Consider the following 63869-nt stretch of genomic DNA (forward strand, 5'->3'; position numbering starts at 1 on the left):
GAATAATGACATTTCTTTATCATGATTCTCCATAATGACAATGTACCTAGAGACTGCTTCTAAATCTTTTCATTCTGATGGAGTTTTGTTTTTAAAGAGAACGGAAGATTGTGATTTTGAAAATCTAATCTCCACATTATTGTGGGACATCTTGGAGCTGTATGGTGCCTATGGTAGTCAGAAATTTTACATTCTGTCTGCTGTAAAAAGCAGCCCTTTAGGTGTCCAAAATAACTGTAAAAGTACACTTCTGCGTGTAAAATCTCTTTAGAAAAATGTACAGACGGTTGAATCATACTTAAAAAAATTGGCATGTGTCTCTACTTGCACATGAGGACACGGAGCATAAAATTATTGTGTCGTGCTCAACTCGAAAAACTCGCTCAGGACTGCAGAGGTAGGTTTTTCTAGTCCCTGGTTTCTAATCGGCTTCCCTGTTTGTCATTCACATTAAGTATTGATTTAATCCATACTTGTTCACAATCACATGTATATATCATATCATACAGGTTGTACATCATAAAAATATACTGGTGCAGAGGTTTTAGAACTAAAATGACATGTCACTGCTCAGTAGTTTTTTCCAAGTTTTGGTGAACAGAGTCCCAGGTGGGCCAGAAGTATTCTTCTCACATCGTAGCTCTTCTTACACCGAAGCTTCGTTTACGGACAAGCCAAGTGCAAGAGCTAGAGCATGTCATTTTGTTCGATAAAACGCATCATTTGTAATCGTTTCAAAGCTGATGACAGCATCTCCCTCTCTATCGGTACCAATGGATGTTGGTGCTGCAAAAAAGTTTTTGGAAGGTGGCCATCAGCTTTTAAACAAGGTCAGGCGTGTGTTAAAGTCATGACTGAATACATATGTCATTCATCATATCAGATTCAAATAAAGTCATTTATGTTTTAAGACCGATTCTTTTCATTCTGTTTAAAATGTAGATGTACTACAAGTATGGTTAGCACTGATGAAGTCGGGGAAGTCATTCAGGCAGTCCACCTGTCTTGACTCGACATGAGTTGGAATGGCAGTGGTTGGATGGGCAAGTGCTCGAAGATGTCTGCTCTTCCCGCTGTTACAATTGGACAGTTCTTTGCAATAGGTTATATATCACAAAGCAACTTTTTTCTGAAGTTGCTTGTCTCTGGTAGTTTGGCTGTCAAGCAAACCCTGAATGCATCCAAGGATTGAAACCGCTGTTTAATATGAGATGTACCTTACATTGTCCTTCACTACAGAGAGTATCTGAACTTGTGCTACCTTTTGGACACATTACCTTTAATAATAGACTTTGAAGTGAAGCTACATGTATCTATCCCAAGTTGATTGAACTTGGTGGCTGTCTCTGCTATTATGGTTCATGAAGGAATCCTATCTATGGTTATATCAACCAGAATAGGAGGGATTAGGGACACAACCTGTTCTGAATCGGAGACAATTCTTGAGTTGCATAGTCAACCACATTGGCCTGTTCAGTATGCAGCGCATTCTCCTACCAAACAATAAGAACTGGTGACAGCTGTGAGAGCAGCAACGGCCACCTTTGCTCATACCAGTAGGAATCCTCGGATAACGCCACGACTACCATGCCCATGGTTGGATAACAGTTGGGCTTATTGATCTCTCTTTAGTCAGCGGTACTGTAATAATAGTGTCAGCCCCAATGATTGAAAGTGTCGGCCAGCTTTGACTCCCGAGACTCTCATTACTTCCCAACTCCCATCTCACCTCCAATGCAAGGTGTCGGGCTGGTTTGTACCCTATCTAGCACTAGGCAACATTGGCGTGTCCTAATTAATGTTCGAAAATGGTGGAGACGGTTGATGCCTTGATCATCCTTCTGTGAGCAGATTGCTTCATCAAGCTGGCAGCCATGCAAAGTGCCGCATCAGGAGCAACCAACAAGCCTCAACCCTTCGACCTTCCATTCAAGATGCGGACGCTTTAACTACTAGGTCATTGTCTTGATTGGAGTCCATCCTAAGCTGTTTGATTTGGATGGGTTTTCAGTTTGCCCTGGCATACATGTACTGGTAGGCACCAGAGATCAGTAATCTTGGTTTTATATTTCCTTCAAAGATTCAAACACCGACCTGATTATGAGCCTGGCACCCAGGCTGCACCGCCACTGAACTCGACAGTTGTGACTGAATTGAGAATAATTTCATTTTCTTAATAACAAATAACTTTTATTCACAAATGAATACTGGTACAAGTAATTTCACATGAGCAACTACAAATGCTTTTAAAACTTACTGAATAGAAGAGATTGTGAAATTAAAGTTTTTCTTGATTACATATCCACACACTAGTCCTCAGCTTGCCTTTGTTAACCTACATGTACACATAGCCTGGAATGCTGCCAACTAACTTGTGGCTCATAAGGTATTGCACTGAAGCTAGCACTGAAGCTAGCTATTCTAAGTGCAATGATAATCTTGGTCACCTTGGCACTTTGATTGGTCTGTTTGCACAAATGGAGTGATCCAAGTTACGATGTTGTGTCATCCTTCAATTTTGATAATGAATCATGTGAACAATCCACCTGGTTAAGAGCAACGAAATGTATAAGTCCTCCTTCCAAGAATGAAACAATTATGACTGATGTCACCTAGAATTTAATGTAGTGTACATGTATGTCTTATTGTTCTTCACATTTGGTTGTTAGCTGTCATGCTACCTCAGAACTGGTCTTAGCGGCGATTGCCCATTAGCGCCTTGTCTCCTACCATCTTTTAATCCCTGAAATTAAAGATGATTATTTAGATGAATCTTGGACTAAAAGTCTCCAGTGCAAGAGGTGCTACCCAACTCGAAACATACACATGACCAGTAAATGCATTGACACGAAAATGTCAACTCAAAGACATACCAGTGATGTTGAATCATTCAACTGAAAGATTCTTTCTGCCAGAGACCACCTTAGAGGTCTTGTTATGAGGCTTGCTCCCTTCTTAGCTTATCTTTTAAACTCTGTTTCAAGACTGAGCTGTGTATCACAGATCAGCCTATTTACTAACTGTATAGTGATTTCTGGTATAATTATACCAACCTGATAATATCCAGTGTGGTAGCCACTCATATACCAAGCCATCAGCATGCTGCACATAGCCTCATTATCTATGTCACATGGGTCATCACTAATTGGTGGTGGTGGTGGTGGTGGAATGAAAGGGATACGCTGCTGAAAGATAACACAATCAGTCATGATTTATTTGAATTATTGGCCAACTACCTCTCCAAGAAAATCCAGCCTTGCAGCATAGCCTCACAAGTTGTAAGTTGGACAGGATATTTGCAGTACTACCATCCATACAAGGGCCTTGTTTAGAGGCGGCCTCCAGTTTTAGACTGAGTTTGCTGGGAGAGGTACATGCAGCACGAGGTTTCACAGGGTGGTCTGAGGAGTTAGAGTACCAACAGCAGAGTGAATTCCAGCCCTTATGGTGATATGCTACATGTACATTATCTTCTAACTTACTGTATTTCCAAAGCTCTGTGACATAGGGGGTGGAGGTGGTGGCATGGCACTGCTGTCGCGCCACTGTTGTGATCTCGATGCTCCTGAGGACATTGAGTGGAATTTTTGGCCACTTTCACCAGTGCTCTCATTCTGAAAGTATTGAAGGGGTGTAAGATTAAGAAAATTAATAATTTTTCTGTCAAAGCCCAAACAGATAGAGAAGTCTTTAGAAAAGGCATACTCAGTTTGTTAAAAAATCCGATATTAAGTATTACAAATGTAACTTTTTATGGAGAAAACCTCTAGACTCACCTCAGAATGCCCATCACCTGAATGATTGGTTCTCTTTCTTTTCCGAACTCGCCGTAAATCGCTGAGATTGTGCTCCTCTTCATTTCCATAACTATCATAACTGACCAGACATGTACCATCATCCTCATTTATGGAGAGAATACTTGCATCATAGACTAGTCCGTCCTCCGAAAATACCGCACGACATTGCATCCCAACTTTCCACTGAAAACCAAAGAGAAATTCTAGTACTGACAGCCCCCTAGTTGAAATAAATATTCATTTAGTTTAAAATTTCTGAGGTTCTGAAGAATAAACCTTTCAATGGTCATGAATCCAAGTCGAGACATAATGTCTTATCCATAAGAGGACGACAAAGGAGGATAGCTTGTGTTCACTACTCACTATCTTCTTTTAAAAACTAAACGTCCACTAAATGGTGAAGTAAAACAAAGAGATTGACTACCTGTCTAGGCCAGAAAAAACTTTATTTGAAACATGTTAAAGATTGCCTTGCTGTAAATGTACCTTTCCTTTATTCTTTCTTGCACGCTTCCTTTTTTTCTGCTTCTTCTTGCTTGCCTTCTGAATCTGATCATCGGACTCTTTTTCTTCTTGGCCATTCTTTGTCTCCAACTCATTTAGTAGACCAGCCTGGAAATATACAGTGTCAGTGAATCTTCTCAAGAATCACATCTTTTTGACGGATTGTCTATCAGACTTCCATGGCAATGACAGCAGACCTTTTGGATAAGAATCATACTTACTTTTACTTTGCTTACTGCATTATCATAGGCTTTTATCAAGGCTGTATCATCCCAAATATCACTCCCATCCTCCTGAATAAACAAAATGAAAAATAAGATTAACCATACAATTAACTTTACAAATGATGCTGACGTTGTGGCTGTCAACGGCTATGTAATTCAACTTGAGAGTGCCTCCCCCCCTTGGATTTGCCAATAATGTTGGGAGTCACAGAGACAGAGTCAGTGGACAGTGACCGAGTGGCTGAGCCTGAGTGTGGGGGAGCCCTTTCTAACTCCAAAATCATGAAATGAATATTATTTGCTATTATTGTCATGTTGTTAGTTATGAGATCACCTCATCAGTCCTTTTTCTACTGAACAAAACCTCTCCTTCATGCTGTACATCAGCTACGTTCGACATCATCAATTTTCACAAACTTTTACTTTTAAGAACCAAAGAGCATCTGAATTGTGTTGGTCCGACTTAAATATAGTTCGTTTTAGAATTGGAAATATAGTACAGTTCAGTGGTGCAGACCCTATGTGTGTAAACATTTAGATAACTATTTACAATTTTGTTTGCCATGAGGTCTTGTTTTGTATAAAAACCTCTCAAATGAAAAATATGGTGCAGGAAAGTAGTATTTCGACCGCTTCACATCAAGAATGACAAGATGGCAGCCTCCACTGGCAGTCAAAAATTTGCTGGAAAAAGAATCTTAGTTTACATACAAAGTATAGCCCAAAACAAGTTGAATCAAGCGCAGTTTACAGAAGTAAGTTTACCTCTTTCAAGTTCATATGGAAAGTCAGTGAAATAGTGTGTAGTATTTTGATAGCAACCCAAAATATCTATGTCTAACTGTTGTCTACCTATTCCCGGATGCAGATATTTCCGGACAAGCTGCACAGTAAATATCAGCTTCATGATCATCTGCCATCTGCCTACACTCAAATGACCCCTGGCTTGATGCTCTTTAAAATTATTTTTTATCAGTGGCTTTGGCTTTGGCGTGGCTTGATCTGATCAGGCCACGCGGGCCAGGGCAAGGAGGATACCGCGGTGACCGGGCCTATTTCTTGGGGGGGGGGGGGGGGGGGTTGTGATTGTCACAAGTCGGTGTTGACTGATTAGCAGTTAGCTTCTGCTTCCTAACAATCTGATAGCTGAATTTCATTTACTTACAGTCTATCTTCAACCACTTTACGTGTGAGGGGAATATCACTGATGTGTGTGCCAGACTTCATGAAAACAGACTTGTGGTATCGGAACCAGTAAAAAAAGATGATGAATATGTCAGATTGAGGGTAACTATATTTGTCACATCACTTACTATTAAGTAAGATTAAGAACTGAATAATTTTAAATATTATTATTAGTTGCGAGCAAATAATCTGTTAATTGAGTCCCCAGTTGAATTGAATCCGAAATACGATTCAAGTCTTCAATTGACTACAGACTAGCAATCAAGATTTGAACATTTTATGTTGTCTTTACTGTATGACCATGCATCTCACAACCTTTCGTGTACTGTATCTGTAGTTGTACTTATTCATGACTTTATTGTCATGTTGTTCTTCAGAGACCATCCTTTTGTCCAATCCACTGTATGAGACAAGAAGAAAGAAATGAATTGCCTGATAGTGTTCTAAATCGAGGGGTTGACACTGGTGCCGCTGTTCTTCTGGAGAGCTGTGACGGTAAAATCTTATTGACTCGGAGAGCAAAGCACTTGAGGATATTTCCTGGCACTTGGGTGCCTCCAGGTATGTGTTGATTCAATGATTGATACAGTCATCTCGCCAGAATGATCAGGATTTGTCACTTACCTCCATCTATTTATTCATCGATAGAGTGAGGGATTTGATGATGATGATAATAATGAAGAAAGAGTAAGCACGCCCTAGTTAATATCACAGATGATAAGAACTATAACGTCTAATTTTAATGAAAGTTAAGTCGTCCTTATCAGCCATGTCAGCCACTCAGAATAACATTATCATCTCTCTCAAATTTATTTTAGGTGGTCACCTTGAGTTAAATGAATCGGTGAGTGAAATACTTTTATTTAGTTATTGTGATAGCAATGATACCTCGCTTACCAGTACATGGAGCAGCGACATTTTTTTCTGCCCAAATACAGGTACATGTATGCACCTAATACAGCCATTGACTTTCATAACCTGAATATATTTACTACATCTAAGAGGCATTGGCTCAAATTTAGCAAAATCTGGTCAATACCATTCTATTCAAGTGAGGACATAGCTTGGTATACATGTAGTTATTCGTCTTGACAATTATGGGTTTTGGTTTCTTTTTCAGATCAGTGAAGCTGGGCTCAGGGAATTGGAGGAAGAGACTGGTTTGAAGGTGACTAATGATATTTGTTCCATGGGAAAAGTGCCTATCATTGGACTCTGGGAGGTAATGGCATTTTATTTCTGTAGTCTTTGTTGATACTTTGTTAGTTTCTGGTTGACTTCTATGTTTGTTTATGATTAGAAGCTGTAATTTTTCTGACTCCTGCCTATAGTTTCCCTTTAATAGTCTTTGTCTGCACATGCTGCTTGTACCTCTGTACTTTTCTGGACTGATCACCTCATATTCCATAATTTATTGAGATTTTTCTTCTTTCCAGTCATCTTACCCCTACAGACTCTCCAGAGGTCTCCCTACCCGACACCATATTGTCATCTATCTCCATGCCAAACTAATTGCCCCATTTACGGCAGAAAAGATGAACACATTTCTGCACCCTAGTCGTGATGAAACTGATGCAGCAGCTTGGCTGGATCGGGATGTGATCAAAGCTATTGTAGAGACTGATGAAGAGAGTGGAAAAGATGCTTCGCAGGATATATTGTCCAAGTTACCAAATACATTCAGGTAATATGAGCCATCAAATCAACTGACTAGTTCATACTGGTCAGCACATTATTCATCTTGTATGAAGACTTGCATGTTGCTCCATCAAATGTCAATTACTGCAACATATTCAGTGTAATGTGTTCCATCTGCCAATTGTATCTCAGCTGCGAGTTAAGCAGTAGTTAAATAGTATAATGGCCCACATGTAGAAGGTCACATTCTTGTCACTGAGAAGAAGGTAAAAAGTATGAATTTCATTAATCCTAACTCAAAACCTTACATGTACTTGCTTCTCATTGTTTTCCAGGGCAACTGTTGTAGATGAGAGTAACACTTATCAAGTGAAGGACTTGCCACTCCTTCCACTGTTGAATAAAGCACCAGACACTGGAGATGATATTGAAAGAGTCAGTACTGGTACGAAATTCGCTTTAGGAGAATGGCTCAGGATTACCAGCAGGATTTCTTGAAGTTGGCTTGGACTTATTACAAGTCTCAAAAGTCTTGCTTAACTCTTTTGCTGCAGGTGACGTGCATAGCACTTCATTCACATGTCTCCGTGACATGGAAATGACATGCACTACCATAATTTCAATTCATTTGCCCTTCTGAACAGCCTCCCTAAAGCACTGTTCAGCACAGCTGTCCACTGCTATGCATGGGCTGGTGCAGCCTGAAAAGTGGCTTCTGCAACAAAAGGTTTAATGAGTTATGAGACTCCCATTGGGCTGATAACCTTATGAATATGCTGGAGAACTACTAGAACAACAAGTATCGAATACCTCCACATGATCAATATGTGTTAAGCTGGACTTGCAATTCATTCAATATACAGTTTCATAACAATTGTGGGATAACTTTTGTGGAGTGATAAAACTAAACATGTAAGAGCTCCTCAGCTTTAGCTGAGAACTCCAAGACCATCTGTGATAAGGTTGAAACTATACCACTTTACAAGTCTCTATGGTTACCTTTATTTATTTTTGAAGTCATGTAAATAAATCATGTGCTATTTCGAACTTGGCCATCTTGTCCTTGTCTTTCACATCCACCTGCTGTAGACTCTCTCACTGTGGCGCTGATTTGAGTTTTGGCAGTCAAACACAAAGGAAATAAGTTCAGAACCAAGGAGACCTCCACGATCTGTCGAAACTGCAGGTAAAGAATGACCTACCAGACAAAAGGTCACAACCAGTTGGTCTGAAAAGACTGGCGCCATGGAACAACTCCGATATGTCACAACATGTCAGGAAAGACTAGGCTCATTTCAAAAACTTGGGACAATGGAGTGGAAACTTTACCTCCTACAAGTACCTTTCATGCTGTTCTTTGGAGACAACTGACTGTGTGACTTGGCTACAGTTGACATTTAGTGCTTCACGAAATGTGATACATTTTCTTATATAAGCAACTGCCTGGAATGTATATTCCGAGCATTGGCTCTGATTAGGAGGATTCAATGATCAACTGGTTGTGACATCTTCTGCCCTATTCAGTCTGATTGTGACTGTCTCATCATCTCTCTCACTGTGTTGGCAAGGCTGTTGGGCTGCCGGGTTAGATTGGGTTTAGTTGCCACTGTATCCTCTCTCACCGTATGGGTAAACAGTGGAGTAGCTAAGTCCCATTCGGATGAAGATGTGGCCTTAACTCTCACTGTGTTTGCAAGACTGTGGGCCTTCCTGTCTAATTGTGTTCATTTCAACTCTCACTGTGTTGGTAAGACATACCCAGTGGGTAATCTCTCTCACCAAAGTCCTTGTGGTGAGCCCCAGGCCTAATCTTATCTGAATGTGCCTGTCTCAACTCTCTCACGATGTTGGAAAGACGGTGGCGCTGCTATGTGCGATTCTCATTGGTTGTGCCTGTCCCAAGTGGCTCACTGCGTTGGCTAGACGGTGGTGGTGCTGCCATATGCGATTCGGTCCGGTTATGACTTTCTGAACTCTCTCCATGTTGGCAGGACAATGGAGCTCTCTGGTCTCATTTGTTCTGGTTGTGGCTATCCCCGGCTCTTTCACCGTGTTGGCAAGATGGTGGGGCACCCAGGCCAAATTATGTCTGGTTGTGCCTGTCCCAAAACGGCGGGCCTGCCATGTCCGATTTGGTTCGGTGGTGACTGTCTCTCTCTCTCACCATGTTGAAATAGTGGCGCTGCCATCTGCGATTTGGTCTGGTTGTGACTGTCGATCTCAGTTCCCTCACCGTGTGCTGGCAGAGCAGCCCATCCAATTTATAGGCCAGTTGTGGCTGTTTCATTTGCACCAGCAAATCGCCATCGCGGGGAGGTATGACTGCCACGAGCATATCACATTCGGCCTGCCTTCCTTACTCCAAAGTGACTTGCTCGTGGCTGTCCCTATCACCCTGTTGTCAAGTCGACCTGCACGGCGGTGGCATGTCCGATTCGGTGTGAAGGCTATCTAATCTCTCTCATTGTATCGAGATGGTGTGGTTTATCGGTCTAGTTGCGGCTCTGTCACATCTCACAATGTATGGGTTAGACAGTGGACCAGCCAGGTCCGATTTTGCCTGGTTGTCTCTCTCACTTTTTGCACCGTTTTGGTGCAGTCAGCCCCATTCCGTCTGGCTGTGACTGTCGCAGCTTGCTCACGCTGTTGGCAGGGTGATGGAGCTGCAAGGTCCCCTTGGGTCTTGATAAGACTGTCTCATCTCTTTCATCGCGCTGGCAAGATGGTTAAACTGCTAGGTTCGATATGGTCTCGTTGCGACTGTCTCAACTCTCCGTGTGGGTAAGATGGTGGAGCATGAGCCAGGCCCGATTCGATCTGTGGTTGTGATTGTCTCAGCTCTCTCACCGTGTCGCGGTCTGTGTTTGAGGCTGTCTCAACTCTTGCACCATGTAGGGATTCAAGACATTAAAGCTGCCAGGTCCAATTGGTCTGTGGTTGTGACGGACTCAACTCTCTCACCACGCTAGCAAGATGGTGGACTGCCAGGTCTTGTTAATTGCAACTTCCTCAACTCACTGTATGGGTAAGACGATTGAGCAGCCAGGTCCGAGTTAGTCTATTTTCTCAGCACTCTCACCATGTTGGCAGGGCAGCCATGCGCATCTTATCCGGTCTGTCTCAACTTTTGCACCGTTTTCAAGACGTTTATGCTGATCTCACAAGTCCAATTAATCAGTCAGTGGCTCAACTCTCTCGAGCTTACCCAGTTGCATGCAAGACGGTGGAACTGCCAGGTGCATTTCAGTCCGATTGTTTCTGTCTCAACGTTCTAACGGTGAATGGCAGCCAGGCCCAATTCGGTCTGGTTACTGTCTCAACTCTCACACTGTTGGCAGAACGACGGAGCTGCATGCCATGTCCCCTCAGGCTGGTTGTGATTGTCTCATCTCTCTCCCTCGCACACAGTTCAGTGTTGGGAATTAAGACAGCGGGGCTGCCAGGGTGGATTCGGTCTAGCTGCGACAGTTCACTCAAACTTTCTCACCGCCAAAGCGAGTCTAGAGCAGGAACGACTTCTAGGTATTTCAGTTGGTCGAATTGTTTCATGACGTCTTATAAGACAAACCCACTGAGAACAATACCTCAGACACGTTTTTTTTTCTAACGGCACTATGCAGGCTCCATCTCAAAGTTCCTTACAAGTATTATGAGGACGACTATAACCGTGTGATGACGTCATGTTCGGGTATCTGTGACAGGTGTTAGAAAAAGAGAAAGAAAAAAGGAAGTGAATTTCTTGAGATGCTCTTTTATTACTCTTTCAAAGTAGCTTCCACTGTAATATATACACTGACGTTTACAACGTCATTCAGTCTTTGTGATTCAAAAAATGACATTGCTTGAATACAATTTTTTCATGAAGATCACCACAAATCCATTCTCTACAATTTTTTGGCAAAATGAAAGTTATGCAGTCAACACATAATTGACATAACTTTGAAAAAGTCGATGTCACACATGTAGTTGGCTTTGATGAATAAATACTGTTACACAGTTTGTTTGTTTATATGGCACATGGAGAATATGTACAATTATACGCATATATACAATATACAACTTTAAATATGAACAATGTTTCACCCTATTTGATTCAGAGGTGCCTTTAAAACAATGAACAAGCTAGGTTATGAGATACCAATAGTCAGTTAATAACTCCAAATGAGTGCAAACACAGTCCAAAAGAGTTTATCATGGGTGAATCAATCCTGTTACATCTGTCAGTTTGTCTAGAAGGAATTTTAAAACAATAATGAGCTGGCGGTCCATGGTTGTGAAATCAAGACAACTTGGTAAAAGGCAGTAACTGGGACGTAATTTGAGACATACCCTAGCTCTAGAACGTAGGACCAACAGCCATTAAATTCAAACCTAGCGGTCTTTGGTTGCGACACCAAGGACCGCTGTGCCCAAAACAAGGCTTAAATACAAACAACGGTACACTATCTGATTTTGGTACCTTCAGGACTACCAACAGGTCAAGTAACCACAAATGAGCACGATTATGTGGTATACAAAGTGGACAAATGTCAAGTTCATTATGCACTATCCAGCACCAAAGCCTTGGTTCAGTTCTTTCAATTCAAGCCACAGCGGTTGTCAATACATGTACATGTACATGTTTACTAGCGGCGCTTGGTCCTTGTGTCAACTTTGCGTTTCTTCGGCATGCTTGGCAGCTCAATGACATTTAGCTCCATATTTGCAGACACCAGGTCTGCATCACCAACATATCCGCCTGTTGGCCTCATCAGCATGACATCATTGAAAACACCTAGTTCCTCAAGAACCTGAAATAAGAGAGCAGACATTAATATCTTGGTCTTGATTGATAACAGTAATTGTCAAAAAAATCTTGGGTCTTATGAGGACTTTATTGGACTCATTATTTTAATCTTTGACCAAGTGGATAGGGAGATCAGTGGATTAGTGGTTGGAGCAAGTTTGAATCCCGGAAGGATCTCTGCTGTTTCATCTTTGTGTTCTCTGGCAAGAAACTCAACCCTAAATTGCTGTATCCTTCGTACGGATGTACAACTGAGGTTCGTTTTATCTGGTGTCCATGACAGTGCAAGCAAAAGACCCCACCAAGTGAAAAACACGAGAAGCCTGTGATGAAGTCTGCCTTTGGCTGAAGATGGAGTCACTAGGCAAATAAATTCAATTGAATGATGCCCATGAAAAATGAACATCCTACCCTGGAGGAAAATCACTCCCTGGAGAATAACACCTTCAGGTGCAGAGCAAATGTTGAAAAAAATATGACCAAGTGGATTCCTAATTTGAGCTTGTAGTATGCTTACCCCATGAAGTTTTGCAATTTTTTTCAAATCGTGCCCAGTTGTTTCTGGGGAGCAAGAGATGGCAACAGCTCTCCCTTTGCAGCGAAATGTGACCTGCCTATTGAATGGGCTCGCTGAAACAGACGGGAAACATTCTGTTACTGGAACCAATGTCACTCATCTTGTAATGTCTTTAAAGGTTTCGAACGTTCACGTTTAGGTTCTGTTCAGAGTCAGAATAGCACCTTAAAGTTCAGTATTTCACAGGAAAAATCATCCTTTTTGTACCTTTATCTTTACTGTCTTGGTTACTATAAAAGTATTTTACTAGGGATAAAGCTCCCTTTTAAAATCAGTGATTTCCTTACTGCAAGTTAGGTTAACTTCAGTGCAACGAGGGTGTGTGTGAAAATTTTGGCACCACAGTACACTTACTGCACATTTTTACCATTTGACGGGAGGCCTAAAGGGAGGGGGGAGGCTCGAGGGGAGGGGGAGGGTCTAGAAGTCCAGACTTTGTGCATACTATACAAAATGGAACATACCTTCTATAAGAGCAGCCACAGCTTCCTCTGCCTCCTCTGTATCTTCCTCGTAAGGATCGAATTCACCGACGACCGAAGGAATGCGACACTCGGCCTCATCTTTATGTGGTCTCTTTTTCCCAGCAACCCGCGTAGGAATGGCATCAGAAGCTTTTGGATCAGTCATTTCATAATCAAAACCTTCATCGCAGTGCTGGTTTGTTTCAACAAAATTTTCGACTCCCTCGTATTGGTTCATCTCCATTTCTTGATCAAGCATACTGGGACAGACCTGCACATTGAAGCATTGAAAAATGAAAATCACCTATATTACTCGGATGTTAACTAATTGGCACTGTTGTCATAAAATCTGGCCATCACATCCGTTAGATTCAGTTCAAAAGAAACAATTCTGGGCCTATTATGTTTTGTAAAGTGTGAGTTGTAACACACCACATAAAGCCAAGTACTACGCATACAGCTGCAGTAGTTTTCAAATTACTCTTATTGCAGACTACCTTTTCAAGAGTCTCAACTATCTCTCCAAAGACGGCAATGTTTCCTGTGTTCAACTCAAATGCATCCTCTTGGCATACTTGCTGCAGGCCCAACGGATGATCCTTCAGGTTCTTGCACGGTCTGTTAATGTAGTTATCACCATTACCATAATATTGGTTACCAGCTGAAAAAGATCAGTTGCACATTGTTTTATAAAAGCATCATGAAAGAACCTGCTACAACATGGCGGCTCACAAAAGACACAGTCACAATGGATCATCTCAGAAAATGCAGATGCAATGTAACAATGAAAAATGTTGGTCAAAGCAGAACTGCCGCATTTCAAACAGTCCATCTGGTGATAATTCTGACTTACAAGAAAGCGGCTGACCTCCGCCATGATCTTCTATCTCAAAGCTCCAGAATGGATCCAGTTGGCTCATCATCTGGTCGAGTGGTAATGGACTTGTCATCACTTCCACCTCATATCCTACTGAAGACATTGGTACGTCTTGGTTGAAATCAGACTTTCCGTATGATGGGTCCCCAGACTCTTCAAACAACTCCTCCTCAATGATTTGGGAACCTTGGACCTTGACGTCGTTACACAAAACCTCAATACTGGAACTGGAAGGGACCACCATTCCCGGAATAACGTCAGCAGTGCATGTGTTGACGTCATCGAGATCCTCTACTTCTCGGCTGGGAACAACTTTTTTCATAGGACATGATGATGTCATTGACATTGATGATATTGATGGGGCTGCTGCTTGTCTTGAACTCATGTCAACAGGTACTCCTGGTCGGTGAGGTTTTTTATCTGATTTCGGCATCTGAAATAGACAACAATATTTGTTTGATGATCAATCAATGGGTTATGGACTTCGTAGAAGTTTGCATGGACTACATGATTGTATTGTATGACTGTGTACATTGATGCATGTCATTTATGATCACCGCCGCCATCTTGCTCGTAACTTCCTTGTTTATTTTACCTTCGTAATCAAGTAATCCACATCAAATCTCCCAGTAAAATACAATGAACTATCATTATCATAAGAAAGATTCTACATTGTTTTGTTAGCTACCTTAATATACTTTTAATTATTGACGTATGGAATCTAAATTATGGGAAAACGATGATTTGCAGGCAATCTCAGTCTTCCATGTCTTCTACGCAGCGAAAAGAAAGCGATTTGTTACATCCTTAATCGACAGATGTCAGATATTTTCAAGTACTACCTACTGATAATAGGTGACGCTACTCTTATAAGTCTCTCTTACGCGGGAAATACGAATGCGTATGTGTGGACACAGGCAACTGAATCAAGGGTCAGTAAGGATTGTAAAATATCATTGAAGGGTATGGCAGAAGAGGAGAAGGAATCCTTTTTTACTTTTTTCTTTCAAACACCCACACAGGGTCTCCTAATTATCATGATCATTATACATTATCAAATAATAACATGTCGCCTTCTTTTCGGCGAAACCGAGACTGAATTATTCACATTGTGTTCAACTGCGTTCATTTCGCAGTCAATTCATTAGTTACCAATGTATGCCTAAGAGGGGGCAGAATGGTACTGTTTAGACAAGAAGCCTCTCCAACAGCCTCAAAGAATATTGGATAGAACGTCACTGTATTGGGTCCCAGGAATAAATATTGCCATAAAGACATATGATATTGTTTTGGGACTTATGTAAGTTTAGTTCTCTCCGCCAAACCCAAGACTGAAGGATTAAAATCTTGTGTTTATAGGCTAACAAATGCAAACACTTCCAGATGGACCCCCTACAAGAGACGAGTGGCTCTTCTTCTCTCCGACTTTGACACCCTATACGAACATATCAATAGATCAGCCAGCGGTCCTTGGTGTCGCCGCGTGGGTTACGTCCAGTGAAATTGTTTGCAAAGGTCAGGGAACCACGATCTGACATCCATAACCAGCGTATCCCCTTTTCATGCCAGTTATAGTCGGGTGCTACACCACAGTCGGGATAGTGGCCGCCAAATGAATGGTTGTTGAATTCAAAACTGTTAACTTTTCACGTCAACTTACATATTATAATGTAATTAGACAAACCTTCATGAATTCAATGGAGATTTCCACATCACAGGATAGAACCGAAGTGATGGAATCACGCAGATGTAACATGATCACTTCCATCCTTACCATCATGACTTGGACGTGCGGCTTTAGTTTCTTTGAAAAAATGGTATTGATTAGGGATAGCAATTAAAATTGCCGTTGAACATGTACATGAAGTACAGTGATGTACATAATTCACACATGTCTGAATTGAAATTTTAAACTGCGTATGACTATTTCTACAATAAAAACCCTTTGAAAACAATCCATACTTTTATCAGGAATAGATACTGTGCCTTACCTTCTGCTGCAGCCGTTTTGATTTGTTTTAGAAAATTTGAAGGCCTTTTTACGTTTGAAATCGGAGAAAGTGTTCCCTCGATGCTCTCCGCAGCTCACACACCAACCGACTGGCGTTCAAATCAACCGCGACCGATCATGACCAAAGACAATACTTTTGACGTCACAGCATCTGGGCACTTATACCCCTCACTTACACCCTGCTCACGAGAGTCTTTTGTTCTGTCAATGGATCAATATGAGAGGCATTGTCAAAAATATGACAGGCATTGTTAAAATGTGGGCTTGACTTTAGCATATACATACTTATACATATACGTTTGCCGAGCTGTGGAAATGCATAAGGCAGGTTCCGTAAGCCAATGGACGATGTAAATGGGGTGATTGCAGTAATCAGAGGATTAGTGGATTCCTACTATAGGCTATATATATATATACTAATATAGTGAAAAACCATGTGAACTCAAGTGAATGTGGTCATAGATCTGTGAGATAAGGGTTCAAACAATAGTTTAACAATTCAATGTTAACTCATAGGAAAGATAGGGATTCACACTGGTGATGAACCATTCAAGGTGAGATCAAGTGATTGTAATCATCTCAGAGATAAAGATTCATACTGGAGATAAACCATTCAATGTCAAATCACATGAATGTGGTCATATGAGGGATGAATTCATATAGGTATAGTTCACATTGTGGTTTTGGCCTAACTCCAGCAAGAATATATTATTCCTCTGATGCAATTGAAATCATCTGAGTTAACATTGAATGGTCACCAGAATATATGAATTCTTAGCTCTCAGATGACCACGTTCACTCGAGTTCACATTGAATATGAATCTAGGCCACAACCAAGAAGCCCAGCTCGGCAAGACCAAGTTCGGGCGCCATCTACAGCCCTCCTCTTAAGTAATCCCTTCCCCCTTACAATGTTTTTGTTGACCTGGAGTCGTGGTCAATAGTCAAGAGTGTTCAACCAACCCGTCATAATGGCATAATAATAGCACACCCTGGAATTCCATTTTGGTGGGAATGTATGGCTAAAGGGCACCCTGTCCATGCATGTATGATCACTATACTATAAAGTGTATATTGTGATCTTTGATTTTAGTTGTTTTGGGCGAAGAGATGACCCATAGGCATAGCACGATCGGAAGTTGACAGTCTGAGGTTAGTTATTAAAGTTGGAGAGGAAGGGAGGGACAACACCGTGGAGTAAAAGGTAGGTTTCTGCATGAAACTAACATAGTCTCTGCCAGCTCTCTCGTGAGAGGCGCAGGGGGGGGGGGGGCCGGGATAGCGACTGCACAAAACGGACTGGATTTAAAAAAACAACACTTTAACAATTTGGGAGGAGAATTTGTCTGTCGGGATTCGGGATGGGGTCTTTTTGTGAACTATGGAACGTTGTGACAGCTACACCCCGGACGCAGTGGGCCGGCCTCGTGATGCAATAATGGACTGCCCCAGGATGTCTTCGTGACAGCATGAAGCTAACATAAAACCCGCCTTTTTACTACCACTTTCCGCGTCATCTGCGGTGAGCTTTTTGTGACCTACTCCAGAAATATGCATAATTCGGTTTTGTCCACGTTAACTTGGATGTCCTTTTTCATCAAGGTTCCTCCTAAAAAATGATTATGAAGAGCAACGAGAGATATCTCTATTTCGTGACATTCCTTCTCGGGATTGCTTGGGTTTTGACAATGTTCTACTGTTCACACGACGCCAAGCAGACTCGTAAGAATGCTGTGCACTTGGAGAAAAGACATGAAAACCATGAGGCGTTAATAGAGATTCAAAGGACAACACAAGAGCACGTCACCGCACGAGTGGAAAAAGTAAAGCAAATAGTGAGGTATGAAGAACATTTTGTATTGTACGAAAGCGCTCAGAAGACTCATCCCAATTTGATTTGGCCTCCACATCAGGTCTATTCAATCCGATTAGCCTATGTACGCACCCCCCCCCCCGTCATCAAATCATATCCTCCTCCTTCACCTACCGTCGTTCACGTACTGCAGTAGCTTCGTGAGTCTTTTGGTAGGTCAAATAAGAAAACTACGGTTGAGCCATCCCCAATAGAGTGTTAAAAGCTTCTTGCTCGAAAAAACGATCGAATGTCTCACTTTCGGGGAAGATTTATTTAAAGATTTATTTAAAAACCGATCGAGCTCAGCTTAAGACTATCTTCATATTTCAGGCCGACGTCTAGTATCCCCCGAGCATTGCCAATGCTAAAGAAGGAAGACCCAAGTCCGACCATCCAGATCTCCTGTGTCATTTGTGGCTCACGAATGGAGCAGGCACTGGTCATGATCAAATCGCTGGTTGTGTTCACCAAAACTAAACCACACCTGAACCTGTTCGTCGAGAACAACCTGATGCATCAGGTCTACTCTCAGGTAGTGAAATTCGTGTTCAAATAAAAGGGTTATAAAATATTGGTATTGGGGAGAAAGATTTCAAATGTAATGATCACTTCCTAGGGTCCTTGTATAACAGCCTGGTTCGCAACTGATGCTGATACCTCCTATAATTCGCTAAGTTCAAGATCTCCAAATTACGCAAGGGACCCCGTTATCTTCCAGTCTCATCTGCTCCCGGACTACATGTATATATGAAGGAATTGTATAGACTTTTGCTCAGCAATTCATCATTGCAGAAGACAGGGTTTTTTTCAGTCATGTTCGAAGCCGTACGGGTGTTAAACAATCACAAAAAAGTAATGCCGCACTTTGTACTTTTGCATAGCGAATTATCTGCATGCTTTTACTTGCCGTTTTCAGATTGAAAGATGGCCGTCGGAGATAAAGGAAAGTTTCGAACACACCATCCACCCAGTTCAGTATCCACCTGGTCTCAATGAAGCTGAATGGAAGGGCAGTTACTGGCCGTGCTCAACATTCAGGCTCTTTTTGCCGGTAGGCTACAACACCTCTGCTACTGTTATAGACAAGAGTAATTCATGAACAGATCTTCTTCTGTAGAAAACAAATGAACACGAACCAGTTGTTTCATCGACAATATTTAATCATAGTTGAGAACAGTAACAGGCACGGACCGTACTTTCCGATTCCTTGATCATTTTTCCGAATAGGTATCGGTGCAGGATCGGTGTGTAGTTTTATTCATTGACAGGTTATCAAACAGGTACAACTATCGATGCATAGGTTTAGCTATCAACTGGTCATCTTTGCATTCATATGGGTACTGAAGCTTTTAGTTTGGTCTATGTTGATGGAGAGGACGAGAAGCAGTTTCTTTACCTTTGCCAGTTTAGGTCCATGGTGGGTAAAATATGTAGCAACAGCTTGAGTAGTTGAAACGTGTGGACGATTACATTATTGTTGCTTGGTTCTCTTTTAGTACTTGCTCCCCAAACTTGACGCCTCCATCTACGTGGACACGGACCTAGTTTTCTTCAACCCCGTTGAGGATCTCTGGGACTTATTCCATGACTTCAGTTCGGTTCAGCTGACGGCCATGGTCAGAGAGCATGAGGATGCATCGATTGGCTGGTACAACCGCTTTGCGAAGCATCCTTATCATCCTCCATTAGGTAAGACCATCACTGTTAGCAGTACTACATCAATATAAAAAAACTAATCGAATCAGTTGTCTAATTTTTATCCTAGAAAGATTTTCTTTTCACTGGTACTAGGGTTTGGCGAGGGTTTTCCGTGGTGGATGTATGGTCCTCTGGTTTTTTGGCCACCCGTTTAGTTCTGCCATAGTGAATATTTCACGTCAAGTGCACTTCATCTGCACGTCATCTCTAGGGATAGGAGGTAATGACGAAATATTTTGAAAGTCAAATAGGTCATGGGCATGCATCTCGAAAAATGGATTGTTCTCTCCTGTTACAGGTTTAAATAGCGCTGTAATGCTAATGAACTTCACACGGATGAGGGAGTTTGGCTGGATGGATATGTCGGTGAAGTTATTCAATGAATACAAGGGAAAACTGCCATGGACGGACCAGGACATCATGAATATCATATATCATTACCATCCCGGTGAGTAGGAGCATCGTTGATGAAACATTCCCATGAAAATATGACTCCACAATATGAAATATCCATACAATGTCAAAACAATTTGCTGGTCGGATTCTGTCATGATCGTGGTCCAACTGATGGGCGGAGGCCTACACATAGGCCTATTCTATGCATCGGTTGATTGAGAGGAGTTTGATTCTACCAACATTCCCGCAGCATTCCCTTTAACAGTCTTGCATTTCTTTCAGAAAGGGTTTTTCTACTGCCATGTAACTGGAATTTTCGATACGTACACTGCCACTACAAAGACAAAGCTAATATCGGCCATATTGGATTATGCCCCGATGCCGAGAAGAAGGGAGCATTCATTGTACATGGAAACGACCGAGCCTTTACTAGAAACAACTGGCCGGCCATCAGGGGAGTTTATAAAGCAATGAAAAATGTAAGCCCTTATTCGTTTGAGTTATCACCCAACCTTGATGTGATGGATAATTTGGGGTTGAAATAAAACAACCACACACCACACGTGGAAAATCCATGAGGTTACACTGACATCATAATCGTGATGTCCTTCTCGGTGATATATATCCACACACCATTATGTCCAATTTTCATCATTTTGATTATCGGTATATCATTCTGACATCATCACTGTCATGTGACATCAACATGATCCATGGTGTTATTTTGACGTCATGGTCGAACATGATATCATTTTGACTCAGCGGAAGGCGCAGTATGAGAACCACTCGTCTAGGATTTAAAGTTGTTAGGTCTTGGCCAAAGTCGGGTACAGACAAATCTATTGTCGCTTTCTTCTTCTGATGTGAGAATTCGCGTTCTTTTCAGTACGAGTTTGAATCGAATCTCCGAACAGGCCTACTCGATCCTTTACTGAAATACATTGAAGATGAAGCCAAGATGACGCCGTGTCGGGAAAAGAAAGACGTCATCACGTTAAACTTGAAGAGATTGATCGAAGAGAGTGAACAGAGCTGACACTTGGAAGATGCCATGATTCTGAAATTATACGATACGAAGAAAACCTGAATGTTAGGTGCAGCGTCAATAACTTTTCTTGGAATGCTTCACTGCAATACTAGAATTGATTTTAAACTTTATTCATAATGCTTTTTGATTGTTTTTGATTGTGACATCGTCATCAGTGTTTTCCTGGGGGACATGGGTGATCGCATGCCAATCTACCGTCGTTGTGCGTATATCCAGGAGACTTAAGGATTGACATTCACTGCCGGTAAGTCCGGCATGAGATAATGGTGCAACTACCATTCCCGAGTGTATAAATCTTGTCGTGCACTTCGACAAGATATGTTTTGGGCAGGGGTTTCCTAGTTCTTTCGTCCTTCAACCACTGCGGTACAAGAAGCATGAAATATTCTAACAAAGAAATAACACCAAGCAAAATGAAAGCTTTGTGCATATTTTTACAACTTCTTAGTTTTGATTTATTATTTTTTCACTGTATAGGATGGCCAACACATTCAACGTTTCTAACTCACAGTTGTTCCGGTGTTAGGCCCTGGGCATTTAAATGAGATTGGACGTTCTTCGCATGTTTGGCCGCATCAAACCGTTTAATGCATGATAGCTTATGTGAGATTGCTCTCCAAAATGCTTGGTTCAAAACCTTTTGAAAACATCGACGCGTTCAGTTGAAAAGTCAAGGGTGAATGGATTGCTGCAAAGCGAAATCGTCAGCCAATCTCTTTACAATTATCACTTAGCGAACTGGTAAACATATACATGTAGTTGATAATAGTAAACCCATATAGTGCAATAGCGGACTAAAGTGCATTTTCGTCTTTCGTAGGAGAAGTTCTCACAAATGACAGAATTTCATTGTACATGTATCATTGCCATGGCTCCGTCGCAAGTCGCAGTAACTAGAAACAACTCGTTTGCACCGCGCTTTAAAGCACAAACATGCCCTTTTGTAGTAAGATTCGTACATGCAGGCCACCAGCACTTTTATTTGATTACCGGGTTCCCTCTTCCAAAACGACTTCGCACAACATACCCTTTTTGAGTGTAGTCTTCCAGTATGTGTCGTCATGATGAGCAAGTACTTTGGAACTGGGTTGAATGCTTGCAAAATTCGTTTTTGGTTCATTCAAATTGCAATCCATGTACACGAAGTGTTTTCACGATAAACACGTGCACGGTTATTCCTCAAGCAAGTCTCAGTGGATTATCGAAATTCTTAGTTTGGGAGCGAAATATAATAATGGGTTGTGCTTGTTTCAAACCCGCCAAAAACAGGGTGGGACAAGCGATGGAGAATCCAAACCAACCCCTACCACCAGGTGGCTTGGAAAATATGGCAGTGGGATTCTGTAAAAATCATCAAAACGGAAGTCGTCCTTCCCAGTTTGATACTCCCTCGGGATACACTGGTCAAAGGGTGAATAACAACATGGCGTTTGCCACTCGACAAGAAGAACGCACGACCAAAAGAAACAATGGATTATTTCCGATTTCGCCAGTGACTTCAATAAATCAAGGTGTCTTTCCGCTGGCGCCGGCGAGGTCGATGAGTGATGGGAAGAATGGGATGGCATCAACAGATGAAGTATTTCCGCTCCCATCTCCGCGGAGAGGAATGATTTCAATCTCGCCTTCAACAAACGGCCTACTTCCAATCTCTGAGGAGACAAGAAAGCATAGCTTACTTCTGGTTTTGCCAGGAGACACGTCTTCCAGATCAAACAAATTTACTTCAGAGCATCCCACAAACAAACCAGTACACGTTCATTCGATCGGTTTCAATGGACATTCACCGTTTTTCTCAACGGACCCGTTTCAACTGCCTGAAATTCCTAAACTCGCCAAACAAATGCCATCACCCAAGCAAAAAAGGGGACAAAAAATTCACTCCGTCAAGTTAGATCCAGTTAAACAATTGCGACCAATGTCGGCAAGGGAGGACAGGATTGACGTCCGTCCGTCCGATCGCATCAAGTTTGATCCGAACGGTCTGTTAACGGTAAGTCTCCATGTTTGGTTTGGTTGTATGGTTTCGACTAAAAGCAAGTTGTCCTGACTGTATACATTGTATACCTGTGTTATTATCTTGCTATCATATTAATACTTTGTTGTCCAAAGTTGTCATGCAAAGTGTCCATTATCTGTTTGAACGAAATTATCCTCAATTCACTTCCAGAATCGAGCAACAGGTGGCATATTGAGCAAACCTGCCTGGTTTATGAGGCCAAAACACAAGGATCTCCAACACGGAGCCCAGGACAGCAGAAATCTCGCGGACAGAGACGTCGAGACGCCTCCTGATCCTGAAGCACGGGACAATGGTGCGTTGAAGGACAAAAAGACAGAACCAGTCATGAAATTCCTCAAAAAACGTTCAAAGACATCAAATGAGAAAAAGTCCTTAAATTCTTCAGGAACGAAAATGAAAGCAATGGAGACAAAGTTAGAAATGGACAATGTCTTGAAAGCTTTACGAAATCCCGAGGACTTTGTCGACAATGGACACGATAGCTTGGTGTTTACCCGACGAAACGACGAGATCGAAATAGAGAGTGTTAGCTCCGTTGAAGACACTTTAATGTGGAATGAGCCGGCGCCTGAAAAGCCTCGGCAGAAGTTGCAGCCGCATCCAAATGTAAAGAAATCGTCGGTGATTTCTTGTTTTCCTTCCATACCGGGTGCTATTTCTGACGCAGGAGAGGAGTCGAAATTTAGCCAGGTTGGCCACTTATGAAGCACACTATTATGTCCTAAATCAGGGCCCAGTCGCTAAAATCGGCGTTGGAGAGGCCGCTCAGCTAAGCGCTATCTCCTTCAGTAAAGTAGTGTTAGGACTAAACGCCCAAATTACTGCGACTGCCGAATGACCAACCGCGCCCTGAACAAAAGTGCGTATTCTAATGTACGTGCTAGTATATCTAGTTCTCTTCACAGCAAGCACGTGGAACAATACAACTTAAAAACAACAATGGTATCATTTAATTGGTTTTTGAGGTTTATTTTCAGCCACCTAGTATCAGAAAACTGGAATCGAAAATGTGATATAAGTAAAACGGGTTATATAGAAATGCAATAAAAATACATGGTGCGAAACTGGATTACTGTATCTTTACTTTACTAGAAAGAGAAGCTTAACATCATATGCATGTACACTGAAAAGAAACACAATACACGGCGTTTGCAAGTTACCATATGATGCAATGCGTATTGTGACGTGTGCAACAAAATATGTTGTATACCGGTGTGGGAATTTTCAGTGTACCAATAGAAAAAGTGTCCTTACATTGACATTGTATTCAACCACAGTATTTTCTCATAAAAATATCATGCGTTTGCTCAACTTTGCTCAATCTGATACCAATAAATTATTGACTACTTTTCTAAAACAGCATCAACTACTTTCTCATCGAATTGACCAATCGGAAGTTGTCAATCCAGGCAGCCTCCTCGTCTGAACCAATCAGAAAGGAGTAAATTCATTTCGGTATGATATCTGACCATTTGCTTGCCTTGGAAAGTGATACGAATTGAGATGGCAATCATCATAAGGGCTATTGAGGTTAAATGTACAAGTGGTAGTGTTTGAGCCGAGCCGGTATGACAGGCTGCATCATAGTTGGTGACATATATCGTCTTCTCTGATATTGTTTACATAGAAAATACAATTAAATTTGAGACATGCAGAAATCCAAAACAACGTTGAATCGAAAACCAATCGATAGGTTTGTGCTTAAATACAATTTAACGGACATGACGTATGAGAAAATGTGCCCTCCTCACCATCAGCGGAGCCACCGACTAATTGCAAGATGCTGTTTTTGTAGGTGGCGCCACTATTATTTTAAGTAGGACGCATTCTTATCCCTTGATATCGAGTTCGTTATGCAGCGACAGTGAAAAACGCATACAAATTAAGTGCGATTACAACAGTTACAATAATGTTACATTTATCTTAATAGACCGTCCTGAGATCTTAATCAGTAAAAACACAATTCGTTGTTATAATGTTGGCATCTTGTCCAATATCGGGCGAGTTTCTCCGTTCGAACCATTCATTTACTTAAAACTCTTCGTTTACGTCACATTGATTAAGTACCGTTCTTCTTTGTCACCAGAAGTTTTCCTTTGAATAAATTTACGTCACTATTGGTTCGCCACGAAGAAGCTATCGCTATTGGACGACTATTCTTGCAATCGATATCATCTAACGGTGGTAATGCTCCTTCGATGATGAAATTACTCCAATCCAATTATCAAGAGTAATTCGCGAGTTACAAGATGACCTCGCAATAGCTCGAGTTTCCACGCTACTTACTCTCTTTTCACTTTTATAAGATATTCCGCTCTTGCATGATTTGACTTCTGGCTGGAGTACCAGGCCATAGCGTTGACGACAAATAACCCAATCGTAGATAGGGGATGTAAGGAATGCAAATACGCACCATTGCAGGTGTGGCGTTTCTGCACCTGACCTCATCAAAGTGAAAATGTTACATGTATTTTCGAATAAATAATGACTGCTGCATTGATCAAATGTTGATACAACAATTGAAGTCGACGACACACGAATATGATGTATCTCTACAAGGACAATCAACAACCGTTTCGTGATTTGTATGACACCCTAGACGATCAATTTTACCCATCATTTGTATCTTTTCTGGGCGATGTATAATCACTGCGGTGATCCACATGACAAAATACGCACTGTCAGTCTATCCGGTTGGTTCCGCGCTTCAGCGAAACACGTTGAAATTGGAATATGCTTATTACCATTAGAGGGACGACAGGCTGACCGGACGCCCCTAACGGCCAAGTAAACATGAGCCGACCCCTTTGTGTTTCGCTGAAACAATACCAACCGGACGGCTGACAACGCGAGTTCTGTCTGTCACCATCGTTATGGCGGTTCTCTTTGACGTGCATGCAGGTGGCAGCAGGAAGATACTGGTGGAATACATTTTCTGGTTTCTGAACGGCTTCTCTAAATTTTTCCTGATTTATCTGACAGAGACCCGACTTCATTGGACATTCATTTTCCTTGAGATAACCAAGGAATCGGTTTGTCTACGAGAACTAACTGATGGATTGTACATGTATATTGTCAGCAACCTATCGTTTGTACGATTTTGCCGTTAAATGTGCCACGTTGCAGGTACTTTTTGTTGCTGTTGAATATGCTATCTCCTAGCTGCCACCTAGCTATCGCTGGGCTGTGTCACCTCTTAACCGCAGAGCAGAGCTACGGTGAGAATGATACAGAACACCAGGAAGACGACTAAGAAGAGCCTGTCAAACACCTGCGCCACGCGGCGCCATTCTGCTGTGAACAGGCAGCACTCCATCCTGCCAGGTTCAGTTGTTCCCTTCTCCGAGAGTCCCACGGACTCGCCTCCATCCGGACTGGTTGCCTCGCTAGCCCCTGGGTGCTTGTGGCCCTCGATGACACAGAAGATGCGGCCAACGCACACCAGACACGTCTGGAAGAAAAGGGCAGGTGATTGTTACGAAATGAACATCGTGAAATAGTCGCCAGTGTCTGTCACCTGTGCTGTCGACGGTCGTCTTTTGGTCGATGCTCGTCTTCATGTAAGGCGACACTCTTTCCTTCAAATCAACCAGAATAATGGTAAATGAGGCTGCTTATGTCGGAATCAATGACCGCCTTCCAGTTAACCCTTCTCTAAAGCAAATTTCGCATGTCCTCTTGTAGCACCGTGTAATGAATTACTGGCTGAAATTAACGACATACTTCCGAATGGAGAGCCTCTTAAGCCCAATATTACTTGTAGGTTCATTGAGTAAATTCGAGAGATTGTCTACGTATCGTACCTTTCTTAGCCAATCTGGCACACGACTGTCTTTATTCTCCGCATTGCCAAGGTTAATGGTGAAGGTCACGAGAATTAATGCCAGGACCGTAAGGACGAACACCGCTATGTAATACTGGCCTAACAGCGGCATTGACTCGGTGTCGGAAGGCAGGAGGTCACCTAGCATCATTATCAGTACGCTCATTCCAATGAGGATCCCAATACCTGAAAAGTCGTAAATTTTCTGCATAAAACAATAGAATGTTATAAGGGTGAAAGTTAATCATGGATGCTGTGCTGATCAATATAAGACAGATACCGTGCTACTAATGCGAACAAGTAGTCGCTTACCGATGGTCGTCTTTTCCTGACATCCTACAGGCAGCCAGAAGATCAAAGGAATCAGAAAACACAGCAACACTGCTGGAGCTACGTAGAAGTAGGAATAGAATCGCCCGGTCCTCTTCATGGTGAGCGTGATCTTGACCTCTGGGTATGGTTCAGGGCAGCAGGCATAGTAGATGTTGGACTTGTTCACCTTGGAGCTGGTAATGTCCCAGCCGTAGTGTTCCATGAAGTAGCGGGTGTCGACAGCAGGGAAGCCCTCATTGAGCACCATGTCCACCTACAACATAAATTTAAGTAGTTCACAGGAAGTTTACGGTATTCGGCTGCATGCTGACCTACAAGGTGGTTTCCACAACAATACCGGTAGTAGCATTCAAAAAAGTTTGTTTAGCAGGTTTGAAGGGTGAGTTGCTATACTTGTTACTTTTCTCAATAGACAATCATTTCTAGTCTTACCTGTAAGCCATCGTAAGCCCATGAGCCAAATTTGAGAGTACAAATCTGTTCGTCAAAGGGGAAACTCTCCATGTTCAGAGCACAGAACGAGTTGAGAGTTGCGTAAGGGATCCACAGCACCTTGCCGTCTGAGCTCACAACAGCCAAGGGTTCAAAGGCTCTCTTACTATCTCTGAAATGAATTGATGAAATATCATTACATGTCTGCAGAGTTGTTATTTTGAAAGATATATGGCGTCGCCTGGAATCTCGACACAGGCGTTTATAGGCTGAATAACGCAATCTCCATTACAGAGGCGCTGCAGATGCTGCTACTGCAAAACACTTATTTAAGACTGAATGAACATGATACTGCATCTGGATCCAGACACCCCCAAGCACAAGTGGTAGATATGTTAGCTTGGAACAACAGTCCAGTTGCCCAACTGGATAGCTGCCTAGGCCTTTATTGCCCCACATAGCCCAGTAAATTAACTTACCCGTTGAAGAGGACAAGATCTGGCGTCCAGAGCATGCTGATTGGAATCCTCAGGCTTTTTACGTCTCCCCACTTGGATGGCTGCCATTTCAGTTGGTAGTCGTGCCACGCCTGTAAACGAACAAGAAACTACCTGCACGACAGCAAACAACGTTTTCATAATGCGTCGCCATATGCTGGCTTGCTGGTAATTTGGAAATCATAGCCTGAATCAGCACTGCACTGAGCGGCCCCTCAAGCGTGTTTAAGGAATTGATACCTAACTAGAGGTAATGATTGTCTTACCAAACACTGCGATGGATGGTGGAGGGCCAAAAGGCCGAAATATTTGGAAAAATGACTGCCCAACGAGAGGAGCTTTGGTGTTTTAGAGTTCGTGATCACCTTTAACGTATTTATAAGATAATACTGCTGCAAAGAACTAACCTCCAAACCTTTACTACATGTACAAGCGATATCGCTCTTCGCAGATTTACTTTTTTCTGATATATACTCACATGCCTGATCCAAACATTCGTGGTAAGAATCTGATCTTTCTCATTCTGTAAAGATTATAACGAAGAGTTTATCCACATGAACTAATCAATAAAGACTGGGAAGACATTCCTCAATCCAAAATATAAGATCAGTTATTACATACAGTAAAACTCAAAATGATAGTACACATTTACTTACTTTATGATGAATGCAGCTTCATTTTTATCGTAATACCTTTTGCATGTTAAAAGTAATAACTACTGAAAAATTAGTGGCGGTGCTTCTACACTGGCACAAGTGTCCTTCGCCCAGCAGAGCATATCGCAGGTCAGTTTTAGACGATGGATACTGATTAATTGAAGTATTTCACGACTGCTGGAATGTCCTAATTAGAAACTGCCCATCTTCAGTTGTTTTGTTTTTTGCTGCATTCTTGAATTTCTCGCCGCTGTCCTTTGTCATCGTAGAAAATGCCGTTGCAGAGTTTGATTCATTTCCAAATCAAACAAATAACGAGAAACAGAATCTACATATGATTTTTTAAATCTTCTTGTTGGGATTGTGGATTTGTCGCAGTAACCCCTTGAGCACCGACCGTTTTCCGATGCCGTATGTTTCAGAGACGCATGGAGTGTCACTAGGTCCGCAGTGGCGGAATTTCAGTGGATAAACTGCAAACGGCGTACTTGCATCAGCAATAGCAGGTCGTTTGCGGGCGTTTGAGGGGGAAACAGATCGGTCGTCCGCCAGAGAAGTCAGGTATGGGCAGGCTTTAGAATGGGTAAAGACCGTTCGCGGGCGTAATGTGGTGGATTGCGGAGGCCACCAGAGAACCTGCATGAAGATCCCTATAGTTCAAGAAGGTTAGCCTATCTTAAGGAAGAAACTTACCAAGTCAGCCAGTTTGACGAGGGATACGCTGAATGTGACCTTTGTGACCTCAGACGAGTTTTGGACAGGTCGTACATTCTTCTCATAACCTTTAATCTTCATCAAATGGTTGAATAACTTCGTTTCCATAGGCTTCTCCTGGGCAGCTTAAGATAAAGACAAAATGTTGTGAAAGAGAGACAACTCTATAAAGTAGCGAGTGGCCCGATCGATAGTACATACATGTAGTACATTTTGTGTGAGTACTTTTCGAAAACAATGTTATCATCACAAAATATCTAGAGATGTTCCAATAAGCAGGTTGATCTTTAATGCGTTCCAACAAGCATGTCGTCTATAATGTCTGAAATCAAAACGTTACTGCGTTCGACAAGGAAAACTTCATTATCGAATTACCTGCCTCTTTCACTCAAATCAAAGTTAATACAATATGATAGAATTTTAATCATGCATTTCAATGGAGTTCAAATTCCCTTGGTAATTGTTCATTCCATTTATTTTCCAATGACACACACTGTGGAATTGTTGGTTTCATGTTCCACCTCGAACACCGTCGTACATCAACATGTGTGCATTTACTTCAGCTCGTGACCTTGAAGAAGACGAACGACCAAGTCGTATACTACATCAGTAAGTGTGAATGCACCTGGGTCGGGAACTTTAATTGTCTTTTTGATATGTTTGAGGCCCAGTTTAAGGGGATTTGAGGAAAGAATATCACTTATGCAGCGGCCAATAATGTAAACTCTGCACCGACAAACGATCGACACTTATTCGAAACTTTGCCTTTTCTAGGGCCATGCAGGATCACCCAGGTTTTGAAACATTGCCGTCATAGGCAATGCGCAATGTTCTGTGCAGGCTGTAGCCAGTTTCTTCACCCACGACTTTACATTTAATATTGATTCTAGTCGCAGAACCTGAAGTGGTGTCTTTCAGTTTCCCTGGACAAAGCATGAAGTTGATTGCAATGGTCCAGCCTGAAACCGAGAAGCGATATTCAGGCTGGCGATGACAACGTATTCAGAATCCTCCGAGTCCCATCTCAACCTTGCTGTAGTTGATATGAGACACATTTACCAAGCGATGCAATAACATTTTAATTAAATATCAAATCGCACCAATATGAAATCTTTGTGCGAGCTGATGAGAACGAATGATGTGATTGTACAGAGGGATCTGCTGACAGAGAATCTTAAGAGAGATGTGAGGAACTCTCCGTAAGATGTGAATGTTTCACATATTTCATCATCCAAATGTGACTTTCTTTCGATCTTTCCCCAGCTTACATTGTAAGTTAAAGTTCAAATAGTAATCACATTTCTATCATGCTAATCCATTAGAAATGAAAATCTATCTGCTAGTTTTGATTTCTCACTTAGACCTCCGGCTTCGACTCACTCTACTGCCAAAGTCGTGTCGTTGCTCAAGTATAACCTAGTACAATGTACATTTAAATATCTTTATCTTACAAAGACAAGAGAAACTTCTACTGCCTTTTTTTGATAGCTCATCAAATTTCTTTTCACTTGAAATGGTTCCCCCGTTGCTTTCAGTTTAACCAAGTAGGATTCACCAGCTTATTATAGTGTCAGTAGTAATGTTGCGAATTTTTCCACTCGAACACACACTTAGCGCTGCAGAAATCTGACAAAGTGCCATCATGGTAAGAGATTCTCGGCGGTCATTTGTGCCCGCCCAAATATATTGCCCGCGGTAATGGACGGATATAAAAGCTCTCAAGAATGTGTTAATATCAATAATGTTGCCGTTGATGCAAGTGCTTCGTTTACATACTTCCGTATATTTCATATGCTTTCATTAATGTTTCATATTAACTCTCAGCTGCGAACATCCGGTACCAATCCGTAGATTCTTCATGTATGTCTTTGAGTGGAATTGTTCCTTGGTGACAGGCATGGTTTACGGGTCGGAACTTTGCATTTATTTGATTCACCCGGCCGTATACCTAACTATCTTGGCTATAGGGTTCATGCCACAATTTTATTGATATCACTAGATCCGCACACTTTGAAGACACTGTGAGCAATTAAAGATGATTAATGGGTAATTCGAAGGTTATGAAAAAAATAACATTTGAAGAGTTGAGAATGCAATTGCCACAAAAACGAAAAGAATTTAACTATGGTAAGTACCCCGCGGCCGGTGCATATCAAACCGTTTCATAAACTTGCAAGTGAGCGCATGCGTATCCCCGTGCACGAGATATCTCGCCCGGCCCTTAGGTGGGAAAGCGACGATCTGTTGGTGGGAAGGATAAGCCCATTATTGCACGAGCTAGTTTGATGGAGATGTCAACTATATAATCTCTATAAATGGCATCCTTGCACCAGTTGTTTGCGATATACTCCGCCTCTCTGTACAAGTATAGGCCTACATTGTATGACGTAGGAGTAACAAAAATTGATCTCAGGATGTATAAATGGACGCCCCATCATCTGTTTCATTAGCAAGAACAGCAAACATCTTTTTTTGCAATAACATGGCCACATGTCATTAATAGCTGGATATTTCTTTGCTATATTGGCAGGCATATACTTGTGTGTCAGGCAGGGGAGCATCAGGTTTATTTATCAAAGAGACGAGTTCTAGTTACACTATACTATCCAAATAATAAAGGGGTCATCTTACTAATTCAGACGCGCTATCATAACTAAGCTGGCATATTATTTTGGATTAAAACACCTATTCAAGACGGCATGTGTAAGTATTCATTTATCCACATTATTTATTCACCAAATCTTTATTCACAAGAAGATGAACATTGTAATTATAAGAAGTTGCTATATACGAAAGTCCCCCTTGGAACTTCCCTTTCCCGTCACGAAGACATTGCTTACATTATAAGAATCTTGGTGGTAAGACCGATTTTTCTAAGATTATTAAGATCTTACTACGATAGTGGTATACGCCGGAGACCTGCTAAAATTCTTATAGATTCTGGTACATGTATAATTCAGACGTCTGAGTCTGGCGTTCTCCCTTGTCAAGTGAATATCGTCGGGGGTGCAATCAGGATTCTTACAAATTGTTCAACTAAATCAGTCAGCCCTCTGGCCCACCATCTTACAAGATTCTCTATCACATTATTTTTATAATACTCTTAACCAATCGAATATCGAATATCGAAATATGTTAAGAAAAGGCTCGGTGTCTGGTAGGTTTCCTATCATACCCGTCCCATACGGTACAATTTTACAAACTGCACAATCATGAAGAGAGCAATGAATCCGTCAAGCTTCCTAACACGTTTCCTTTGGCAATAAACAAATCCGGAGGGGAGCACGTACAGCTGGGGTCCCATTTTATGGGCTCCCTCATGGGCTGATCGATGAGGTGACGTATTTTTACTTTGATCTAAGAGTGTGGAACAGCATTACAACGTAATTTCATCTAAGTATTAAGGAATGCCTTGGAAGTAAGAAAACGTAACTATATTTTCGATACCCCGGTTGGGGTCCTGTTTTAATGGGGGTCGTATAGTCAAGAACTATAAAATAAAATGTCGCCACCATAAAAGGGCGTGATTCTACGATCGGCCACAGAGGTTATTCAGAAACGGAAAATTACAGATGCTGCGGTTGCGTCTTTTTATGACACTACCGCTTCCGTACCAACCGCGCTTGCAAGTCAAAAGGCATGCCATGTCACCGTAGCGAGAGACGTCGGTGGCATGACAGCATCTTGCACCCTTTCGTTGATGATAAGCGCTTAACAAACACATCAGATAATGTTACTTTCTTTTGCAAACATAGTATGAAGAAAATACACCAACACTATAGAAGTAAATGCAACAATTCGATCTAAAGTTCATCAATTTCCTCCACCCCAGTCCCTTCATTGGAAACAAATACCCCAACGAGAAAGTCTTTTAAATTAAAAAATAGACTAGCTTTATATACTATATATATATTCCTAATATTTGCATCACTAACTTACCAACGGCAGCCATCCACAGGAAGAAAGCACTTAACAACAAACAATTAATCCTACACTCCATTCTGTCCCCGAGCAGACGATTCCGACCGAAGCGCGTCACCTCCGCACAGAATCCGTGCAGCACTTCGTCACACCCTACCACAAGCAATCCCAGTCCCAACTGAAACCGCCCCGGGCTCGGATGACGTCATTGCATATAATTATTGGTACACTTAGTGGCTTTTAGTTTGGCAGCGATGAGTACTTGTCCGACAAGTGATTTGTTCTACGAGAAGGATTTCCTTCATCAGCGTTTCACCATTAAACATGCCACTGCTTATTGATTGCGTAAAATGCGTACAGGTTATGCTGCATATAGTTTGAAAATGCACTGAGTGATTTTGAGTATGTTTGCGCCAGAAGTTTTTGCAGAGTATTCCGGTAACAGATTAAACATTTAGTATAAGTATGATGGGATGGACGCATCATATTTACTCTGGCGGAAGTTGCCAACAAGATCAAGTCACAAGCAATTATTTTGCACGTTAAAGTGCAGTTGGTACTGTTGGCGTCCTTGTTTGACGAGTGAGACACCCTTTTTTGACCAACGACGCCAAGGGTTTTAAAAGTTTAATACCAACTGGAACCGATTCTTCCCGCGGCAGTGATCGCAGCGCCTGGGTGGAATCTGACCTTCGGCGTGCTTTATTGAATCTCCGATATACTTTGCTTTCATTCGATTCAAATGACGAAGTAATTTGTCTTTGAGGTATAAGCAGATAGCCACCTGCACTCTCTGAAGAAAATGATATAGAAGCATGCCGATGTCAATTGCATATTCTTTGTATCAACATACATGTACATGTAACATCAGTAATCAGCGTGAAAGGTACAATACAAAGCTGGCATCATGACGCTGCGGAAAGCGTCCTTCTTCACATCTGTAATTGGAGATAAGCAAGACTTTAGGTCATCGGGGACTATACATCTCAACTTGTCACAGAGCAGTCCGGATGATTGCCGAGTGGATTGTCAGCGAGTTTAATACCAGGTTGAACTGGACCTTCTGTACGTAATGTACATTGCTGCACATTGGCTATGAGCAGATCTGGCAACTATGGGAGAAACGGACGGCATGTCAGACAATGCTCATCGATTTGTAATGGTAGTCAAGAATATTGAAGCCAAGTGCAGCGCACACATTATACAGCGGGCATGGTGATGTGTGGATGAACTTCAAACCATTCCATCTGGATGTTTTCCTTGCAGCATCCACACCAATTCCATGTTATTACAACAAGAAACACGTGCCTGATATTGCCATTTGATATTGATTCATATTATACCCGGCAAGTACTCCAACGAATATCAAGATGATTAAGACACTTAATATGCGTTTAGGTTCCTCAAAGGTGTGATTAGCTTCTGAATGCATTCTGTAAAAACGGGGAATAGCCTATTTACTGCTTCATTTTCATTCTTTTTCATTTCTAGCTGCTACACCGGTCATTGCTTCCACAGGTAACTGGCAAGCAACCTTTTCTGAAAGAAGTCTCCGGTATGTAGGGCCGATTGGAAACATCATCCGGAGCAATAGGGACGGTGCATCTTCCGTGGGCATCTTAATGCTAACAATGCTTTTCGGAATGTAACTATGCGATGTCCAAGATTATATGGTTACAAATATACAAGTGTATTTAATGCAAAGTTCAATTCAATATCAAAACATTTTAATATATATCACATGGTAATCACTCGACCAAGTCAACTTGTCACATCCTTCATTTAAAATTAAACGGCTGTGAAATATTTAAGAAAACAATTATTAGTCCAGCAGAATTATGACTAGAACAGAGCATTTTTGGCACAAAAAAATACATCCATGAGTTTCAGGGCAGAAAGAGGTCAGCGCATCCAAAGACTCCCATTTTACAAATATGATGTGTTCTTCCAACACCTCAGTCCAATTTGCTGTGTTCTTCCAACAACCGAGTCCCGTTGGATGTTCCTCCAACACTTTCACAGGAATGCCCAAAGGTTAGAGATTGAACAACTTCTAATAGAATAAAAATCGAAGTAGATTTTTAAGTTCCAATTAGTTTTGTGAGTCGAGCCATATATCAAAAGAAGAAGAAGCTCGAAGGCATTGGTTGTCCTGATCCATATCAGGCTCATTCTCCACCATGCCTTTCAACAACTGCTCAGAATATATCAGCAAAGATTCCACTAAATGTGTTTTCTGCATCATCTAAGTCTTCGGCATCCCCTGTTCTGTAAAGAAAATGCATTTAATTCGTATTACTAACTGGTGAGGACTGTTCAAACATTTTGATTAGTAGTACAAGCATTATATTACACTCAGACTCCCAGAAATTAACTCCGTTATAAGCATTTGACCATTTCTTCTGTTTCAACTTTGGTTTCGCAATGATGATCCAATTTTTCATGACTAACTGCAGACCCGAGTTCAAGAAACTTATAGATCGTTCCCGGATCGTTGGAGGGTACTACTTCTTTTAGTTTTATACCTCAATTATCAATATAATATCACCTTCTACTGGGTTTTCTACTGAACATCTAAACATAAACAAACATATGGTAACTAACTTGGTAAGGACAGATGATGAGCCAAAGAAACTTGAGAATGGCCTGCTTTCTTCTCTTCTCCGTACAGGATCAGGTAGTGTAATCCGGGGTCTGTTCACCGGGTTCGAGTTCAAGCTCGATTTCACCAACGATTCCTTGAAGGCGTACGGCTGCTGAGGTGGTGAAGGCATTGTGACATTGCCTTCATGCGAAGACAAGTGGTTAGCCAGAAGATCATCATCATCATCATCGGAGCTCCCACTAAAGCATGAGAACTTGGTGTTTTCTACACCCCCTGGAGCACTTCAAAGAAAACACAAACATGAGAATTGACATAATCAGTTCCCCCAAAGACATGCTCGGTAACTTGGACTCCCAGGCAACCTTGGGCATCATCCGTTATGAAGTGAGGTGATAGGAGATAGGGAACAACGTTTTGCTCCTTCAGGTCCGTTATAGGGATGCCTCACGAACACAGGCCAACCAGATCTTGCTTTGATTAGGATCTAATACTTAATCACCGGCATGATATTTTCTTAATGTTGAGAACTTACCCCATCGCTGCTTGGTCATACATCCTCTTTGCAGATATAAATGACATGGAGGGTTTGGCTGCCGGTCTCTTCAAATACGTATCAGGATGATCTCTCCGTTGAAGAGAAGGGCCCATTGGTTCATTACTGTGGTTTCCACTTAAACTGTGCTTGGGATAGGGCAACTGCTCTTTGGCGCCACTTGACTCTTGACAACTTCTATGGGCAAGAACAGGTGCTTCTTTGCTGTTCCCACTGTCATTTTGTTTCGGATGGGGAAACTGCTGTTTGATATAGTTTTTTGATTTGCTCCAAGCAAATACCTGACCAAGTCTTGGCCTTGGTTTCTGAAATGTTGGAAGCTGGTCTTCCTCAAAGTCGTCATCCGAGATGGTTATGGGAGAACACTTGTTTCCTCTGTTGGTATTCCAATCAGACTTAGGAGGATATGAAGAAGAATTTTTCGATGTTTCTAACTGACTGAAACTAGACCACTGAGGTTGGGCAGCACTCTGTCTACGTGAAAGAGAATCAGTTTGATTCTTGGGTCTTTGAGGATGAAGGACAATGCCTTGAGGTTTGCATTGCACTTGCTGGGACGATGGGCCCTGCAGCCCCTGACCACAAGATATAGATAACCCTGGATCAGGTAAAAAATCACCCTCCCAGTCTGGTCCATCAGCTGCGTCAGCTACTTGCATCATTTCGGTTTCATCACCGATGTCATCAAAGTAACTACTTTCATAGTTGCCAAAACCTGTTCTCGCCCTGTAAAGAAGAGTGAACCTCAGGAGACATAGGGAATGAAAAGGGGCAACATGCCTTCCGCTATGACTAATATGGCCTTGTCAGTCACATGTTGAACAACATAAGGACTATTTCACCAAACTTGAACTGTCATGCAATAGTTTAACATCCATCTTACTTTGTCATATGTTTTGAGGAGGATTTATCTTCACAAAGTAACATTATCTCTCGCAACTATGTTCCAACTTACATTGCATCAGTGATGGGATCCCCTGTCTGATATTCAGGAGAATCATTCTGGTATTCAGGAGAGTAATCTCTTTCGAACGTCCTCTTCTGGTGGTAAATGTCAAGTTCCTCCCATCCACCAGATGAGAGACCAGGTGTCTCTTGAGGCACTCCAATTGCTGGTGTTGAATTACGCAATGCCATCTTTGGTTGTGGAGTGTAGGCAAAGTCACCAAGTTTGACACTGGATGGCACTGAACCAGCACCAGGCTACAATGGAGTAATGACAGCGATGTAAAAATCATAACTATAATGTTCTCATCCAGAAAAAAGACGATGATATCACTTTGATTAGCGCTTTTTCTTGCTTTACCTTTAGTCTTAAATTTGGTGTCGCTGGCACACTACCCATTCGATTCTTCATTTCAGAGAGACATGAATTGACAGGGTTGCTCTTCGGCGTCTTCAGTAGCGCTGGCTTACTGGTCGTTGCGGCTGGAGTAGCATTTGCTGTCCTGTCTTTTTGCTGTCCCATTATGCCAAGCTTACAACAGTCATGGCCACAGAATGCCTTGTTGAAACATCGGTGGTTGCAAGGACGTTGGCTCTCTGAAACAACAAGCAAGTAGCGCATGAATTTACCAGGAGACAATACCTAGGGTGACCTCATCGTATAACTATGAGTCCAAAACACTGCGTTCCAGCTTGGCATCGCCAAGTAAAACAGGCATACAGGTGTACCCTATCTTCTCAGGGAATGTAAAGCCTCATTTAACTCAGACCTCAATTTAAGGGACTTGCAATAACCACCTCGAAGCAAGCTGATATCAGCTTAGTACGCTCAGAAAGAAGCTTAAGTTGTATTTCATCAATTTTTGCCCCATTGGCCCAGCTGTCTCAAAAAGGGATCTACGACACTAAACCAAATTCTTTTCCGATACATTTAGCTGTTTCTACCTTGGGTTGTCTTCTTAGCAGGTGCCTTAGGGGTTGCTGGTTCATGCTTTGTGTTGTGGTCCGACCAAGATGACTCATACTTGTTACCTCCCAGTCCAATGTAGCATGGGGTGTAGGTGCTTTGCACATCAAGGCCAACTAAAAATGAACAGCAAATCCTGAGCAGACGCAGGAAAGCAACAATTTACAGAGTAAAGAGTAATCACCTGAGGCAGGTTAAAGGTGTATATAAAAAAATAGTCGCGCAGATTAAAAGAATAGTGGCATAAATAAGAAAATAGTCGCCGTATTTTGATAACCTACCCCACTCCTGACTGATGTAGTTGATGCTCAATTCATCCCCCTTTGAAGCTCTCTGGATGTTTATCCGCTTGCTCCAAGTGCCAATCTTGTTCAGAAAGCTGTCACTCAATCTGACTTTGTGGATGATCCTATTGTCTGAATCCCCAATGACTAAGGCACATGAGTGAGTTGGCCCGGCAGTGTTCTTCTTCATCATGTCCGTATTCGCAATCCGGACTGATACTGTGACATAAGCTGATTGACTGGAATAGTTTGAAGACTGTTCCACCATCACCTCGTATTTTGGCAGACCGGCAACACTGTCACGGACATTGTTTCCAAAAGGAGGATGTCTATTCACAATCTATGAAAAATATCAACGAGATGCTTTCCTTTAACTGTGTAATGAGGGAATTATAAGGAATGGTAAAACAAACACAAGCCAGCCGATATTGCTTTGATCTACAGATGCTTACCATTTCAATTTCTCGTGGGTTAGTTTCCTCCAGTTTCTGAAATGTGATAACTCCAGCATTCACCAGGGCATTGGAAATCTGAGGACCTGAAATGCAAAATGGTTAGCAAATACAGGAGGAGCGTTCACTTCTTTAGACTACATGTAGATGCAAGAACCAACCAAGCTTGGACTTGGATGTGACATTGTCTCTTTGGGACAAAATTCGACTGCCACAGCATATCTGATATTCATATCACATATTCATCTTGAGTAGACATGATTGAAACCTTCATCAATTAAGCAATGGGATCACAGTGTAGTGGTCACTGATTTTCAGCAACAAGATGACCTACCGATTCCATCCAACTGTCGAGAGACGTACTTCGAGTTTTCCCATATTCGACTCTTGAAAGACTTGGAGAGAAACAAGGCATTCAGTAACACCTTCAAGTCGTTCCTGTTCCACAAAATTTCAACCAAACCTAGAAAAGATTAAAAACAAATATTTGTATGATGGACATTTGAATATTTTACAAAGGATGACCCCATTCCTTCAAAATGTAAGATAATGAAGGTGTTTCGCCGGGTCCGTAATCAGTCTTGATACTGTTTGAGATCTTCTTATCAATCAACTAGTCATCACATCCATGCAGCAGCGCTGGAAGGAGCCTGTTGGCACCTAATTTGTTCTTGCTTGAAACACTTACACCTGGACAGTCGTGTGCCTACTCTGAATATCTTGATGGTATCCTGAGCGAGTCCGAAGTCTTGGACAGACAGGCATCCCAGTTGAGCTTGGAGGAGGCTACAGCATGAAGAGAAACCAGCAGCCTTTAGAAAACAGAACGTTGACCTTTTGTTTCTTGAAATTTAAGTGCTTTTTGGCAAAAAAGCGATACGTCAATCCAATCATAGAGTTCATTAAAGGAATGTTAACAAGCGCTAGTGATCTATTTTTATCATTGATGAAATGAGGTGATGGCTAAAATTGACATCACAAAAGCCATATCCTCCCACTTACCAATTTACTTTCATTTGGCTTGTTTTGATTTTGCCTTCCATTGGAAATCGTATGGTGATTCTATTCTTGTCTTTGTTCATGGTGTTCAAGGTGCGCTTCTCATTCGTCCTCAGGGTGACGTCATAACTCTTGCAGCTTGACACAAGTGTCATCTGAAGATTAGCAACAAATTTCAGATAGATTTTTTTAGTTGCACTTGGATTGTACCAAAGACACAAACTGTCTGACTGCATACCAAAGTCTCTCTTTGCGCTTTTAACAGATTGTGAATTGTGTTGCCTGTCATAAGAGAAGACATGTCATGTATGGGCTACTTGATCTCAAGAGACTTGATACATAGAGACATTTGCATAGGGTTTGGGCATATGGTCTTCCTTGTGTGAAGATTGTATATCTACCATTTCTTTCAATGTCTCTGTTCCAGTTATCTGCACAAAGTCTTTCATGGTTTCATAAGGGACACAGTAACGCGCCATCTGACGTCCATTCTCCGTAGGTTTAACATCGAACTGATCCTCTTCATCAAGTGCTATCATGCCAGCCTCAGACAAACTCTTTAGGCTTTTCATACAGAAATCTTGGAGCTGCTTTTCAACCTCATCGCTTGTGAGACCAACATCAATTCCTATAGAGAAGGATGAGCAGAAATATGTCCGGTTCATGAGTGGGCTTTCTGCAACACGTACACTCTCAAGAAGTTTCAACAAACAAACCCTTGAGCGAACACTTTCTCCAGGCCGGTTTTCTCCTTTCCACATTACCACTCATTTACAGACAAATCTCATGTCAAAGCTGGCAATCACACATTAAGTTCAATTGGATTTGGCAAATGAGAGAAAACCTTTTTTACTATCAATTGCCTGTCCATGATACGGCCAGGCGCCATTGTGCTCACCAGTCAGTAATAAGCATATATCACACGTTTTATGTTTTCAGTTGTGGCCCCCCGGTGGCCAAGTCGAGAATCACACCAAACCGTAATTTTGTGTCAGAGGTCAATTCACTAAGAGGGTCATGTGTACCAAGTTATAAGTTCATAGTTGTACCGGTGAGCCGACCGTAGATTAATATTTGCTTGATTTATTTATTAGTGAATATTGAGAGGGAAGATTAGTTGAAGCATACCATAATGTTTCGGATTCTTCATCACTCTGATATGAAGGAACGTTGAGCGTAGCCATTCGACTGCCACAGAGACGTCAGTGATGGTGTGGAGGACTACCTCAGCATTCACATGCTCTATCAGATGCTTGTGGAGACTGAAAGGCAATCAAATCGACAAGTGTTGAAAAATAAACCCTTGGATGACAAATCTCAACGTCAAATAAGACCAGTTGTGCAATGAGCAGTTATCAGTTGAGTATAATCCTTTGAAGAGAAGAATGATAGAAGATTTTATGAGACCTTCATTACCTCAATTAGTAACATATGTCAAAACAAAGGTAAGATGAGCTCAGGATTGAAAGGCAATGAGTCCAAATGAGGAAAAAAGTTAACGAATTTGAGTCTCATCAATTTCTTACCTGCTCTCAATGAGCTGTGTTCCATTTAAGAGATCACCATATCTTTCTTTGGTCATGTTCCTTGTCATGATGACCGCAGTGGCAGATGTATCGAACTGGGGTCTGCCAGCTCGACCTATCATCTGGAGGATCTGAGTCTCGGAATACTCCTGGTACATGCCCATCACATAATGCTGTGTTGACTTGACTATGACCAGATGAGCAGGAAGGTTGACACCCATGGCGAGGGTGCTGGTCGACACTGAATTGATATCGACAGAAATATAGTAATTAAAGTGACAGCTAGATACGTGTAAGTTTGGCTTATAGGACAGTTTGTGTCGGTAGACTAGACGCCACATCAGATACAAAGGATTTTCAGCATCACTGCCATCATCATTGCCGTCATCATCACCATCATCCTGCCTCATCATCATTTTCATAAGTGGTTTTACATTTCTTCGTTCATGAACATTATTGTTGTCAATATCGCTTAAAATACTTAACAACACTCGTGAATTAATAGGACGGGTGTCTTCTCACGATGAATACATCCATTAGCGTAACAAAGGTACATTTTCTTTTTGACTTCTTCGCTGTGATTAAGAACTTACGCAACACAGGCAGTTCACCATTGAGAAAAATTTCTTCCATAAGTTTCCTGTCCGCTATATCCAATCCTGCATGATGGTAGCCAACACCAAATAACACTAGGTCTGAAAATAAAACAAATTTGTGTTTACAGAAATAGGTGGTCGCTTTATGAGCAGAGTTCATGATGAATCTTGCAGCCTTTAGTTAGATCGGCACCAATTATGACTATAATGTGTTCAACCTTTGGATAGGTAAGGAAAGATTCCTTACGGAATAGATGAGGTGTTCTTACCCCTTAGCTTTGAATCTCTCATTCTCCCTGAATACTTGACTAATTTCTCTTTATGGGCAGAGTTCATGATGAATCTTGCATCCTTCACCAGTGTACCTGCAGCCTGCTGGACACCTTTCCTTGTTGCACAGAACTGAAATAACGAGAAACCAAAAACCAATAAGACTGAGTGCAGTTACAAGTTCAATAGATACATCTCCGATAAATGAGCAAAAAACAAGCTCATGCACACTCCCCTCTCAGTCCTCATGATATCAATATCTCTTTGAAAAACTTCACCAAAGGACATGCTGTCTCAATTTTTAACAAATCAAGGAAAAAGATAACATATACTTGCCACAAGGGTAGGCTTCTGATCTGAGTAAGTCTGGATCACAGTGGCCAACTTGTAGTTAAGTGAGAGGTCAAACTTGAAATCGGTCTGGTTTTCAGAGCATGGGTACCCAAGAACAACCTTCCTTAGTTTGACCGGGCGATACGAATCATCCATTCTGAAAGAAAAGAAGCTCTCTTGGCTTTTATCTGAATTTTCTTCAATCTAAGCCAACGTAGACTGTTAAAGTTGGTAGAAACCAGAGACATGGAGAAAGGGTTTACAAAATAGTGCTTTCTTGACACTTTTAGATCGGGGACAGATATTGTAATTCATCTATCTATGTTCAAAAGGCGGTCCTATTGGACAGCAATTTCGTCCTAAGAGTTAGACTAGGAGTTAATGAATAGGCATGTTTTCCAAATGAAAGCCAACCCTGGCCTGCAACATGATATGATTTACCTGTAATATTCAGCTGGAACATCTTTTGTACCAAGCCACTCTGCAATCTAAATATCAGAGAGGTTTAGAATTGATTTAAATGAAAAGATATTACAATGTAACCAATTTATGGTTCTAAAATGGGTGTCACTATTATATCAGATCACCAGTTTTGCTGCATTGCATCGTTCTCGATCATTCTCTGCTTGGTGATTTTGAAGGAATATACTTTTAAAAGTTGCCACCATCAGAATAGCACTATTTGTTGAACCCTTAAACCCTCACTTGGTCACAAATCATGCCGCATTTAACCCTGTGCCCATAGTTATTCTTTGTCAAGGCTTCCGGATCTCCTTGTTATCTGATGAAATTCGTCTCTACGAAAGTTGCAAAAGCTGTGCCTTTTTTAGTTTGTGATGCATTATGACGATATTCTAGCATGCACTCAGACCAACTAAGGAGACTTACATCTTGCACATTGGGTACAGTGGCAGAGACAGCGACAAACCTCATCTGCAACAAGCCTGAGCTGCTCCTGTCAAAGGCTGCTTGAACTGTCTTCATCCTGCTAACCACTGCCTCCATTGTTGCACCACGAGTATCATCATGAAGCATATGAATCTGAAGCAACAACATTTTGTCCTCTATTTCTTTGGTCTTTCCAAGGTCTCTCCTCTTTTATATCCCCCAACATATCGCAAAACAGACAAGGGCAGTACAATGGTTGTTAATTTAACTGTCTTGCCAAAGGTTTCTACGAGTACAATCATTCATCTGTTCATTGGCCTATACCACATTGCAAAAGAAGAAGATTTGCAAATTAAAGTACTAAAATCAAATGTCAGGACATTCCCTTCATTTGTTTGTGTTTTCAGAGAAGACAACTCCCTCTCACCTCATCAACAAGAAATAACTTGACTTGCTGGACCAGTGATTTGTTGTCTCTCCACTTCCTAGTCATACTGTCCCATTTTTCCTGAAAAAAAGACAACAAAAAGGCAGAATTAGGAACAAATTGGGAACAAAAAGAAAGATTTTAAAAAGTATGAATGGCATCCCAGTGGGATTTGACTGGGAGTGGAATCTCCACTCAGACCAAAAATTCCCTATGAATTTCGTTCAAGCAGGAAACATATATGACATCACAAGGATGGTCGCAGAAGAGGTATCAGAGACAGAGTTAAATGCGGTATATACTTACTGGTGTCGTCATGATGATATTAACATTCTGCAACTCAAACCAGTCATCAATCTCTGTGTCACCAGTTAGCTCCATACACTTCAGACCAAGCGGCTCAAACTTATTCTTCCAATCCTCGCATCTTTCACTGCAGAGAGCTTTCATTGGTGCCACTGACGGGACAGAAGGTATAGACGGTTTTAAGGATGTGCAACTTTGTCACACAACCCAATGATACAATGACAAGGCAGTAGACAGAATAAATAGTACCAAGATGGTGTGTCTTTATCAATCAAACCATGGTTGTGACTTTGTACAACAATCCAAGGTTGTGACCTTGTCCCATAATTCAAAGATTATCGGTTTGAATCCCTTGCGGATATACCTATAGGCGAAAGTGACAGTAGTTGTAGTCCATGACTCAGTGAGATGTACCAACTTTAAGTTTTTGGGACCCCAGCATCGAGTGCTCAAGTAGGAAACCAGTAAAAGTACGTTTGTAATAAAAATACTTTTGTGACAAATTTTTGTCACCTTCATTTCGGTGCTTACTGTATACAACTTTGAAATTGTTCGGAAGTCCCTCAGCTTGCATCTTGATTAGAATCCTGATGATAGCAAGTTCAAACATGACTGTTTTCCCAGAACCAGTTGGGGCACATACAACAAGGGACTTGTCTCTGTAGAACACCTGAAATATCAAGCTAAGGACATAACATCACACCCATTACAATCAGTTAGTGTCCTTTACTTCCAAGAGGTGTGGTTGGCTGTGGTTTTATTGGCAAGCCAGCCTTGTGACTTTTATCTGTCCTCGTACTTTGTAATTTGGGACAAATGGAAAGTTGGGGAATGAGACATTAAGGGGAAAAATTGTTCATTGCAATGTCTAGATTTTCTCTTGCTTGTGCCACAAATATTATACTCACATCATCAAAGACTTTTGACTGGACGATGTTGAAATAAGGGAAGAAGAAGATGGACCTGAATGCACTTGCTGGTGAAAATTAAGGTAGAACACTGATTACGATCGACGGACAGAGATAAGAGAATCGTCTTCCTCGGAGATGACTTGTCCACTAATTCTGTCCTTTTCTAGCTTTCGAAGACTTGACAAAAATGCAGGTGGACTTGGTTTATTTTATTTCAGATCTATCAACTGACCATGTTGGGACACTTTCAAAGGGATACGGATCTCATCCACGGAGCGAAGATTATTGATTTTGACATGATTGCCTCCTGGTGTGACCCCAGGTAGTGCCAACGGTTGAGGTGTGTAGACACTGTCCCTGTTAAAGGTTGCTGGTGTCCCAGCTGGCTGAGATTGAGTGGGAAAAAGGTCTTCCTGCGGGTTGTACCTGCCCACCTGGCTGGAGCCATATCTGGTGGGTGATGGGGGTGGGGATGGGACTATTTCTATCTCTGGACTTGTGTCATCAGGTGGTGGCTCAGAAGGCCGAAATAGCGGTCTCGTAAATCTGCAATGAAAAAAAAGATGTTCATACATATTTAGAAAGAATCTGATAGGTTGCATATCAAATTTCAATGCCATATCAAGTATAAAACAAAAACCTTCAGTCATATTTACCGAGCAGGTTGCACAACCAACTTCTGTTTCTTTTCGCCCTGTACCCCTGGCCTGTTGTGGGAAGGAAGGTTGCTCTTGGTTTTTTTTGGAAGATAGCTTCTGTCTTGTTGAGAACATCGAGACTGACTTGAGGAATTGCCAGAAGGATCAAATAGCTGTGTCTGAGGCAAACTTGATGGCTGGGTGAGAAATGAAAGGTCTTCGGCTGTGTCTCCAACTTGAATGTTTGGAGCACAACGAAAATTCTGCACAGGCAATGTCTTCCTTTTCACTTCTGAAAAACAAAACAATCATTAAAGCTTTTTTTCTACAGATATTTACTGATTGATGAGAAGACACCAGCACATAATTATCATATGCCAGGTACGCAGGTTCTTAGTCTTACCTCTCTGTGTGGGCGGAAAGAACTGAGATGCTGTGACACCGGTGGGGTTAGCTGCAGTTCTGAACACTTGAGAAAGACATCCAATTTCACCAAATGATGGAGGTTCTGGTACACCCAGATTCCTACAAAAAGACAATTAAGATTCATTCATTCAATGCTATTTTATTTATAGTACATTAACAACATAAAGTCCAGGGGAGCCCTATCAATTGTATGTGTCGAACATCTTCGTACTCTGTGTTCGGCCCTTGGGCTTGGTTGGGCTTGGTTGGTCTTGGTGGTGGTTGTGCTTTTGTCTTTTGTCCTTCGTCCAGATCGTACTCATAGACATAGGCCGTCATACACAGCAAGTTGTACGACTACCGTTACCATTGCATTACGAAGACTTACATTGCAGTTCAACAGAATGTCAAGCTTGTGGGTGTGGCACTTCACCTTAATTTCGGCAGCTTCTGGCAGCACGCTGTCAAAAATGACTGTTCGTCAGTCAACAACGTCAAATTATTATGAGTCGTGCATGCACTAATGATTGAACTATGACTGTCAACTGCATAAGTCTGATCCGGAGTTTTCGTGTTACTTTTTTCTCCAAAAAGTGTTATCATTTAATATATATGGATATAAAAAAGTAACTTTTATTGACTGATAGCAATCAGAAAAAGGTTTCAAAATCGGCAGTGTGGCGGATGCAGACGATGGAATTTAGTTTTTCCCTTTGCCGCTAGATGTCAAGTCAACCAGCATTGCCATCTATCGAAAATGCGGAAGACTACAAAACGAAACAAAATGGATGCATGGAGTTTGAGAGAAATTAATTTGAAATTTCGCTCAAATTTAATCACTGTTAGTATTAAATAGATAGTGTGTCAGTCGTATGTTCATCGACATGTAGAAAGTAAAGAGATAGTAGAACGCTTATGCATTCGCAAACTTTGATGTAACGGTTAGGAAATGAGTATTGAAAAGATTTTATGTTGGGATCCTTTACACAGTGATTGTCATGTACTGTATAGTGGTAGTACATATACATGATAGTGTATCTTGTAGGCAATGTTATGTCATGATTATGTAGGCTAGGCTGCTACACCGAAAAGACAACATAGCATACTAGGGTTAAAATTTACAATCCCCGATCGGAAATGACGTAGTTTGATCGCAACTATAAATCCATTGAACAGTGGTGCTTCGTTAGTCAACTGATGACCTTTTTTTGGGGTGTGATCGGGGATTGTAAACTCGTTCCCATACTAGTATTACTATATTCCTATTCCTTCTCTTTGTGTCGTCAACGAACTCCTATATTCCTAATTGCCATTGATGTCATGACAATATTTCCAATGAAAATGTTGGTTACAGGTTATGATATGAAGTGACGTCGGCGATAATTATGGACCCCTGACAGTAAATGATATAAAACATTGGAACAGCAATGCCATTATGGCATACGACTTCGAGAGACGTTACCATGGGCATGAGATTACAAAACCTCATTTGTGAGAATACCATGAGATTTGGCATGATAACCTGCATCCTAAGATATTTCTTCATCTCACTTTCTAGCTAGAACAGAAGAAGCTGAAAGTGCACAGCCCATCTCGGATTGATAACTTATAATTTTGGAGCAAATTCTAGACATGGCTACTCCAAAAGGTACTCTGGTTGCCGCAGGCTTCATAATTTTCCGGCGATGGTCTCAAAGTATTCAATATCTGCAGCTTCAAACGTCTTACGGTAAACACCACTGGACACCACCAAAAGGTCATGTTGATCCTGGTGAATCTGAGTTGGAGACAGCCATGCGAGAAACTGAGGAAGAGGCTGGACTCAAGAGGAACGATTATAAAGTAATTAGTGGATTTAAGAAAACTTTGCACTATCATGTTGGAGGCAACCTGAAGCGTGTTGAGTACTGGCTTGCTGAACTTAAAAATCCAGAAACTCCTGTAATATTATCAGATGAACATCAGGACTATAAATGGCTCGAAATTACTGATGCACAAAAGTATGTGTTCTATAAAGAAATGCAGGATGCCCTAGCTGCTGCTCATGAATACGTCTTGAAACAATAGCAAACCAGCAGTTTTTTGTCTTGATTTCAACTTACTGATGTGCTTTATTTCTACGAAGTGGCTATGTACACAGCAGACTACTGTGTACGCAGGAACAAGTTGGTTGCATTCACAGTAGATGCAAATTAACATGACCGCGTCATCAATGACGTCAGCTGGAGAAAAAAAGGCGGTGGCGGTGGAAGAACTCCCACTTCCCTTCAAGTTGGGGCCAAATTCTCATCCTTTCCCGCCTTCCAAACAACTCTCTTTCGGTATCAGGAGCAACACAACGTTGCCTTTGTAATACGGCACTCTAGAACCATCGACAAACAAGGAAGAGTCTTAAGAAATGATGGGAAAATTCCACAGCACTTCTAGTACGCGTATGTCAAGTACCACTGCAAGCAGGGTGGAAAAAACCGAAGCCTTGGTGTTTGGATGGCATGTGTAGACCTAGACGTATCAAGGGACCACTAATGGAGCAGAGCTGTTTATCCTTTTTTTGTTTTGTTAAAAGGAAATCTTTGAATTAATTATAATTCCCTTCATAACCTTGAGCCATGAAGAAGAATTTGATTTTGAGCAGTTGTTTGTTTTTACTGTCTCCTTTAAGTTTTAACATCCCATTCAAAGTTGTCTTAGTTTCAGTCCATAACGGATCGGACGAAGTGTTTAGAATTATGCACCAGGAGCTGCTGCCATCTCCGGTGATAAAATGTTCGGTAGATTGAGCCAACAGATATATTGATTCTTCTTGTTGTCGTAAGAGGTCTCTTAGTTAAGTCTGTACTCTGGTGATTATTGATGGGGAAGGTTGTTCTGAGACAAGACCACAATTGATTTTTAAGCCTTTTAGCAGTTAAATTGTCAATGTTTGACCGCGACGCATCAAAGAACGCGTCAAGTAGTGAAACTGAAATTCGGATATGATATACGGGTTAGTCTTGCGAGTAACTGGTGCGATGGAAATTGGTGATTGACCACGGAAATTTTTTTATAATCGACAAATTAGACAGACTTTGATATTTCCACTGTTTTCAGCCAACTGGCAGAAAAAACTCAAAACACGCCCCCTATTACCCAATTAGCAAAATTCGAAATTAATTTTTTCATCAAATAATTTCTTTATATCTGTAGACTTGCCACAGCAAATATTTTTTCAATACCTCTCCAAATATGTACTTGAGAGTAAAAAACATGCACTCGTCTAATTGATAGGCCTCGACCCTCCAACCTATGAATATTCATTAGTGGTCTTGTCTCAATGAAGGTACATTTCAGGGGTTAACATTTTGAGATTTTTTTCAAACTAATGTACATGACATCCCACAACTCTCCAACAAAGGAAAGTCATATCTGGACATTTTTGGAGAAATGAGAGACATTTCAAAGAGTGGTACAACTGTGCCAAAGCGACGAAAGAGGACAAAATCGACAAAAAGTCATGATTTTGCAGCCAACAGCACCAAATTCAAAGACCTGCCCTGGCCAGAATAAGCAAGCTATGGAGCTGAACATTTAGGATGTGATTTAGGAATATCTTTGCTGCTTAGGGCACAACTTTCAGAATCAAGGCCTAAGTAGTTTCAAAGAAATTACAAAATGAATGGCAACACAACAAGACTTGTAAAAATGAAACCGAACTTAGACCGGGGTTAGGTTGACTCTTATTTGGGTCAAATTAAGTTTTTTTCTCATTATTTTAGCTTGTTTTGACCTTAAATCATCAGCAATACAATATTCTAAATGAATTAGAGTGATTTGAGCACATTCAAATTTTTCACTATATTGACCCAAAATGTAGTGTAAATAGAGACAAGACCACAATTGATTTTTAAGCCTTTTAGCAGTTAAATTGTCAATGTTTGACCGCGACGCATCAAAGAACGCGTCAAGTAGTGAAACTGAAATTCGGATATGATATACGGGTTAGTCTTGCGAGTAACTGGTGCGATGGAAATTGGTGATTGACCACGGAAATTTTTTTATAATCGACAAATTAGACAGACTTTGATATTTCCACTGTTTTCAGCCAACTGGCAGAAAAAACTCAAAACACGCCCCCTATTACCCAATTAGCAAAATTCGAAATTAATTTTTTCATCAAATAATTTCTTTATATCTGTAGACTTGCCACAGCAAATATTTTTTCAATACCTCTCCAAATATGTACTTGAGAGTAAAAAACATGCACTCGTCTAATTGATAGGCCTCGACCCTCCAACCTATGAATATTCATTAGTGGTCTTGTCTCTTCTTATCAAAAGGTTGGGATTGGGTTATAAAATAATCTACAAAGAAATCTTGTTTATGACAGATCTTGCATTCGCTTGGCTTTGTAACTTGTCGGAACAAAAAAGGCCTTTTTATCAGCCAGTTAAGTCCAGTCTTTAATGGAAATTTACAAAAGACCCAAGCAACGATAATGAGTTAATTCGAGAAAATTATGGCGCGTTGAAAAACAGTAACCTTGTGTGAGATATACGGCAAAAGTCAAACGATTGCTCTATTGTCAAATCAGGATATGTACTTTATTGTAAACAGTGGTCGTGTTTTCGTCTTTTATGTAAAACCTTTGGCATTCTTGGTGTACATAAGAGTTATCAGTTTGTTTCAAGTGGGTGTGTGATTGCGATCACAATTCAGCATGAACGTTTAAAGTTATTGTTAAATTTTATTATGTGGAATGTTCTTCTTGTGCATCAAGTCCATAGTAGTACTTTCGCTGGTTGTTTCTTTCTTAACTCACTTTTCCCGTGATAGCTTAAATACATCGATTCTTTAATCATGTACATTGTACAATTTGAAAATGAATGAAAAAATAAAATGCATCTACAACGGTCTTTTTTCTTTGTATATTTATCATGTGGGCCCTGAAATAACCCACATGGTGATTTGAATTGTAGGCGATTGAACATATTTCCTTTATGAATCACCTGATGTGCATAACTATTACAAAGTTCTTATTTCAGAATACGTCATTCATGTCATCGTTTATCAAGAATTTTTTGTGCCTCTCATTTTTTAGACCTGTTGACAACTGATGAGCATTCATTAACAGTCGCCTAAGGGTGGTATTGTCACCACATGGGGGGCCCGGTTAGATTTCCATTTTGTGGATTTTAAATCTGTTATATTTCAGATGATGATCGATATTGTTATTGAATACCTCGGGTGCCATTGGCATCTCAGATTGGGTTCGCCATATCTTTTCATGCTTGCATGTCCAACAAAAGAATTCCCTACATCCACTCCGATACAAATAGCCTTTATGTTTTATATTCATCAAAAGGGTAAAGTTGTCAAGTTGTCAATTTCGTATCAAAATGGAAGAAGGGCTGCTTTTTGGTGTTATCTGTGTTGATGTCAGTATTTTCATTGTCCTCGGGGATCTGTTCGATATTGTACCCAGTATTCAACGGTCAAAAATGTGGAATTCTTGCTCCTTGGCGATGAATCAGAATTCAATAAACCATTGGAAAAGAGACAGTTTCTATTTCATTTTCAGACACTATCGCTGTGGTACTAGCCGCATGATCCACAACATAAACTATCTCTCTCCCTCTCTTGGTTCATCACATGTGGAGAAAGATGTTTCAATTTGGTAATATCTAACGATAATCATCACCACTTATTTAAAAAGTCCTATCTCTTTCCTCATTTATTTTTTATGAACTTCTATCCCGAAGGACACAATCTGCTGGAATCGAAGGTCACTATTCAGCTGGAAAAGTCTGTCCATCATTTTCGTCGTCGTAAAATCTTTTGTTTCATTGTTCGATTACGATCGTCATCCGTGATGTCACGGCAGTGTCTGGATGAGCAACATGATACAATCTCGCCCATCCATCACCTTCATCGCTAATTGGTCACCCTGGATCCTGACGAGAATCTCCCGATGATTATCGCGGAGTCGCCGTTATTTCCTGATCATGTTGATGATATCATAAAGAAGCATTGATGAATAAATGATTGTGAATCACTGGAGTTTATGGTTGAGTAATAAGACCAAATAACACACGATTGGATTTACTGGACCAGGTTTTTCACAACTGCCTCTTACTAGTCTTGATCAAGGCTGCTGCTGCTGCTGCCAATGGTCGGTTAATTTCTGTTACTGTCAGTCACTGTGTGGCATTTGGCATGAAACCTTTTATAATTTCTTTTCTTCTTCCTTGGTCTCCGTCTTTGCTGGCAACCCTACCTAACCTTTCAGCTCTCTATTTAACACAGAATTTGTCAGTCGAAAAGCCTTCTTGATACTGGGGTATAGCTGCACACACAACTCCTGGCGTGGAAAACATGCCTGCTTCCAGAGTGCACTCGAGGTTTTTCCATTTTCGTGCAATTTGATGATGGAAAGTACTGGTACTGACTACTGTAGAGTGAAAGGTGACTTGGCAGCTGACAGCTTGGTAATAATTCCCTCAATAACTCAGTTGGTCCTTCAAAACCATTCCCTGAAGCAGATGAAAACGTGATTTCTTGTCATCTTGACCGTCAAGTTTTGGATCAACTCCGCTAACCCGTACTCCGGTCCGTTACACCAGCGGGGAGGTTACGAACGGAGTATCTCTGATGGTTCAGAATGTTTCTTGTTTGATTTATGACTAGCTGCACAGTGCGAGACTCGTCCAGGAGTCATTGTAATACCCAATGAAAAAGGATGACGATTTATGTTGTTTGGACATTGGTTTGGCATCATGAAAGCCATCGCCTGGTTTATGTCAGATCCCGTTAATCCATTATGGATGCTGCTTGCTATATGGGCCGTAGGTTCACCAAGGTGTAAAGATTGGACACTCCATCAAACCAATCATGTCCTTGCTCGCCCTCACATCTGTTGTATCTGCTCCCCTGGGACCCGTGGATCTCTAAATTTGAATTCAAAACTGTCACTTGGAGGATTGTGTGAGATTCTTAGCAGCGATAAACTCTAAAGTACATTCTCACTTGGGGGAGGCCAGAATTGTGTTAATGTTGGTAAATTTACTGAAAAGATACCCACAGAAAACTTGTGTCAGGAACCTAAACAAAAAATGACAGGCTAGCCCATGCACTTAGACAATACCTCCTGCACCTTTCCTCAAATTGAATTACAATATCAGGCCCATGTTTGACAGTTCCTTCATGAAAAATTCACCTCGGGTGTTTCCACGCACCTTTTAACCTGCCACACAATTTTCGATCAACAACCGAAGATAAAAGAGGAATCCCGGGGGATTGGATCTCCCGTCCGAACTGTTCCTCGGATTCACCCGGAATGTGTTCACGATGTCAAATTAGAAGTGAAAACGACCGAGGAAACTCGTTAATATTTTACCATTTTCCACGTCCTGGCAAAGAGCAACGCCTCATCGAGCAATCTTGGGTCATGCTCTTGATGAATCTTTCATGCGCGAATGCGATTGAATCAGGATGAGCGTGATTGGTCATGGCATTGCCATAAAGTTCTTGCCCCGTTGCATTATTTACTTCGGGTACCTCTGATCTCTGTAAACGTTATAAGACTTTGGATGACACTTCATTGCTTTATGCATGAAACCTGTTCAATTAAAACCAATAATCATGAAATATTAACACTGACTAATAAAGTTGAATGAAATGTTGGCTTCAAACTGATCTTTTTGACATTAAGGTCCGGTAAGATGCAAACTCAATTTATACTTCAACAACCCGATGCGCGCTATAACACGTCTATAACCGTGGAACAATTTGTGACTCCATTTCAGAAAAAGCCTTCCCAAATTCATTCGTTGTTTGATGCCTCAATCCTCTCAAAGACAAAGACGACTATTGCATGTGTGTAATTTAAGTGAACACAAAATGACTCGCAGATTTTATGGGAGAAGTTCCATTAGTGTCAGAAATGATCACGAGAAATCGCGCAAATAGGCGTCCACTGGTCATCGTCAGTGCGATATCGTCCATTAGACCACAGGCTATTCGGTGATTGAACTTATTATAGCAATTTTCCCCGCTTGTTAAGGTCTCCATTGGCAAACCTGCATCGCTGTGATTTAGACAACTATCAGTGCCGATAGATAAAGAAAACAATAATGATTAGATTTGGAGTGATTTTATTCCACGGTCTGTTTGAAAGACTAACGAGATGGACTCTGATTCATGATGCGGCCCTGGCTTATTTATACTAATATTATTACTTAGTGTCCAGATACCCGGTCCCATCAATTTCACCTGACATGTCAATTTCCTGATCGTGTTCTTGGCAGCAGTAATGCTAGGCAGACACGTTTTTAAATTCAATTTGTTCCTTATGATAGGGGTTTCTAAAGACCTTACTTTATAGCTTTAGGTTAAAAAAATCCAGACGACTGCGGATGAGCAGTTAAATGAAAAGAATGAGGAAGTATGTTGACTCTCAAATTTGATGAAAAAACAAACTGAGATATCATGACATTTCACTGCTCTTCCAGTAGCTGCGTGCTACTTGTACAAGGAAAATGCTGCTTTGATAAAAGGCAATTTGTATGAGCCCTGCAATGGTCGAGTGGACTGCCAACTGACAATCAAACAGGTCGTGTTTCATTGGTTCGATCCCTCGGCCTGGGTGCATTATCTCGCCAGTGCTGCTCAAATGATTTAAAGGCAAAGGGGATGTATGTGCTCTCTTTGATACATGCACAAAACGGATATTGGCCTGCTCCTGTGGCTTTAACAATATCCAAAAGTGCCATTTGCACCAATCAGTGCACACCATGAGCAGGCACTTGGGCCTCTTATCTATTCATACATGTACATGTATATCTTTTCAAACACTTCTGAAAGCTTGTGTTGTTTTGGATCACCTGAAATTATACAACCCCTTTGTATGGCTTTATATTTGGGAAATTGAGGTAGATACCATGACAGCTCATGAAATCACCTTATTGCCATGCGGAGCTTCATTGCCATGGTTGGCTTTGATTTGTGCCTAAAGGGTACACTCGTATCTATCACCAACGCTCGATCAGATGTCAAATTCTATTGATCTGATTGGCTGAATAAAGAGCTGGCATGATAACTGTTGCTGGTGTAGCATTTCATGTGACGGGCCGCACATCATCATCGCTGGCTGATGAGGCTTGTTAGGCGTAGCACTTTGATTTGAAGCTATGCGCTCGACGTTTAGCGCCAGTTTAGCACCATTAAGAGGTTTCACGATGTCTACTCCTGGACGGAGTGATTAGCCAAGGGAACCCAAACCAAAAAATTAGCCTCAAATCGGGTCTGATTAAGGGTACATCACGTTGTTAAAAGACGTCTGAAATATTCCTGGGGGCAACTTTTCAATCTGATTACCTGTTACAGTAAGATGGCAGGCTAAAGTGACTTCATTTGTGATTGCCAACCGGGGAGTTTAAGGAGATATGTCGTCATGCTATCGCGCAATGTCATCTTCGATCGGGATGGCTGGGTGAGGTATAACACGCAAGTCTTTCTTTACCCACCTCCTTACCTTTGGCAAATCAAATATGGCATTTTCTTTGCCACATGAGGATATTAAAGAAAACCAATAATAATGCCTCGACTGATCAGAATGTCACGAGAGGTTCCAAGCACCACGGCATTTCTTTTAATTTGGCAGGTGATTTTCATACAAAGTGGTTTGAACATGAAAACTGCATTATAACAGAGTTTGCTGGTAAAGGAAAAACTTGTCATTTTCATCAGCATCTTTGATCAGAATCAGATTGGGTACTTGGAGAAAAGTTTCTCTCTGAGCCATTTTCGTGATGTTGGCAGATGGAAATGATCGCTTGTTCAGCTTTGTTGGTTTTGTGAAACTTTCTCTGTCACATCTTGTAAGATGACAAATTCCATGCACTTGAGGAAAACTTGTTTGCATATTTCATATATACATCAATTTGAACCTCCCTCTGGCTTGAATGATCACTCTGGCCGTATGTCTGCTGGGCTTGCCACCTCCATCAATAAAAATAGACGAGCGGGTGTTAGTCTCCTCGGTCGCGAGGGATTCTTTGTTTAGTGCCAGATGCTGCGTCGGGGAAAGTCGCCTCTGTCCGTCACTTTAACATGTGAATAGCCCTTCGAGGCTGGAGCCGACAAAATTGGATTTGTCAGTTTGCATTAGGGCAGCCATCTTGAAAAACAATGCCCTTGGAGTCTGCGGCATTCAATTGACGATGTCACAAATTTCTAGGATTAAAAGGAGATATTTCACAGTGATATTTAAAGGCTATAATTTTGTGATTAAAGATTTGCGATCTTGTAATTACCCAGCGGGATAATATTCTGTAAATAGGCTAACGTAATGAGCGTTGTCTTGTCATAATAGCATTTGCCAGCATTTCAAGGCGGCGGATTAGTGTGTGCATCACTGAAGTATCCAGTGACACTACAGATCGACTTCTTTTGATCGAGAATGCTCGGTGTCAACCCACATTTCCGTTGTTTCAAACCTGAGAAGTTGATCCGCTGGTCTGAAATCCACATTTAAAGGTCTACGATTACCCTGATTACGGGATCCATATCAGTCTTGTTTTGTCCTGACACTCTACACCAATTGCATTCAGTCAAAACTTAAGATGATGTTAAAGAGGTTGTAGAAGCCCAATTTCCTATTGTTTTCATTCTTAGTCTTTTTATTAGGGTATCAGTTTCTGGGAACATCTATTTTAGAGTAGAGGTTTTAAGAAAATAAGAATTGGGGTCGCTAACAGGCTAACTGTTTAAAGGAATAGCTTGGGCGCTCAACCTGATGTATCCATGAACTGTTGATTTGTTGATGGGTTTTATGAACAGTGTCTTGCCCTCTTCTCTTATCTATTCTGAATGAATTCCCAAGAAGCTGAAGAACTCTGTGTGGGGACAGCTTAAAACAAAATATTGTGCAACACCATCCATTTTCAGGAATTACTGCGGTCCATCCGTATCTTTTTTGACTTCCCTGTGCTCAACATCACAACATTTCAGTGACAACTTCAGATGGTCATTTGGTGGTCCTGCCGTATCTTTGAATCTCTCTGCCAAGATCAAATTGACACTGAGCCCCTGTCCTTCATTCACTGAATTGATGATCCTCAAAACCACGACAGGTGTAACCTTTTCTCTAATCGTATCTCTCATCTTTTGCCAGTTTGTTGCTTTGTCTTGTGAGGCAAGTGACTGTTGTAGGCAATACAGGGATGACATCATATCACCATTGGTCATCATCACAAACTTGGTAGTCTTTGTGCTTTATCTAGGATCAGCTCTTCTTTTTCTACATGAATCATTCAAGCTTATCCCTTCCACAAAAAACTCCAATTATTTTGTCATCAGGTGAAATTGTTACCAAAATTCATCCTTAAAACTGCTGTTAATGTAGACGACAGTGATTCGTTTTTTGGAAAAAGAAGCACTTATTTCTTAAATAGGAACCACCTGTCCCCCACTCGGTACAATTGGTGTGATGGATCACAGTATCATCCTTATCATCAGAATCTACACTTATCCGAAAATTGGTCTTCGAAAAAGATCTAATTGGTGTTTTACATCTTGTTGAATCAAATCGCTACCATTCACTTATGCAATTTTGTATCATATCGCTGTGTTGGGTCACATCTTGTAGGTGGCATGTCCATCACATCTCAATAGATTGTCGAAAACATTGTTGAGAACTCACCGCAAAACATGATGAAATTGACCCTAAAATGGGGTGAAATTGGCCCACACATTTTCCACCTTTTAGTTTCAAGAGCCTTCTTGAAAGGCTGAGCCCATTGCCATGTTTTTGTAGCTCCAAATACCGATTACTTTCAGGTTAGAGCACACTAGGTAATGGATTTCACTGTTACCCAGCTAATGTGTGGGATGTACCGTACATGTACAAGGCAGAACTTAAGTTCTCTGAAGCCCGTTTCAGTCCAATCCAAAGTAAAAAATCATTTTCTTTCAGTGTTTCAAACTCTGGACCAATTGTCAGTCCTGTCAGTTCAATGATAAACCAGCTATTCTTACATCGATGTGACTTCGACTTTATTCAACTCCGACAATTTCACTTTCTTCCGTAGCCTTGTGTGCTGAAAGGGCTCTATTTACCAACACCACAAGCTTATTGCTTAACAGCTGATGTCTTCGCCAATCCGTTTTGCTTTACGCTATAAGTTCTATTGGCTTTCTGCGATGATTGTCACTATTACTTGTAAGGTTTCGCCTCTTGACATTGTCTGTTTGCAACTTTGACTCGATAGTCAGGGTGTCACGCAAACTAAAGCTACTTTACTCATCATTGGTAGGGCTCAATATAGGATTTGCAGGCAGAGTGGCAGTGTTGTGCTCATTTCATTAGCTAGCTGTCACACCAAAGTTGGCAAATAGTCTCTTACGTAAACGCCTTTGGTAGCTGTTCCGTCAGCAGCTGCAAGTAGGTGCTTTCCTGGACAGTTTCTCTCATGCTTTGGCTATACACCTCGTGCATTCTGGCTTCTGTCAAATCTTTAAAAACGTTCTAATGCATGCTGTATCTTTGGATGTAGAAGTTATGTCGGGGTTTGTGGCCTTAGGCACCAACTTGTAGCAGGCTTTAATCTGCCATCACTTAGTGTTTTCCTTGCTGGTTTGCCTCACACTTGAGTGAAGCCTACATTTCCCTTGGGCACGGCGCCTACACACAATTTCAGGGTGACCTAAACCTAGGTTGCTGCAACTACAGTGTTACTTTAACCGCGGAAGTTTTTACTTTAACACACAACCTGGATCTTTGGATCAAATCTGCACTGATCAAGGTGGTGTATATTTCACTCCAGGATCTGCATATATATTCGATATTCGTGGGTTTTTGCCTTAATCTTAACGCATGTACAAATACCATGATGGCCGGGTAAAAAAATTTTCAGGGTGTACCCTGATTCTTTGAATTTCAATTCAATACACTTCTTGTCTGTGACCATCGAATGAGCATTAAATGAAGATTTTATCAGGAGGAAATACGAAGCCTCGAGTCTTGACTCCACTTAGACCGTAAAGGTCAGCATTGTTGATCCATTTGTCTCACTGGCTCTCCCACTATAATTACCCTTTATGTGTTCCCTTTATGAAAGGGTACAGCATCTCTTGCCCCCAGGCCACCCTTGCCATAAGTGGACACTAGGCAGCACCAAGTGTGTAGGCAGATCGTGCCGCTCTGAACAAGGTCATGATATTTTGCGCTGTGTTCGTGAGATAAAATCTCGAGGTGATTTTTGGGCACTAGGGACTGATGGCGGCAACGGTGTTCTTAATCGATGTGGACAGTAATTAGAGGACAGTGCTCCACAACGATAGAGAGATAACATCTTAAGCAGAAAAATGTGAAAATTGTAACATCATCGAAACAACTCTGTAATTTGGATTTGATTGAAGATTGTGAAATTAGAGATGAGACTATGAACGATGCGATGTTTGTTATCTAATTAAGAAGTAATTGTGGCTAATTGATGTGGAAGATGGCGTGCTGACCGGAGATACTCCAATCAAGGTGGCGATGCTTTACCATCATTGGGCAGGTCACCGAGCAAATTAAAAATGCTGATTTTGAACCCTAATTGTGATAGCCATGTTCCTTTCTCTACCAAGTTGTGCTTCCCAATATGTTCGTGCAAAATATTTCATTAACAACCGAGTATGATGTCGCCAAAAGCACTGACAGATGAGTGTTTATCTGTTCTTGATTGTTACCTTATATTGTGATCTTCCTGGATGCTGTTTTCAACAGTCCACCGTAGCCAATACGCTGATCATATTATGATATGATCTTGTTGACATATTGCCAGTCAATGACACCCGCTCTCTGTCCATCGTCAGTGCAAGCTGAACACCAAAGGGTGTCTTTGTTATCGTTAAACGTGCCATCCGACCATCGTTTTCAGTTTGGCCATCTTCAAAGCATTTTGTGGTTGCCTGGACTGGGCATGTTAAATTTGAGGAGTTTCGGCTTATCTCAAAGGCTTGTAACGTTTGGGTGATGATACCTCAACTGCAGGTTCATTAGGTGGCAAGCCTATTTGGTTCCTCACAAGGAGATCGAAAGCAAAGAACGCCATTTACCACATTGGAAATCATATGACGGTGCGATATCGCTAATCGTCGCCATGATAATGCACACTAAGAATTGCATTGCATAGGGGTGGTCCTATGACTTCGTGATACAGGTATCTGCGATTTTTACTGCCCTTTTCTTATGTCATTTCATGCTTCACTTGTGGTAAGTGTCTTCTTCTTTGCATTTTGTGAAGCCTTAATTGACACCATCACTGTTACTGTGAGTTTGAAACAGCCAATGAAAGGAAACGTCTGCGGGGGTTTGTGAGAGCAAATATCATTGCCTGATTTCCTCAGGATGACCTCAGCCCATTCCAAAAAATACCTTTTCCCCTCTTCAAAATGAGGGAGGGGTACGTCGCTCAGACCCAGTTTATTGGGTCTGTCGAAACCACGAGATTTCGAAAAACCATTGCACTAGTATTCAGTACAAAAGCCAATCTTAGATTATGCCCTGATGAAGTAGTCCCTTCCTCACATGTGTCACTTTAGTTACAGGCTATTGACCTCTTGCCAAAGTGATGGATGCTCTACCCCCAGGGCCCCACTATAGGCATCCACCAATGTTTTGTTACGGAGTTTGTTTGCATTGATGCGTTGTTCAAGGCTGAGACATTCAGGTGATAAAAATCGCATTATTTGCACCCAGGGCATCAATTCTCACACATTTCGTGAGGGTTGTTTGCATAAATGTGCTTTTCAAGGCCACAACACCAGACCTTACGGAGATCCTGTCATATTTCAACAATATCACGCATGTTGCATGGGCGACTTTCAACTTTTATGTAAATAGCCTCTGGCGGCGATCCATTGATGCACAAAGGACGATTGACTGCTCCCTGTATCCCTGCGAGGCGATGCAGATCTGAAGAGTTTACAACCTAATTTCGGAGTTACAAATGACTTTAAAATGTTCAAAATCAAAAGTTTGCTGATCATCACTGCATACAGCTTTCTCATTTCAGGTGCCATCAAAATAAGTTCGGTGTCTCAGTCGACTTGTTTGCTCTGATACACAGCCTCCTCTCCTTATCTACTGTACATCATAAAGACGCCACTCTCACAGCCAATTAGAGGACAATAATTCCCTTATTTCTCACTAACAGTAAAAGATTACACTCAATTTACTTATCACTCTAGATTTGCTAAGGTCCCCACAGTTCTTTGAATGAAACTTGGTGGAAAAGATGGCACGCATCTTACTATGTGTGTGGTTCACTTTCATCTTTCAAAATTCACCGCCATGCCGGAACTCTTTTGATGTCGTGTTTTGTTGCAGCAAATTGTTCCAGGCCTGGTATCGTGGTTGAAACAAACTCTGCGATTAGAACAATTAGTTGTGATCAATTACAAAATTATATGCTGCCTTAGTTCAGTGTCTCGGTTTGATTGCGGCCAATACACGAGCTAAGATTATTGGTGTCGACAGGTCCTGCCTCCAGCCAGCTGTCTTGTTTTAATACAATCCAGATTTCTCTCTCCCCCCCCCCCATCGGTACCCCCTCCCATCTTTTTGGTGATGCAATACAAGCTTCACCACCACTACACCAGTTTTGATTTGATTTGAATGCATGATGTCACAGGGAGTTGGTGAAATCTGTTGTGAAGCAAGAATTTCTAGATGTCGACATAGAAATGTAAATTGTAGTTGAAGCTTGTGGATGAAAATCGGCTGAAAAAATCATACCAAGAATATAAGTCTAAAATGAAACTCGCTTTTTTCGGTCCCCCCCCCCCCCCCAAAAAAAAATGTACACACCGAACAAATCATGGCAGAAACCCTGACATTTGGTGCACTAGTATTTGACCTCAGTCCTAAATGTGATGGGTATATTCTAGTCATATTTATCATTTCCTTACAATAGTTGTTGGTGCTGTCTGTCATTCCAAAAATATCTATCTGATAAATTGTCGCCACTCTGACATTGTGCAGAGTGTCAATCGCGATATCGTCTTGATCAGGTTTGTCTCTGAACAAGGAAGCGATGTCACCTTCAAGGGGTCATGGGGTTGAACGACACGCTCGCTGGCACCTCCAAGTCTATAACGTGATCAATCGGATGTGTGACCCCACCGTGCTATTTCTCTTCTCCTGAATTCAAATTATCATAAACATCTGCACTAATTTTATTTTGAGATATCCTTGAATTCCATCTGCCAGTGATACATTATTTGCTTGGGTTTCTGTTGTTTTTCACAATAATGTGCCTGCATTAATTTGCATACAGATGTACAGAAGATGTATTGATGTTTGTTAGTTCAACTAGCTATTGGTAGAGGGCAGCAAATGTTTCTTTCTCTATATTCCTTGATAAATTTTTGTCACCTCCATTTAATTAAAATGGAGTTTTTGAAGAAAAACAACAAAACAAAATATTTGAAAAATAGGGTACAAAAATACAGTCACAATTTGTTGGGTTCAAATTCATATCTAGGGTCGTACTTCCAAATACAACGATGATGCATCTAGTCCCAGTACCAGGAATTTTTGGCCATTATAATTGATTTCTCAAATATTCGCTCTCAATGAAATTCTTTTTAAGCATCAAGATGAATTGTGCTGCAACTTGGCAATAAGTATAGTCAAGGTAAATTTAACAAAAATATTAAACTAAAGCCGTGGAAAGATTTTACGGTTTTCATGACTGTATACTCTTGGGAAAATCATAAAGCTAAAATAACACACTGGTGTAAGCTTCATCGGAAAATAAACCTTGAAAATATAACTTTTAAGTTAAATAAGATATTGAAGGTTTGAAATCTTTAGTCATTTACTGTACCCTTTAATTTCGCAGCCGTAAGTGTTCGTGAAAACAGATTTTGCATCCATTTATTTCTGCAAGTGGGGTACATTTTCCACTTACAAAACCATCAGTTAAACTTTTTCGTCCCCTGGAGTTGATGGTCGTATCATATCTTGCAAAAATCCAAAAAAATATTAGGCTCGCGAAAATAAAGTGGTTTGCAGTATCAGTCATGTTATCTCATCAGCAATGACCAAACATTTCTTCAACATTTCGGTAAATTTTCCACTGTATGTAGCATAGATGACGACCAAGGGCACCATTTTGTAGTCTCGGCAATTGAGGCTGACATCATGGAAGTTTATTGCACATTTTCTCGTTGACTACACAGCCGATAAGTATGAGTTGAAATCACTCTAAGTCTGCTTTTAAAACCCAGTGCATCATTCACAATTTCCAGTAGAAATGTACAGGGTGTTCCTGGAAAG

The 63869-nt window shown here is 41.3% G+C and overlaps 6 protein-coding genes and 1 long non-coding RNA gene across 8 annotated transcripts; 3 read left to right on the top strand and 4 right to left on the bottom strand.

Annotated features, from left to right (window-relative positions):
• Positions 1–2188: 2188 nt before the first annotated feature.
• On the bottom strand, positions 2189–4949 carry LOC135483557 (survival motor neuron protein 1-like). 2 transcript variants are annotated; one of them, XM_064764530.1, is made up of 7 exons: positions 4860–4949; positions 4523–4594; positions 4284–4409; positions 3777–3980; positions 3483–3614; positions 3054–3182; positions 2189–2743 (listed from the first exon to the last, which is right to left on the bottom strand). In XM_064764530.1, exons 1-7 carry the CDS (start codon positions 4926–4928, stop codon positions 2678–2680), a joined length of 798 nt encoding a protein of 265 aa, XP_064620600.1. In that variant the 5' UTR covers positions 4929–4949; the 3' UTR covers positions 2189–2677. The 2 variants fall into 2 exon arrangements, with proteins under 2 accessions (XP_064620600.1, XP_064620599.1); XM_064764529.1 differs by having other exon boundaries at positions 3054–3185.
• A 229-nt stretch (positions 4950–5178) lies between these two features.
• LOC135483558 (nucleoside diphosphate-linked moiety X motif 17-like) lies at positions 5179–8389 on the top strand. The gene is made up of 7 exons (XM_064764531.1): positions 5179–5280; positions 5693–5812; positions 6088–6271; positions 6529–6554; positions 6831–6932; positions 7147–7394; positions 7684–8389. Exons 1-7 carry the CDS (start codon positions 5179–5181, stop codon positions 7844–7846), a joined length of 945 nt encoding a protein of 314 aa, XP_064620601.1. The 3' UTR covers positions 7847–8389.
• Positions 8390–11079: 2690 nt separating this feature from the next.
• LOC135483559 (uncharacterized) lies at positions 11080–14839 on the bottom strand. Its single transcript, XM_064764532.1, has 6 exons — positions 14741–14839; positions 14029–14485; positions 13673–13836; positions 13176–13446; positions 12652–12764; positions 11080–12138 (listed from the first exon to the last, which is right to left on the bottom strand). The coding sequence occupies exons 2-6, from the start codon at positions 14483–14485 to the stop codon at positions 11974–11976; spliced, it is 1170 nt and encodes a 389-aa protein (XP_064620602.1). The 5' UTR covers positions 14741–14839; the 3' UTR covers positions 11080–11973.
• A 5138-nt stretch (positions 14840–19977) lies between these two features.
• Positions 19978–21387, top strand: LOC135499644 (uncharacterized). The gene is made up of 3 exons (XR_010449323.1): positions 19978–20064; positions 20295–20491; positions 20899–21387. It is a non-coding gene; the product is annotated as an uncharacterized LOC135499644 (long non-coding RNA).
• A 2658-nt stretch (positions 21388–24045) lies between these two features.
• On the bottom strand, positions 24046–33633 carry LOC135483560 (neuronal acetylcholine receptor subunit alpha-9-like). The gene is made up of 8 exons (XM_064764533.1): positions 33478–33633; positions 29518–29663; positions 28647–28691; positions 28151–28260; positions 27672–27843; positions 27219–27492; positions 26887–27092; positions 24046–26534 (listed from the first exon to the last, which is right to left on the bottom strand). The coding sequence occupies exons 1-8, from the start codon at positions 33536–33538 to the stop codon at positions 26280–26282; spliced, it is 1269 nt and encodes a 422-aa protein (XP_064620603.1). The 5' UTR covers positions 33539–33633; the 3' UTR covers positions 24046–26279.
• A 2024-nt stretch (positions 33634–35657) lies between these two features.
• On the bottom strand, positions 35658–46903 carry LOC135483963 (probable ATP-dependent DNA helicase HFM1). The gene is made up of 27 exons (XM_064765036.1): positions 46797–46903; positions 46563–46684; positions 46178–46451; positions 45781–46067; positions 45519–45586; positions 45142–45280; positions 44611–44762; positions 44305–44385; positions 43878–44030; positions 43431–43477; positions 42993–43146; positions 42656–42788; positions 42384–42485; positions 41791–42031; positions 41393–41526; positions 40666–40892; positions 40268–40419; positions 39954–40051; positions 39600–39728; positions 39266–39351; positions 38811–39153; positions 38508–38645; positions 37924–38159; positions 37573–37820; positions 36597–37343; positions 36193–36345; positions 35658–35727 (listed from the first exon to the last, which is right to left on the bottom strand). Exons 1-27 carry the CDS (start codon positions 46901–46903, stop codon positions 35658–35660), a joined length of 4821 nt encoding a protein of 1606 aa, XP_064621106.1.
• Positions 46904–48196: 1293 nt separating this feature from the next.
• On the top strand, positions 48197–48631 carry LOC135483964 (bis(5'-nucleosyl)-tetraphosphatase [asymmetrical]-like). The gene has a single exon (XM_064765037.1). The coding sequence runs from the start codon at positions 48197–48199 to the stop codon at positions 48629–48631; it is 435 nt and encodes a 144-aa protein (XP_064621107.1).
• Positions 48632–63869: the final 15238 nt, after the last annotated feature.

The sequence above is a fragment of the Lineus longissimus genome, chromosome 2 (assembly GCF_910592395.1).
Source record: "Lineus longissimus chromosome 2, tnLinLong1.2, whole genome shotgun sequence".
Classification (NCBI taxonomy): Eukaryota; Metazoa; Nemertea; class Pilidiophora; order Heteronemertea; family Lineidae; genus Lineus; species Lineus longissimus.

What these genes read in the sequence shown, in the direction of transcription:
- LOC135483557 (XM_064764529.1), bottom strand. Translation starts at nt 4,928, where the DNA reads ATGATGTCGAACGTAGCTGATGTACAGCATGAAGGAGAGGTTTTGTTC. An exon ending in CAAGAAAGAATAAAGGAAAG is followed by an intron (nt 3,981 to 4,283) that starts GTACATTTACAG and finishes TTTGGTTTTCAG; the next exon opens with TGGAAAGTTGGGATGCAATG. An exon ending in ACCACACTGGATATTATCAG is followed by an intron (nt 2,744 to 3,053) that starts GTTGGTATAATT and finishes CTTTAATTTCAG; the next exon opens with GGATTAAAAGATGGTAGGAG.
- LOC135483558 (XM_064764531.1), top strand. Translation starts at nt 5,179, where the DNA reads ATGGCAGCCTCCACTGGCAGTCAAAAATTTGCTGGAAAAAGAATCTTA. An exon ending in ATCAAGCGCAGTTTACAGAA is followed by an intron (nt 5,281 to 5,692) that starts GTAAGTTTACCT and finishes ATTTACTTACAG; the next exon opens with TCTATCTTCAACCACTTTAC. An exon ending in ATGAATATGTCAGATTGAGG is followed by an intron (nt 5,813 to 6,087) that starts GTAACTATATTT and finishes GTTGTTCTTCAG; the next exon opens with AGACCATCCTTTTGTCCAAT.
- LOC135483559 (XM_064764532.1), bottom strand. Translation starts at nt 14,485, where the DNA reads ATGCCGAAATCAGATAAAAAACCTCACCGACCAGGAGTACCTGTTGAC. An exon ending in CGGAGGTCAGCCGCTTTCTT is followed by an intron (nt 13,837 to 14,028) that starts GTAAGTCAGAAT and finishes GATCTTTTTCAG; the next exon opens with CTGGTAACCAATATTATGGT. An exon ending in AAATTGCAAAACTTCATGGG is followed by an intron (nt 12,139 to 12,651) that starts GTAAGCATACTA and finishes CTCTTATTTCAG; the next exon opens with GTTCTTGAGGAACTAGGTGT.
- LOC135483560 (XM_064764533.1), bottom strand. Translation starts at nt 33,538, where the DNA reads ATGGAGTGTAGGATTAATTGTTTGTTGTTAAGTGCTTTCTTCCTGTGG. An exon ending in CCTGTGGATGGCTGCCGTTG is followed by an intron (nt 29,664 to 33,477) that starts GTAAGTTAGTGA and finishes CTTTATCTTAAG; the next exon opens with CTGCCCAGGAGAAGCCTATG. An exon ending in TCGTCAAACTGGCTGACTTG is followed by an intron (nt 28,692 to 29,517) that starts GTAAGTTTCTTC and finishes TAATCTTTACAG; the next exon opens with AATGAGAAAGATCAGATTCT.
- LOC135483963 (XM_064765036.1), bottom strand. Translation starts at nt 46,903, where the DNA reads ATGACGGCCTATGTCTATGAGTACGATCTGGACGAAGGACAAAAGACA. An exon ending in CAATTTCAAAGTTGTATACA is followed by an intron (nt 44,763 to 45,141) that starts GTAAGCACCGAA and finishes CTGTCCCGTCAG; the next exon opens with TGGCACCAATGAAAGCTCTC. An exon ending in CTACATCAGTCAGGAGTGGG is followed by an intron (nt 38,646 to 38,810) that starts GTAGGTTATCAA and finishes GTTCATTTTTAG; the next exon opens with TTGGCCTTGATGTGCAAAGC.
- LOC135483964 (XM_064765037.1), top strand. Translation starts at nt 48,197, where the DNA reads ATGGCTACTCCAAAAGGTACTCTGGTTGCCGCAGGCTTCATAATTTTC.